The 72089-nt window shown below is 32.5% G+C and overlaps 3 protein-coding genes and 1 pseudogene across 6 annotated transcripts; 2 read left to right on the top strand and 2 right to left on the bottom strand.

The window, feature by feature from the left end:
- Positions 1 to 19312: 19312 nt before the first annotated feature.
- On the bottom strand, positions 19313 to 26249 carry LOC121213555 (probable fructokinase-7; annotated as a pseudogene).
- A 10818-nt stretch (positions 26250 to 37067) lies between these two features.
- On the top strand, positions 37068 to 50294 carry LOC107922100 (UPF0481 protein At3g47200). 4 transcript variants are annotated; one of them, XR_005909340.1, is made up of 5 exons: positions 37171 to 37305; positions 40871 to 43446; positions 43902 to 43965; positions 45713 to 45766; positions 49154 to 50294. XR_005909340.1 is itself a non-coding variant. In XM_016851942.2 (3 exons), exons 1-3 carry the CDS (start codon positions 37150 to 37152, stop codon positions 39602 to 39604), a joined length of 2184 nt encoding a protein of 727 aa, XP_016707431.1. In that variant the 5' UTR covers positions 37079 to 37149; the 3' UTR covers positions 39605 to 39729. The 4 variants fall into 4 exon arrangements, 3 of the variants coding, with proteins under 3 accessions (XP_016707428.2, XP_016707431.1, XP_016707427.2); XM_016851942.2 differs by lacking the exons at positions 40871 to 43446; positions 43902 to 43965; positions 45713 to 45766; positions 49154 to 50294 and adding exons at positions 37424 to 37574; positions 37728 to 39729 and having other exon boundaries at positions 37079 to 37305; XM_016851939.2 differs by lacking the exons at positions 40871 to 43446; positions 43902 to 43965; positions 45713 to 45766; positions 49154 to 50294 and adding an exon at positions 37463 to 39729 and having other exon boundaries at positions 37068 to 37305.
- A 2114-nt stretch (positions 50295 to 52408) lies between these two features.
- On the top strand, positions 52409 to 54203 carry LOC107922672 (40S ribosomal protein S19-3). Its single transcript, XM_016852805.2, has 4 exons — positions 52409 to 52678; positions 52835 to 52925; positions 53016 to 53199; positions 53952 to 54203. The coding sequence occupies exons 1-4, from the start codon at positions 52595 to 52597 to the stop codon at positions 54022 to 54024; spliced, it is 432 nt and encodes a 143-aa protein (XP_016708294.1). The 5' UTR covers positions 52409 to 52594; the 3' UTR covers positions 54025 to 54203.
- A 4325-nt stretch (positions 54204 to 58528) lies between these two features.
- LOC121213861 (coleoptile phototropism protein 1) lies at positions 58529 to 60867 on the bottom strand. The gene is made up of 4 exons (XM_041087102.1): positions 60694 to 60867; positions 60521 to 60590; positions 59003 to 60109; positions 58529 to 58917 (listed from the first exon to the last, which is right to left on the bottom strand). Exons 1-4 carry the CDS (start codon positions 60834 to 60836, stop codon positions 58537 to 58539), a joined length of 1701 nt encoding a protein of 566 aa, XP_040943036.1. The 5' UTR covers positions 60837 to 60867; the 3' UTR covers positions 58529 to 58536.
- Positions 60868 to 72089: the final 11222 nt, after the last annotated feature.

The following is a 72089-nucleotide window of genomic DNA, read 5'->3' as shown; positions in this document are numbered from 1 at the left end:
AATCTTTTGTTGAATCTTCTCTAGTTGCTCATTCATTTGCTCTTGGATTTCCTTCTGGAACTGTTCTAGCCTTTGGTCCATGTCTCTAGTTTTCAATCGAGTACCGTAGCAGTGTTTGGTAGGTTGATTGGTTTCCAGATTAGCTGAGGACTGATTTGAATTAATTAGAATCCTTTAATGTATTTATTAATGCATATGAGACAATGCGATCCATGAAATGAATGCAGAAAAGGCGTCAATTTTGATTCAATTACATATAAGAAAACTTTACTAGAAATTAAATTCCTTTGCATAAAGTGAATTACAAATAAGACTTTGCCCTAGTACCCAGAACTCTAATCTTTCTAAGTAACAAAGCCAATTCTTGCCCCCGATCCGACTCTAATTCATACTTCACACTCAGTGTGTCAGCCTGTACTGCTAAAGTCTGTATATGATCAGCTACTTCTCGAATCTGGACCACAACTTCCTCAATAAGATGATCTCTGCTTCTAACTTGACTTTGAAAGTGGTGAAGCTGTTCATTATTATGACTCTCGTTTGCTTTCAAGTGCTTGATCTGGATCTCATAATTTTGCAGCTTCGTTTCTAACTCTTTAATTCTTTTCTTCATTTCTTCAATCTTGCTCAAGCTAGCTTTCAACTCTTTTGCCAAATTTCAATTTCGATATTGACGAAGACATCCTTCCAACACAACCACCCTATCTTTTAGTTCGCCTTTTTCCCTTTGGCTTTCTGACAAATTCTTTTCTAAGACTTCATTTCGTCTCTGCATCTTCTTACATTTCTGTTCCCATCTATCGGCTTTGTCTTTTTCTTCTTGGATTTCTGCTCGCCATTGTTCTGAAGTCTTTCCCAACCCAGCAGTTCTCATTGACAAACGCATTTTTTATAATCCGTCTTCAGACTACTCAGCTCATCCTCAACCTTACTTTTCTCTTTCTTTAACTTCTCATCTTCAAGCTTCTGAACGTCTATATCCAATCTTAAGTTCGTCTTTTCCACCTCCATTTGCTCTATATTTTTCTCTAAATCCACATTTCTCCTCTCAAAATCTTGCTTTATGATTTCCAACTCAGAAGGAATGACTCGCAAATGCTCTTCTATTGACTGGCTTTCTTCTTGATTTAACTTAGGTGTATTATCATTAATCCTTCTAGCCCACCATTGATGATACTCAGGTGTTGTCATTGGACCCACAGCTAGCTCTTCATTCGGCGAGTTTGTTTCCACGCACTAACCATCTCTTGAATCTTCTTTCTATAACCATCATCCTTGTACGAAAATTCACAATCAGCTATCCCTTGGGTCGCCGGTATAAATTGCGTTGACCTATATTGCCTTAGCACCAATAATGAGGCGTATCCAGTAGCTCCCCAAACCCCTAGCAAAGGAACCCAATCAAAACTACCACACCTATACAGGATCTCATCTGGAAGTAATCAAGGAGCTCTCTACTCAATGTCCTCCTCTCGAAGATTTTGAAGAATTGATATCTACTTCTCCTTCGAAATGTCGTCTCTCCTGGGCGTAACGACTATCTCCTTTAGTGGTGAATAATTTTCAGAGAAAATTCGATACGAAACTTTATCCACCCTCCAAAAGTGACTGTGAAACCACGCGAGTAGAAGCTGTGCACATCCAATAAATCTACCTTCGCCCGTCTTCCGGCATGCACTCAATGACCTGAAAGTCTCTGCCAAAATTGCTGGAATCGGTGTAACATTCTTATCGAGCCAGTCGAATAAATCAGTGACTATTTCATCAACATACCCCAAGGCTTTAGGGAAGACAACCAAGCCGTATATACTTAAAGCAAAAACATCTAACCTTTTCCTTACATCTGGGTGTGTGAGAATTGCATCTTTCAAGCCTCTCCAAGGAACACACTTACTATCCCCCTTTTGCTTAATTCGTGCGACAACCCACTGCTCACTCATTCCTGTTACACTCATCAGCTTCTTGGAAAAGGTTGGCACATTTACCGCTCTCGAATAGACCCTATCCACTTGAAACTTTGAACAACGGAGTAAAGCCATATACTCTTCTATCGTAGGCACTAAATCGACCTTCCCAAACGTAAAACAGCTGTAAGCAGGATTCCAGAATTGGACAAGGGCTTGAAACAAATGCTTATCTACCTTCACATCAAGCAAATAAGGCAGATCCCCATAATTATCATAAAAGAGCTGTCTAACCTCATCACTCCACTGATCCCAGATTTCTTTCAATTCTTGCAAATTGTTTTGAGTTACACTGATATGCGTAAAGTCCCATAACTCTGATACATGCCCATCAGCCAAACTATCACCCTTTTCTTGCTGCGTTATTTTAGACCAAGTTCGAACAGTCGCATTGTCCTCCACTTTATCAAGAAACCCTCTTTCCATGATAAGCTTTCTATCTAGCAATTGAATTTGGATTGATGCCTTTTATGATGAAATGAAATGCCATGTCATGCAAATAAAACACCAAAAGTCAGTATAACATAGAAACACAAGATATAATCAAGAAATAGTAAAGATCCCTAATTGGATATCTATTAGGGTTTAGTATAATTCTACCTAGGGTGGATTCCTAAGGTTCATTATATGAAGTTTGGCTTCTAGAGTAGAGGTACCCGAACCAACAGATTCCTCAATCCTCACCTATTATAGGCTCATATGGATCGAGTTCGGTTTAGGCGAATACATTCCCTATGGCTGCATGGAGATGAAAATCTCACGAAGAAATAGGTACGGATGTATCCCGGAAGCAATCCACTATCCTACACGAAGGTAAAAACCTCACGAAGGCATAGCTTCTCACTCCCACTTAAAAGGGTAAAATTGTTCAACTCACGAAATGTATAATGCAAACAACATTTAAACAATAAAATAATGAATGCGAAAGGATGTCATGAGTTTTTTTAAAAACAATATTTTCCTCGACCATAAGATAAAAATTAATCAACTTTGTGGCTCGACTCTCTTTTTTTAAAAAAAAATCAGTCCCCAGTGGAGTCGCCAAGCTGTCGAAACCATTTTTTTGAAAAAAACAAAAATTTTAGTTGGTCGACTTAAAAAAAAGAAAAAAATTGGGAGTCGCCACCAATCTTTTATTAAGGTGTGATTGGGTCACTTAAAAATGACTTTGGTCTACAAATTTTAGAAAAACGGGTCCGGGAGTCGGTTACGTATGAGGAATGATTAGCACCCTCATTACGCCCAAAAAATTGGTACCTAGTTAATTGATTAGTGTCTTAAGGTCGAGAATTTGGAAAAACGTAATCTTTAGCAAAACTTACAAGGCTACGTATTAAGACCCTTATTATTTTAGAGAAAGAAGATACCACACCCAATGTGTAACAACCCGGTTTCGACCCTAAACGGAATAGTGGTTTCGGGACCACAAATCCGAGTCTAAAAAATATTTTAATATTATTTTGTGTGTTTATGATGTGTGAATTTAAATGTGTGAAATTTTCGTGAATTAATTTTGTTGTTTATGTGTTTAATTTGATAAAAGTATCTAATTGCATAAAATGTGAAATTTGCTTATTAAAGTGTGAACTGTTTAATTGATAGTGACTTTTAAATATGAGGTTCTTAAAGGGCAATTGGCCCATTTTAAAGGATAGTGGACGGCATGATTGTTAATATATATAGTTTTATATATTAAATGTAAAAGTTAAAATAATAATAGTATAATATTAAGTTATTATATCATAAAACATTAAAAAAATAAGCCATGTTCTTCATTTTTTTATGACACCGAAACTAGAAAAGAAAATTAGGTTTGAAGCTTTGAAATATTCGGCCATTGAAGACTTTGATTAAGGTATGTTTTTGTTTCGATTTTTGATAATTTTTACGTTTTTGAGATCGTTGTTTTAAATACTTCAAAACCCATGTCTTAATTTTGTGAATTGTTGATGATTTTGAAATGTGCCATTGATGAATGTTTGAGTTTCATGATGTTAGTTGATGAAATATGAAATATAAGTGTTAGATAAACATGTTTTTTCTTTAAATTTTTGGTGAATTTGAGTAATTGGGGCTAAATTGAGAAAATAAATTTTTGAGGGACTAAAATGTGAAATAAATGACATGCATAGACTTGTATGAGCTTAGTACATATTCGGCCAAGCTATTGTGCAATGAAAATTTAATTATTTTGTATTTTGTGAAATAGGGACCAAATTGTGAAAAATGTGAAATGTCAGGGGCAAAAATGTAATTTTCCTATTTATGTGTTCTTAGACTAAATTAAATGAAAATATGATTAAATGAGATTTATTTGAATATGTTTAGATCAAGAAACAAAGAAATCGGATTTAGATCAGGGGAAATCGAAAGTAGTTGAGTAGCCGATCTATTAGTCGACGACATCTGAGGTAAGTTATTAAGCATATATTGTATCGTTTTAAAAATCAGCTTAGTACCTATGTAATTATGCTAAATTGAATGGTATATATATACATGTAGTGATAAAATTATTGAAATAAGATGTATTGAGTTGTTGATTTTCGACACTAAGTGTGCGAATTTAATTATAAAGCACTAAGTGTGCGAGTTTAATTGTAGAGCACTAAGTGTGCGAGTTTAATGGTAAAGCACTAAGTGTGCGAGTTTGATTATTGAGCACTAAGTGTGCGAGCTTATTAAATATTTTCGAATAACTATTAGCATTGAGTATTTGTCTTATTGAGAAATCTTGATTAGTAAAATGAGTAAACACTTGGAATTTTTGAGTAATAACCATTATGGTTGTAATTAAGGTTAAGCTTTGCAGGTATTAAATCTATTGGTGATTATATTTGGAATCATATATATATAATATGAATCTTTATTTTACATGATGAGGAAATGCATAATGTATTTGGTCTTGTGTTTAAATTTGAAGAAATGTTTATGGTTGTGTAATTATATTGATTTTAGTTAAATCATAGTAATAAGTGAATAATTCTCGTATGATATGGTAAGCTAAAGGTAAGATGATTTAGTAGTATGAATTGGTTGAATATTATTTGAGATATCGAGTTAAATAGTAGAGTTTATTTGCTTATAACTTACTAAGCTAAATTAGCTTACAATGTGTTTGATAATTGTTTTGATGTATAGATTTTGGTGTTCGCTACGTATTCGGGATCGTCAGCTAAGCTCGTCACACTATCGATATTTTCTTTTGGTATTTTGCTAAATCGTTCTCAAATATATGGCATGTATAGCATAATTAAAATATTGATTTTGGAACCAATGTGTATATGTTTCTAAAAGCCATGCGAAAATGGCTTATCTCTTTTGGTTTGAATTCGGTATTAATGCATATGCTTTAATGGTCTAAATTGTGGTATATGTTCATGTAATTGTTATGCTTAAATGCTGCCCAATTGTTATATGTATGCTGCCCAATTTTGATAAATCAATGCTGTCAAATTTTATATATACATGCTGTTAAATTTTGTGTATAAATGTTGTCCAAATTTGTGTATGTATGCTGCCTAATTTTGGGTGAATAAATGCTGTCCAATTTTGTATATACATGCTGTTATATTTTGTGTATAAGTGCTGTCCAAATTTGTATATGTATGCTGCCCAATTTTGGTGAATCAATGCTGTCCAATTTTGTATATACATGCTGTTAAATTTTGTGTATAAGTGCTGTCCAAATTTGTATATGTATGCTGCCCAATTTTGGTGAATCAATGCTGTTAAATTTTGTATATACATGCTGTTATATTTTGTGTATAAGTGCTGTCCAAATTTGTAATATGTAGTATATTTAGCACATTGAAATGAAATAAATGCTTGGATAAATGTTTGATTTATGATATTAAATTTTGATTAGGTAAATGATAATGATATGAATGAATTGTTGAAACATGGTTAGTATATGAAACTTGATTAAAGATGCATGTTTGATTTTATTTGGTTATGTGATAATATATATATGGAATAAAATTTCGTGGTTGATTTAAAAAAAAATTTGAGTTGGATTTTGATCGGTAATGCCTCGTAACTCTAATCCGGCGACGGACAAGGGTCAAGGTGTTACACAATCCGTTAGGGCACAACATTCTAATTTTCCCCAAAAATGAATTGGGCCAAAATACTAGTGTAATAAAACTTTAAAAGAACATCCACTTATCCAAGATTTAAGAAATCACACCCAATACGTTATGGTACGATTCCTCTAAAATCCCAAACTCGGAATATTTCCATTACTTTAAAAGAACATCCACTTATCCAAGATTTAAGAAATCACACCCAATACGTTAGGGCACAATTCCTTCAAAACCCCAAACTCGGAATATTTCCTTTATTATTTTAAAAAAAAATCTTCATTTCGAGAAATCAATGCGTCACATCCAATACGTTAGGACACAACGTGTTGAATTCCCAATAATGAGTTTTTAGTTGGTTTAAAGAGCAATCCTCGATTGTTAGATTTTCAAAAAAAATCGGAACCCAATACGTTAGGGCTCAATTTCCTTGAGCAATCCTAAATACGAATATTATCTCAATTTTAAAAAAGATTATATTTTTAAATTTTTTTTGAAATAAAATGATGTAACATTATTTTATATGCGCAAATGTCATAATAAAAATGATAACAAATACAATAATAGCATAGAAATAATACAAACAAATGAATATAAATAATGACATACAAAAGATATTAGATAAATGAGCAAAAATATGCAAACATAAATTAATAAGCGAATAATTAAGATAAATAACAAATAATACATACAAGTACACAAAAAAATACATAGGTTTGAAATAAATAATATCAAAGATAATTAAATAAATAAAACAAGTAAATATCTAATACAAGTACGCGAAAAATACTAATTTTTAAAAAGAAACATATATACAACATAATAATAATTACATATAAGAATTATAAGATAAGATAAAAACAATTGCATTATCAAAAAAATATTAATTTTTGAAGAAAATATGAAAAAAGCACTAAATTAGATTACAAGTAAAACATATGGGGTAAATTCGCAAACAAATAAAGTCTGGATGACTAAATTGAATGCGCGAATTACATAGAGGGGCTGGAAGGGAAATTTTCCCTTCTCCTCTAAAACGGCGTCGTTCCAGTAGGATTAAATTGAAATGAAAAATAAATTTAAAAACAAATTTAAAAACATAAAAAAACCTAATTGAAAATTCATTAAAAGGCGAAGGGGTCAAAAATACAATTTGCCCCTCTGCATGAAAAACACGCGGATCCCTAGGTCCGGGTCGGGTCGACGCGCGGATCCTCACCTCAATACGATGCCATTTTCAATCGGCTATTTAAGCCAAAATTTTAAAGAAAAATTTCATTTCTCTAATCCCTCAAAGAAAACAAAAAAAAATTCCTTCAAAAAAACTCTCAACCTCTGGCACCGGCCTCCGGTTGGTCGGTCATCAGCCTTTCGTCGGCCACCGCGCCGGCCACCGATATCCGGCACCACCGTCTGCGGTGGCCGAAAAAGGGAAAAATTCCCTTTTTAGCCTTCTCGACCCCCTTTACCCAAATCTGGACTTAAAACCTTCAAAATAAAAGCAGAGACGCCTCAAAAACCCGAGAAACCTTTCGGTTTTCGACCGTGTTTCCTCAGAGACGGCAACCTCAGAGGCACACGGCGGTTTAGGCCCCCAAACGCAGGTTGTTTCTTTCCTTCTCTTCTCTATTTTATTCGTATGTAAATAAAATATATGTAACAATAAAATTGCAAGTATCAACCTTTGCTTTAATTTTTTTGCTCTTGATATTGCGAAAGTCGTAGTTTGTATTTTCGATTTCGAAATCGGGGCCCGTTTACAGTATTGTCTATGGCTTTATATAGCTGAATGAAAATACAACAAATAGAAACAAGAAATCTGCTTGATTTGATTTGGTTTGATTTGATTTTCTTTCCTTTCTTGTGTTTGCAGGTGAAGATCATGAAGATTCGGCTTGGTGATGGCTGCGGCTGCGGTGCAAAGGTCTTCTTCAGAAACCCTAGGGTTTCTGCAAATGATTTGGGCCACTGAGCTTTGGGCCCCTGTTGTATTTTGGGTTTTGGGCTCTATAGGCCTGTTTGTAAAAAATGGACTGCTTGTTTATTGTGGGCCGGGTAAAAATTTGGGTATTACAGATGTAATTGCAACTATCTAACCATCTAACAAAAGAACTAATATGTTAAATAAAATTAATTAAAAATTTAAAAAGCTTGAAGCAACATAAAATAAAATAAAAATACAAATGTGAGTAGGAAAGAAATTGAACTCGGGACTCAAGGCTAAAGCACTAACATTTAACCATCTAGCCAAAGCTAAAAATACATCCAATTGGAAGTATTTTCCTGTCATATCCACTAAAAATGCGTCTAGCTTCTTTCTCTCTCTAACATTGGCCTAATCGATAAATTTCGCAAAAACTAGCTTAATCCGGTAAGTATAGTTCAAAATCAACATTTTTAGGTAATTCACCCAGCTATAATAGCATTAAAAATTTGGAAAACCTTTTCTAACATTCCGTAACTTTGAAGAGTTTCACGGACAACGCATTTTTTAGGGGGTTAAAATGTGCCACAACTACCCACAAGTCCCTGCACTTTTATAAATTTAAAAGTTAGTCCTTATACGTTTATTTTTAGGAATTTGGTCTTCAAAATTCAAATTCAATTATTAACACTGTTAGAATTATTTTGTTAAATTTAAGTTCATTACAATGTTATTTTTTAGTGACATGGTTACCAAGAGAGATTTTTTTTATTTTAAAATGTCACATCAACAAATTTAACAAAAAATTTTAACGGTGTTAAAGAATTTGACTAGAATTTTAAAAATTGAAAAATAGATAGACTAAATAATTGAAAATAAGAGTATAAAGATTAAATTCTAAATTTATGAAAAGTATAAGGATTGATGGCATATATTTTAACTTTTTAAATGCAACGTTAAGATTTATAAATAAATTTAGCATTTAAGGTCTAGGGGCGAGAGTTTAAAATTTTAGGGTATAAATTTTTTTTTGTGAAAATAAAGGAAAACATTACACAATACTAGAAAGAAACAAGAGGAGTAGTTGCATATAACTATAAACCCTGCTCCCTACCAAAGGCCAGCTTGGTGATGCTATTAGCTTCCATGTTTTCTTCTCTGGGAACATATTCAATTGACCAATCTTCCTCAACTTGCAAAAGTTGTAAAATATGTTTGATTCATGTAGAATTTGATCCCTTCGATAAGGACTCCTTGATTACTCCAATAACTTCCATATTATTCATCTACACCAAAACTTTATCATGTTGTCTTCCTTGTACCAATGTCACACCATCAAGAGTACCCCACAATTCAGCTTCAAAAACAGAACATTTCCTTAACCTGCGTTGAAGCCAAGTATCTATTTGCCATTATGATCTCTCAATACTCCACTTGCAGCAGCGCAGCCTGTACTGATTTTAACAACTCCACTAGATTTTTTGTGAATTCACCTTTCTATTTCCACCATATCTGCTTTCAAGATAAGTCTCATAGAACTCCCTCCCTTGCAAGCAGAAATGTATTGGTTAGCTCAATTGTGCACACCTTTGACAATCTCCTTTGCACCTCACGACACCCCTTGAAAGGTGAAAATATTCCGGTTCTTCTATATTCGCCAAGCAACAAGGCCAAAGAAGCACGACCAATCAACATTCCTCTAGGATATATTGAGTCGATTTTCCAAATTAGACTCAAGCCACTACTGCAAATTACCTGAAAAGAAAAAAGGTTAGCTTATAAGGTGGGATGATCTGGTACCATACATTCTTCGCTGCATCATAATCCTTTATAGCATGTAGTACATCATCTATTTCATGGCCATAGATTAGATATCTTGCGTCACTACCCACACTACACCTTAACTGCTTTACCTGAGTAAGAAACCGTTATTTGAGAGCTAGTTAGAGAAAAACTCGAACCATTTGAGGACCCTTAACCTACCAAGGTAGTTTTCAAGCCTCATTCCTAGGATTCCACGAACTCTTATTAATCTTACGATAAACACTTTTAATAGAGAAGCAACCTGATGAGGTTTCCAACCAAGAAATTCTGTCAGGCCCTACTAAAGGATGTGGAGGTGAAATGTTAGTAATACGTCTAATTAAATCTTCTGATAACCAAACCCGAAAAAGTTCCAGATTCCTTCATCTGTAGTCATCTCCTTTAAACAACAATCCGTGGCAATGCTGGCACTTGCTGAGATAAGATTAATCAGTAGGCCAATCTCCGAAATCCAACTATCTCTCCAACACCTAATGATGTTACCATTCCCAACTAACCATAATATGTTTGCTCTAAGCGAAGGTCATACTTTAAATAGAGCTCTCCAGAGGAAAGAACAATTAATGCAAGAGATACTGAAGGGTAAACCATCATTGATCCCATACTTTACACGTAAAACACAAACCCACAAAGCCACTAAATTTCACAGAATGTTGAAACCCAACTTTAATAAAAAGGAGGTGTTCTGATCTTTCACCTGTCAAATCCCTAGCCCTTCACAAATCTTTGGCTAACATACCGAGTTCCAACTAACAAGGGCCATTTTTTATTACCTTTAGTCGAACCCCATTTAAGTTGTCTAACAATACTCTCAAATTTGTTACATATTCCTTGCAATATTCTCAAGGACTACATGAAATAACTAGGGATTCTAAGAAGGACCGATTGAGCTAAGGTAACTTTGCCAGCTAGAGACAATTGCCTAGCATCCCGCCTTTGTAGCCTTGATTTGACTTTGTCCACCACAAACTTCAAAGAGCTAATGGTTACCCTTTCGTGAAAGAAGGGAACTCCCAAATACGAACCCAAATTATGGACCTTACAGAACCTAAGCATGTCACACAGATGCCCTGCCAAATCATCATCCCCTCATTTGGAAAAGAAAATGTTCGTCTTATAAGTGTTCACCTGATGCCCAAAAAATCCACATAAGGTATCTTATAGACCCTTAATTAATCAAGCCTGGTTCATATAAGCTTTCCCAAAGATAAAAAGATCATCAAGAAAAAACAAGTGAAAGAGTGACAGTCCTGACCTAGATAAGCGAATAAGAGACCATAGATCAGAGTTTATAAATGAATTAATACTCTGACCCAACCATTCCATGCAAAGAACAAATAGGTAAGGAGATAGAGAACACCCCTATCGAATGCCCCTGACTGGACTGAACTTTTGAGTAAGCACACAATTCTAGAGGATCTGCATAATTGAACATGTGATGGCTGACATAATGAAATTTGTAAGGAAATCTGGAATGCTTATTGCTTGGAGGGAGGCGTCACTGAATTTCCAACTAACCCAGTCATATGCTTTCTCCAAATCAATCTTAATAGCCATCCATTTTTTGCGTTTGCCTTGCATTGAGTGGAAAACTTCTTGGGTCATTATGATGTTATTTGTGATGCTTTTTTCTAGCAATAAAGCTAGCCTGCTTTGGTCCTATAATTATGGGAAAAACCACCTTAAATCTATTCGCAATAATCTTCATAACCAATTTTTAGAGAACATAACATAAACTTATTGGGCGAAACTATGTAAAGCTTTCAGGACTGTGAACCTTAGGGATAAGCATAAGCAAAGTATTGTTAAGATCCCTATCAATGACCTGCCCATTAAAGAATTTCATGACCTATTTTGGCAAATGGCACCACCAATTAGCTCCCAATGACTCTGAAAAAAAGAGTGCATAATACCCATTACTGCTGGACGCTTTCAATGGAGCCGTGTCAAACATGGGAACCTTTATCTTTTCATTCAAAACTATTTTTCTTAAAAAAAACCTCATCATTATGGTCAAGTTTAGGAAAAGAACTAGTAGGTATTGTTGTCGTGGAATCCAGAAACTCACCATACTATTTTTGAAAAAACTTAACTCCCTCATATTAAAGGCATTCATCCTAAAAAATCCATTCACCCTCTTTATTCATCAAAACTGAAATTTTGTTGTGATTCCTTCTTCGAATCGTGCGAGAGTGGAAAATTTTAGTGTTCCAATCTCTAAATTGCAACCAATCACACTTAGCTTTTTGCTTCTAAAGTAGCCCTTTATGATGGAGAACTGTAACACCCTACACCCGACTCGATCGGCAAGTTCAAACGATCGGATGTCACATTCGTCGCCAAAGCGACTACGATCAACTTATTTCAACTTTAATCCATTGTAAGATTTAATTCAACCAAACAAAAATTAATTACAATAATCAACCATTTACGGGATTTATAAGCGTTCACAAAAGTTCCAAGAACTAATTCGAGGTTGAACATGAACCAAACATCCATCACATATTACCAAATTCAACAAGATCATTTGCTTAAGAAAAAACCAAATTAGACTCAACTAGGTACATGCCAACTTAGAAAAAAATTGAAATATACAAACAGTGATGAGTTCGGGATTGTTGATTCGATGCTAAAGTCGTAGTTCAAATATCTTGAATTATACCTAACATGTGCACAAAAAAGTAAACCATATGTTGAGCAATGGAACTCGGTAGTATTTTTATGATTCAAATAATAAAATTACAAGTTAAGAAAATTGTAACATCCAACTAGTATGTTATTCATATCAAGTTTCAAACCAATTCATTTAGCATTACAATAGAAGTGATCAATTTCATTTACATGCCAACACCTATTATAAAGCCTTTTTTAAAACTCAATACCAATCATGAATCAAACATTTATATTATTAACATTATAACAATCAATTCCATGTTCATTCCACAACAATAAACCATTTAAGTCTCTTTTTAGAGTTGGTCGACTCATTCGTATTCATTTTAGCCTCCGCCAAAGCTCGTTTCCAATTTATTCACATAGAATTTCATGTATTTCCTTTATTATGACCCACATGTATATATACACAATTGATTCCATAGCATTATACTATTTTATTTTGATATCTTTTATCAAGTCACTAACTCATAACAATTTCTAATCTGATTTCAATTTCTATATATACTCACTTCATTATCATATTTATTGTCAATCGATTTCATTATATTGTTAAGTTTCTAATTCCAATTATAATATCACGCCCGATAGAACCATTCATATTTCCATATATTATATCCTGAATTTGATTGTATTTGCATACTCGTACCCTGTACACTGTTCTTATCATATGATAATGATTTCATTATGATTAAATCACTGTTCGTACCCTGTACATTGTTCAGTTATAAATGTATAGTGTTCAGTTATAATGAGATATTTTGTGTTGATGATTACCCTGTACACTGTTCGTACCCTGTAAATCACTGTACGAACAGTGTACAGGGTACCATTTCATTTAGTTTTAAGATTTTCACTTTTATTCAATTTAATCATCTATCTTAGTAATCAATTAAATTTACACCAATATGATTTGATCAGTTATAATAAACTATTAATTCATTTTATAACTCTTCTATTATTTTTTTCTCCTCCTTCTCTCTGTTCTACTTCCTTTATTTACTAGTATTTATACAAGAATCTTTAGCCTTAGTATGACACGTTTCTATGAAACATGAATTATCCTTTCACTATTTATACATATACTTTTAACAAAACTGTCTTATTGAGTAATAGTCATTAAATTATTTATATCCAAACCTGCATAATTCAAAATTAAGATCCGCTTTTTGTTTTTTAAATTAGACTCAATAGAATTTTTACCATAAAAATTTCAGAATTTATTTATAAGTAGATTAATACCATTTTTTTTTTAAAACCTCCCCTGTTCTGCTTCTAGGAAGCTTCGACTCTTCTTCACTAAAAATTAAATATCTTTTAGTACAAGTCTCATATTATTTTAGGGATATAAATTTAATCACCTAATTTTTTTTTTTACAATTTACAATGATTTTTCAAAGTTAGAAAAACTGAACCCAAAATCATTTTGACATTGTCTCATAAAAAGTATTATATCTCATAATATACAATTCCATTGCTTTCATTGTTACTTTTATGCAAAACTAGACTCAATAAGCTTTAATTTAATGTTAGATTCAATCTCTAACTCAATTCCTACAATTTTTGGTAAATTTTCAAAGTTGTAATACCACTATTGTTTATAAAGTGTTTAGTTAAACAATTTGTTCTTCCATGATTTGAGTAAGTTTTTCTCATTTCATTATATAACATAATATATTCCAAACAAATTCAATGCCAATACATATAATAACTAAGTTACACAAATTTTCATTTTTGTTCAAATTAGTCCTCTAGTTCAATAATCAATCTCAAACATAACATTTTAAACTCAAATAATTATTTTAAATTTCCATCGATATCATACTTTGCATAACAAAATAAATATGTAACAAATATAATTATTCAATTTATAGAAATAAAAACATAACATGAAGTAACTTAGTAAGTTCCATATGAACTTACCTGGTGAACTAGTAATCAAATAAGCTTTTAAGGATTATTCGGTAATTTTTGCTTTTCTGTGACTAGCCTCGATTTGGTTCAATTCTTAATCTGTACAATCATTGAGTTCAAGTTACAAATTCCAAACATCTCATATCATCCTATTATAAGCATGTATCGGTTCAATTTTATTTTTCAAATGTCCTTTAAACATTTGCATTTTATTCAGTTTAGTCAGTAAAACCAAAATAGTCATATCTTTCAAATTTGAGCTTTAATTTCTAATTTGATTTCAATCTCATCCTTTATAAACTTTCTACTATCTATTTTTATCAAAGTCTCTTAACAAAATTACAAATAATTCATTTTATTCCTTATGTTACAAAACTAACATTTAAACTTTACAACTAGTCATTTTTCATATCTGAGCTCAAAATCTAACAATTTAACACCAAAAACTTCAAGAAATCAACAATGGCAACTTTTGACAACTTTAATAGTTTTGCAAAATAATACACGAGCTAGCTAAATCAAGCTTCCACGATCTTAAAAATATAAAATAAAAAAAAGGACTTGAAATAGCTTACCAGTCGAAGGGTTAAAATTGAAACGTTTGAAACCTTCTTCTCTTAAACATTCAACCAAAGAGAAAATTGAAAAGAAATGATAAATATCTTCCCTTTTCTTTTACTTTTATGGTTCTTTTTATACATTAATTTATAATTAATACCCACCAACTAAACAAGAGCAATGGTTTAATAACCATTGTGGTCTTCAAGCTTTTATAAATTAGAATTCTATAATATTTAAACTTTTTACAATTTAGTCTATGAACCTTAATTAATAACTAATTTGCCTAAATTACTAATCTAAAATTCAATTCACTTATAAAATAACTCCGTAAATATTTAATAATAATATTTACAAGCTCAATTTACGGAAAACAAAGTCCCAAAATCGTATTATTTTTTTTGACACCACTAGTTTTCATGTTGTAAGAAGAACACACTCCAATTCCTCTCGTATGCGGTTTTCCATAATACTTAAATGCAGAGAAACAGATCTTTCTAAGGCTCTTTGAACATTAGACAACCTCTGTATCAAATTCCTCTTGTGAACCCCAATAAAACCATACACAGAATGATTCCAATCTTTAATGTCATCATAAAAAATTTCACAGATTCAACCATATTACTTTCAAAGAACCACTTCTCCTTGCAAAAGTAAAAAAACATAGGATGTTCAATCGAACCAGCTAGGAACCTAAAAGGGTGACATTTAGGAAAGGTAACATCTGACTTAAGAGATAGTAACAAAGGTCTATGATCTGACTTAATTCTTAGGAGGTGAGTGATGAAGCAATTCAGGAATGATCGCAACCAAACATAGTTACCAATTGCCCTAACAAGTCTTTCATAAAGCCCACCTAGATGCCATGTAAATGGGGGGCCCTGACACCCAAATCTTGCAAATTAGACGTCTTAAGAAAATCATTAAAAAGATGACAACCTTTCCCAATTCTATGCCCTCCTTTATTATCACTAGAAGAAAGCAATGCATTAAAATCGCTAATAACCATCCAAAGGATGTTGCAGGTCGGGATAACAGATAAAAGGTCTTCCTAAAGCTTTCTCCTCTTTTGTCTATCGAGACTTCCGTAAATAAAAGCAATATGAACAGATAAAATAGAATTAGTCCTAAGAATAACAATGTAAATGAATTAGGGATTACTGCAAAGAATCTCAATAGAAATTGGATATTTACTGTAACAGCTCGATTTTGGGCCTAGTCGGAACACTGGTTTCAGGACCACAAATTCGACGAGAAAAATTTTATTTATTTATTTATTATATTTTTATGGTCTACTTCACGGAATGATTTCGTGAAAATTTCGTTTGAAAATTTTGACGTTTGGGCACTCAATTTAGTAAAAAGGACTAAATTATAAAAAGTGAAAAAGTTGATTTCTACATGTTATAAGTGTCCAACTGGCATGAAATTTTAAATTGGAGGCCCTTAAATGGTAATTAGACTATTGGGCTAAATTGTGGACAAAAATGGACATGAGATAAGTGAAATAAGAAAATTTTAAGTTAGGAGCATTTTGGTAATTTGGTAATTAAAGTGAATTAAAAAGACAAAATAGGCAAAAAAATCATAATCTTCTCATGGGGGTTGGCCGAATATTTCATGGAAGCCATGGCTAGGGTTTGGGTCAAGCTTATAAGCTTCATAATAAGTCTGTCTTTTCCCCGTTTTTAATGTTCTTTACCTTTTTGAAATCCTCGTAGCTCGGTTTACCTATTTTTATCGTTATTTTGAGCTAGGGTTTGTGTTTAAAAATTTACCCATGGATGATATTCATGTATTTTGATGTTTCATGGAAGAATATGAATGTTTGGAGTGTGATAATTGATTTTTACTAGGTGATTTTCGATTAAAGTGATTTTCGATTAAAATGCTTAAAAGGATTAATTTGTAAAAGTTATAAAATATGTCACAAGTGTGTGAATAAGTGAGAATTTTGGACTGTTATAGTTATGAAAATGGTTCGGCTAGGCCTATAATGCAAATAAATTGAATAAAAATTATTTTACGAGCCTAGGGGCAAACTCGTAATTTTGTGAAACTTTAGGGGAAAAAATGTAATTTTTCCAAAGTGTATTTTTGGACTAAATTGAATAATGTGAGTGTTAAAAAAGTTAAATATATTATTATAAATCAAGAAAGACGAGAAATTGACTTTGATCGGTGAAAAAGAAAAGTGAGAAAAAGTGAAATTATGAAAGAGTACATTTAGCAACAAAACAGTTTAGACAGCAACAGTTGTGTGACTTTGAAAAATCACCAAAAATGGTGGAAATTGATTTAGAGGCTGAATAATATATTAAATTAAATATAAATGAGTCTATTTTCACATAAAAGAGATAGAGCAAGCAAAAGAGTTTTATATTATGAGATATTTGAATTTTAGTGGGACAAGGCTAGAATAATTTCGAAATCCCCTATTCTGACTTTGGAAAATCATTAAAAATTGTAAAAAAATAATTATGAGATAAAATTTATATTTTTAGAATCTTGAATGAGTTTATTTTCAAAATAAACAAACAATAACATTATCTAAATTCTGTACTATGAAATAATTAATTTTTAGTGAAGAAGGGTCAGAACTATCAAGCAGTGAAATATGTGAAACTTTAAAGAATAAAATATACTTATTGGATAAGACAAAAATTTTGAAAATTTTATGTTAAGAATATATGTGAGTATAGTTTCGTAAAAAATTAACGTATCTTAATTTGGAGCTCTGTAGCTCGAGATATAAATAAATTAGTGACTCTGAATCAGACAGATAGTTTGAATTTACATACAAGAAAATAGTGAAAGTATGGATAATGTTATTTAAGTGTGTTATACTCATTAAGGATGTGAAATGGAGAGGAGGAGGAAAATTGGAAAATATATGAATGATTTGTGTATAATTGGTCATATGCTTGATTATGATTTTATAAACGATCAAATAGAAATGATGATTATATTTACGCATGATTGGTCATGGTTTAAGCTCATGTGGGAAAATAAAGTTTCATAGTATGTGTGTATGGCATATTTGGAATATGATATGGCTTGAAGTAATGTCATGAATGATTTATGAATTAACACATGTTGGTAAGTTTGATACATGAACAAATGTTGTGCTCATCTATGCTTATAATGCTTATGCTATATGCACTACACCAAAACAAGCTTTTAGCGGCGCTTTTTTAGGCCTTTAGCGGCGCTTTTTAGCGTCGCGAAAGCGCCGCAAAAAACGCCACTAATGACAGCGTCACTAACTTTAGCGGCGTTTTTAGAAATAAACGCCGCTAAAGAACCAGACCTTTAGCGGCGCTTTCCCACAAACGCCGCTAAAGACCAAGACCTTTAGCGGCACTTTTCCCACAAACGCCGCTAAAGACCAAGACCTTTAACGGCACTTCTAGCAAAAACACCGCTAAAAACATAACCTTTAAAAAAATTATTTTAATCAAATTATATTTATTTTTATGATAAATATTATATTATGTTTTATTTTCTAAATTTGAACTTTAAATATACTTTTAAGGATAAATAAAAAAATATTATTTAAATTAAATTTTCTATGAAACTTTAACTTTAAAATTAAATATAAAAATTAATGAATTTAGTTTTAGAATTTAAAATAATAAATTAATAACACAATTAAAATCCAAAAGTTAGAACTCAAGTTGTCGTAAATATTAAAGTAAAAATAAAAATTTAGGATCAAAGCTAAGACAAATAATACATATGAGAAACTTGTATGACTTCTTCCATCTGTATTGTGCGTTTTAGAACAACTTCCTAATTACATTTCAAAATGGCAATGAGTAGGCATGAGTCAGTACAACTTTAAACAACCTCAAATAGTTTTATGTATTACGAAATCTACACGAGTGAGGAAAATTGCACTAGTTTAAAAAAGTAGACCAAAATGCATAATATGAGGATGAACTTGCTTGGAAGTTTTCTCATCTGCATGTTTTCATGTCTTCTCTCATTGAAGTAGTTAAAATTTTTCTATCCTTATCCCGTATGGCACCGACAATCTAGAGATTCTGTCTATCATCCACAAGGTTGTTGGCATTTCGTGAAGACAAGTCTTGGGTTTTCACTATCCCAGAAATACATCTTAAATCCTCCTGACGACAAAGGTGATAAATTTTGACAAGTCCAGGTAACAGTTATAAAATTATAATATAAGGAAAATGAATATTTCAACATTAAAATCATACTACATATATATATTAAAAATAAATATCATCAAAACCGAGCTACTATGCTCAGTGTACCTGACTGTGCAATCCACTATCATTGACATTTATCAACTACAGAACACGAGCTGAGAGTTCTGCATCAATTACTTCTTGTGACTCCATGCTGCATGGAAGAGATGTAAAAAATATATTGATGACTGTAAAAAGAATGCAAGTCGAGTAAAACCAAAGAAGTTTCAAACAACTAAAAGTACCCTCGCCAAAGTTTGAACCCTATGCCTAATTTCATATTTAACAATCAAGAAACAAAAACCCAATATATATAATAATACACACATACACACAACATATAAATTGCACTAACAATGTTCCAGGGGTAAGTTTAGTTATATGGAATTTATCAGTAACCATTAGGAAAGAAGATACTGTAAATGATGTATCTTAACCAATGTAACAACTGTAACTACCTGAAATAGCTTTGAATCAGAAGCTAGGCTATTCAATAAGCCACTGACAAACGCATCACCAGCACCTGTCGTGTCTACAGGTTTATCTTTAATGCCAGGAACCCTGCCCTTAAATGCCTGCAGAGGACATATAGGTTGATATCACTTATTTAATCAGTGCATCATTAGAACTCGGATAATCTTTAGTTGAGGGCATTGGCTCCATAGAGGATTTTATAGGTCCACAAAAAGTCCACTTGGATTGTGAGAATTATTAGTGAAATTCATAACATCCAATCTTTTTTCAAAGAAAAGCAAAGAAGAGATAATCATACCTTGGTGTAATATCTACAACCCTCTGATCCCTCGGTTACAACCAAAAGCTTAAGATTAGGATGAAAAAGCTTCTTCATCACCACGTTATCATCATAAGGGTCATCACCTCCGGTTAAGAATGTAATCCTCGCTTACCTGCATTTTCTTAGGTTAGCAGCAAATGAATGCAGTAGCACGACATTTCATAAATGAGTCTCATGATAAAAAGAAACCATACCTTAATAATGTCCGATTGATCCCATATACTCATTATGCCTTTTCGAGCAGCCTCTGGCGATGGCCATAGTGGCAATCTTAAATTTGGATCATAAGTGAGCATGCTTCCAGACTTCTTGGCAATGTTCATTGCTGCCAAGTGAACTGACTTGCATGGTTCCTCGATCAAACTAATCGAACCATAGTGAAAGATGTTTGCCTACACAGTCAATATTGTTTGGAGGTTAGAAATTTCCAAATCCTACTAAAACCAATTCCTTTCACATCGACTATTTGAAACAAAAAAGAATAAGCCAGAAAGAAAACCTGCTTAATGAGGTTTGTATTGAGTTCCGACTCATGAAGACGCATATCAGCACTTGGATGATGGAAAAACATGAACTCACGTTCACCATCAGCTTTGAGAGTAACAAAAGCAAGCACAGTTCTTGCAGTTCGATCAAATCGCATGCCAGAGTTGTCAACATTGTTTTGTTTTAAAATGTCAGCGAACATGTAGCCAAATTCATCATCACCTACCTGATATGGAATTGAAATAGTATTTGGAACTTGAAGTATGTCAAAAGTAAAAAAGCAAATTTGCAACAAGAAGAAAGAATGATTAGAGCTACACAATGATCAGAATATCATTTGTGAGAATGTATCCTTTAGCCAAAGTTCTTAAATGAAGTTTATTTCATAGAATTATTGCAGTGATGTTTGAATTTACCTTTCCTACGAAAGCGGATGATCCTCCTAATCGTTATACCCCAACAGCCACATTTGCAGGAGCACCACCAGGAGCCTTCTTGAAAGCAGGTGCTTCAGCCAGGGAAACCCCTCCAACCGTCAGTACAAAGTCAATCAACAATTCACCGAAGCAAACAACTAGAGGTTTATTCTTTGCAACGTTACCGTTTGTAATAGCAGTTCGATCTTCAGCTCCACCAACAATATGTAGTTTCTCAATACCAATGATATTTCCTGACATTGTTTAAACCAAAAATAAATTAAAAAACTTAAAAAGAGTAACTCTCTCTAACAACTCCTAGGCCTAGGCCTGGGCCAATTTGTTCACCTTGAAAGTGTTGGAACAATGGCAGCAGCAAAAAGAAAAAGAACAAGACAGAGAACAAAGGAGGAAGAAACAAAAACAATTTACTTGCTGGAGAAAGTTCGATGTATGTTGTCCAATGCTGGGTTGGGCAAGCAATTTTGGGCTGAGGCTGTGACATACGCTGGCCATCTTGTTAATCGTTTGCCATCATCTGCATTAGAAAGAAAAACTCCTATGGAGGTATGGTCTGGAAAACCGGCTACAGATTATGATTCCTTACATGTGTTTGGATCCACTGCATATTACCATGTGAAGGAGTCAAAGTTAGATCCGAGGGCAAAGAAAGCTCTCTTTATGGGAATCACTTCTGGAGTGAAGGGATTTCGTCTTTGGTGCTTAAGCACAAAGAAAATGATCTGTAGCAGAGATGTTACCTTTGATGAATCTGCCACATTGAAAAAGGTAGCAGATAAAGATATTCAGATGAGCAATACTCCACAGCAGGTGGAGTGTACTCCAAAACAGAAAGAACTAAATTACACAATCCATTTTGAGTAACAAATTCAATCAATGATTTCTCTAAACAGCTAATTAAAAACATGCCACTGGGATTAACAAGGAAAAACAAAATCAATTTCCCACTTCATCTTTATTGAAAAAGAAATATCTTTTAGTGTAAGATCTTGCGGTACACAGTATACCATACAAAGCATGTGATTTGGCCAACATGTAAACAACAAGAAACGAAAAATTTGGGCAATTTTGATTGAAATCACAAACTTTAGACAGTAATCAAAATACCATGATCAAATATATCTTTATAATTGAAAGAAACCTAACCTCAAAAGCAAGAATTTTTAATATTACTCGTTAAAGATTTGTTGTACCAAATACAAAAAAAGAAGAAGTACTTGATAACAAAGAAAGCACAAAGTTTGGGAGATGAAAGAAAAAAGAAGTATGATTTCAAAAATTGTCAACAGCAACAAAACAAACAATCACAGGTGAAGGGATTCACACAAATAATCTTGGGTGCATAAAACCAACTTAAAACCCAGAGTAAGAAAATGGCAGAGCATTGAAAGAAGAACATATTGAATCAAGAAAAAGAGAGGAACCTGTAGTTAATTTCCCAGCCATATTGGGAACTTATTGAAGATTGAAGAAAGCAATGGAATGGCCAAAATCCCCAAGTTTTCAGCAGATTAAAAGGGAAAAAAAATTAAGTACAAAATTTGGGGTATTTAGGGCGCGCGATGGAGATGAGGAGAAGAGGGAGTAACGAGCGGGTAACCAAAAATTTGGATTTTGAATATCTTTTTGCTTGCGGCGTTCTTTATAAAAACGCCTCAAAAAATCATTTTATTTTTGTATAAAACGACACCGTTTTACTATTTTAAAAATCTTATATTTTTTTTGCTAAAAATTATTTTAAAGTAAAATTATTTTTTGTGGCATTTTTTATAAAAACGCTGCTATTGCTTACCTTTTGCGGCATTTTTCATAAAAATGCCGCAAAAAATTATTTTATTTTAAATTTGTTAATATTTATTAGTTAAGTGATTTTATAAAACATTTATTATTATTTTTTATAAATTGAATTTTTTATTAGTTTTATATGGAGAAATTTTTTATATGGATAAGCTCGTATAACAAAGTGGGCCCAAAATTTTTATATGGATATGCCCATATAACAAAGTCGGCCCAAAATCGTAGAACTTACGGTGTAATGAATGCAGTACCCTATATATACACTTTTGAAATTTAAAAGGAAATCTCTATATTTTAATTTTGAGATATTAAATTTTTTATTTTTTTAATTTAAACATCTAATTTTACTGTTAAAATTATCAATGTAGCAATTAGAAAATGATAAAATAATTTTGTAGTCTGTAATGTTTGTAATTTTTATTAATTTTTTATTTTTTTTTATAAATTGATTTTTTTGCGGCGTTTTTATAAATTGATTTTTTTAAAGAAAAATTATTTTACTATCAAATAATCTCTCACATATCAAATTTCTATTAAAGATTGAGACGTTAATTATGATTTTATATTGTTCATTTCCGATCTAATCTCCATTTTATTAGAGATATTTCTTGCTAACTAAAATATAATTATTTTACTAGATGTTCGATGTGGAATGATTTTAGTTATTGTATTTTATTTTTATTTGTTATAATTTGGTCCTATATATCTAAAATAGATAGTTACCTATCCGTATCAATTTGTTACATTTTTTTATTTATTAATTTTTTTAAATCTAATATTTAAATATATCAAATGGTTTAAATTAAATACTTTTTAGTCATAAACACCGCTAATGTTACATTTTCCGGCGTTTACAAAAGAAACGCCACTAATAAATTAAATTATTGTAATGAAACGACACCGTTTTGAAAAATTCTAAATCATATTAGCAGCGTTTTGGCTATAAACGCCGCCAAAGCTTGCATATTTTACAATTTTTTATATTCAATTATTGTATATTGCATATCAATTTTAAACTAATAATCTTTACAATTTATTATTTCTCTTTTACAATTATATAAGAACTTGTTTAATATATAAATTAAAAAATACTAATTAATCTAAACCTTAAACCCTAACTCGACCTCGAATCTCTAAACCTTAAATCACTAACTCTTAACCCCAAACTCCAAACCCCAAACCACTAACCTCTAAACCTTATTTAATATAGAAATTAAAAAACACTAATTAATCTAAATCATAAAGCCTAACCCAACCCCAAATCCCTAACCCCTAACCCCTAAACATTATTTAATATATAAATTAAAACACACTAATTAATCTAAACCCTAAACCCTAACCTAACACTAAATATATAAACCCTAAATCCCTAACTCTTACTCTAACCCTTAACCCCTAACCCCTAACCCATAAACCTTAAATCACAACCCTTAAAACAGAATCCCTAATCCATAACCCCTAATTCCATAATTTATAACCCTTAAAATTGTAACTCTTAAACCAGCCCTAAATCCTAAATTAACTATATATACCCTAAACCATATATGTTAAACCCTAAACTATAATGATAATTAAATTAAATATTTTAAAATTAATACTATCGTATCTTTTACAATTATATTTGAAATTATTTAATATATAAATTAAAAATCAATCAATCATGTACACAAAAAATTTTAAAATTATTTTAAATAATAGTATTTTAATTTCTTCATTTTTAACAAATATTTTTCTATGTTTTTTTATTTCAAATTATTTTTACGTGTCATTATTTCAAATTTATCCATTTTTAACAAATATTCAATTAAAAATAAATTAAATGGTAAATAGCAGATAAAATGTTTTTGCGGCGCTTTTTCAAAAGCCACTAAAGATCTGAGCATTAGCGGCGCTTTTTTTAAAAACGCCGCTAAAGATCTGTAAGGTACAAAACAATGTCGTTGGGCTTAGACTTTTTGCGGCGTTTTTCCAAAAAAACCGCTAATGCTAATTTTTAGCGGCGCTTTCCTAGAAACGCCGCTAATGCTCGATCTTTAGCGGCGTTTTACGTAAAGCGCCGCTAATGCTCGATTTTTAGTGGCGTTTTTTGTCCAAACGCCGCTAAAAACCTGTTTTGGTGTAGTGATGTTTATTTGGTTAACATATTTGGTGTACATGCTTAGGGTTTGGTCAAATTGAGGTTGGATTATGCCACGTTAAACTTATAAGTTATGCATTGAGATGGTAAGTGCCTAAATGGAAATATGCTTATGATCATGACAGGGGTGGTAAGGTTTAAATTATGTAATCTCTAGTGAAATGGTTTATCACGTGGTTAGTTCCAAAAAGAATTATGTTTAAATGTATTAGCTTGCGACTATGGTTGAACAATATGTTTATGTCTTGTGTGATATGCATAGGAAACGGGTGTGGAAAGATAATGAAATAGTAAGTTCATATTTGAAGTGAAAAATGACGAAAAAGGGGATGATGAATTGATGTTGTTATTTAAGCTAAAGTGATATTTTCATTGCAAAATTGAAAATTTCATAAATGTGTTAATGAATAGTATAATCGATAAACATTGAGTTAAATGGTAAATACGTATTAGTATTGAACTTACTAATATTGAATTGTACATGAATTAAATGGAAATTGCTAGTGATAGGATTTGAGTTGTAAGCATGAGAAATTGTGAATTGAATTGCATGAGTATGTATCGGGTCTCATAGCCCTATTTATTATGAATATAATATTTTGAGGATGTATTGTGAAGAATTATAAAATCATGTTAATAATTTGAAAGTTTTAATTTAGATGAAATTTTATAACTCGGTTCAATACGTTTACAAGTGTATGTGTTCTGGTAATGCCTCGTACCCTATTTCGGTGTTGAATACGGGTAAGGGTGTTACATTTACAACCTGCCCAAATGCCTCTAGAGAATCCAATAGCCTTCGCCCTGTGTGAAAACTAAAAACCCAAACTAGATAATTTTATCTACTTTGAAACCACTTACCCGCATCTCCAGCAAACTAACAATATTGGGTTTATGCTCTCTATTGTATTCATAGAATATGCGAAGAGATTTTGAATTAGCACATCCCTGACAATTCCAAGAAAAAGACTATCAAATCCATAAAAAACATAGATGAGAAAAGAAACCAACTTACGTTTTAGAGCCCCGAAGCTTTAGTTTCTACATTCTTTTTGAAACATCTGATCCTTTACTATTTTCTATGTCAAGGTGAGTATTAATTAACTCAACCAAGGAACTTATAAAATCAGGCAACGGAACATGAACAGTACCAACCAATTTAAAACTATCCCTACAATTTCGAATAGTCCGATTGAGTTTTCTACCACTTCGACTTGTACCGCCTTTATCACTTGAACCTCGCACAACCATTTTTTCATTTCCTTTCAATTTTGCAACAACATCCCCGAAAATCATCTTATCCCTCGCATCGTCCTTTAATTCCAAATTATCCAATCCCTTCAACACTGAGAATCTCGATCCTAAGGTTTTCATTTCTGAAGCCCCCTCCCTTTGATTTCCCAGGTCCCTCTGTCCCATCAAGATTTTCGCTCCACCACCATCCATGGTCTGAATGTTGATCCCTCACCACCAATTTTTGATTCATTTAACTCCGAGTTTCCACTGATTTTTCTTGTCTCATTTCCCTTATTAGCCGCCAGCGAAGGACACATCTCCTTCAGGTGACCATATTTTCCTCAGGAAAAACATATGGTTGGTAAAGCCTCGTATTCCACCCATAGTAGCTCTTCATTCACTAGTACTTGGGAAACCAAATGTTCGTCAAGGTCTACGAAGATGACCATTCTAGCAAAACGACCATGGTTTTGATGTCTGTGTTGAAGTCAAGCTTGACCACTTTCCCCACAAAACCTCTAACTGCTTCTAAAATTCTCCTTTTATACATAAAACCTAGGAGGCCCGGTAGTTTGATCCACGCCAAAACCATACCCGTATAGGGTTTCTTAAGGTTAAAATATTTTGTCCATGGCTGAACAGTGAGGTATTAACCATATATGATCCATAGCCCTTGTGAAAGAGTTGTGTTATAATCCTTGAAACACTAAAGTTTAGCCAGGAAGTAGTCGTTCTCAATATCCATTAGATGAAACGATTTTGATGGGTGCTATAAGCTCCTGATCCGATTATACAAGGTGACGTATCTAATATTATGACCCAACAGTCTCAATACCACCATTGTTTCCATATCCTTGAACAAGATTTGTTGTATTTAATTCAAAAACTCTATAGCCGAAGTACCATTGACCATAGTCTTTTTAACATCACCTTCCAGGAATTCAAAATCTTCAGTCCAATCAACTTCAGTAGATCGAGACCCTTCCGCCTGATCGGAAACCCTTTTCCCCAACAACATCTGTTTCCAAGAAACCTTTGGTTGTGAGTCCAAATCCACGACCATCTCAACATCCACATCACCATCACCCTCTTTAAATCTGACTTTTTTTGTTTCTCGATCATCGGCCGACTGGGATTTAGAGAACCAGACATTTTCTAGAAAAGTATCCATAGAGTAGAAAATGTTGATCTGGTCCAAAAAGTGATTTAACTTTAAGTAAAATATTTATACTTTAATAATTTACTATAGGATATAAGGTTTTAAGATGTAATATTAAAGATATTAAAATTTTATAAAAACTAGTATTTTAAGATTGAATGACGAGAGTCTAAGAATTTAGGATTTAAGATTTTATAACTTTTTTATTAAATTAATTTTTAAAATTATAATAATGTATACAAATTATTAAACTATAACTAAAAATAATTTTTCATTAAATTATAACTAAATATATATATAATAGATCCTAATATTAAATATTAAAAAAACTTGTTTAAATTAAATTTAAGTAAATTGTATCATCATATAAGAATATAAGTTAGAATTTTAGAAATAATTTTGTTGAAAGATTCAACTTGAAATTCAAATATGAATAGTGAAATCGGTTGAATTTAAAAAAAATCTCCTTAATCCAAATGGAATTTTTCCATTTTCTTATAAAAATAACCTAAAAAATAATTAATTACTTAAATGATTTATTTTTTTGATAAAATGTGAAAATTAATTACTTAAATGATCTACAGTAAAAGTTGGTGGAGCTAAAGTGGTTGGCGCCACCAACATGCCACGCCAGTAATTTGCATTAAAAAATTAATTTTTTGGTAGGGCCATGTCGAATGGCGCCACTTGTATCAATACTAGAGAAATATTGTGATTTTGAAAGTATTTGGGGGTTTAAACAATTTTACCTTTTTTTGGTAGACCCAAATAAATTGGCGCCACCAAATTCCAAAACGGTAACCTGTCTACCTATTTGCCTATTGAAATAGGTAAATTTTTTATTTTATTTCATTTACATTACTTTTTCTAATTCTTTTTTTCCCCTTTTTTTTGTTTTTTTAAAGTTTTTATTTATTTACTTTTTAAGTTTTTTTATTTGTCCTTTATTTATTTTTTATTTGTTTATTATTGGTTTTATAAAATTTGAAAGATATATTTAAATGTTTTATAATATTATTTTTAAAATTTTAAATATATATTTTTAAAATTATTTTTTTAAAATTTAAATATTATTTTTAAAATTTAAATATATATTTTTTAATATTATAAAATATTTAAAATATATTATTTTTAAAGATATGACCTTTCAAATATATTATTTGTTTTATAATATTTTAAATGTATATTTTAAATATTTTTAATTTCAAATATAATTTTTTTAAATTATTAATTATTAAAATTATTTTTAAAGATATTCAAACATTTTTAAATTATATTTAAAATTTAAAAAATTAATATTTTATTTGGTAGAGCCATTTAGAATGGATCCACCACTTTATTACAAGTGTAATTTTTTATTTAATATAAAATTTTAAAATTTAAAATTTAAAATTTTATTTTGGTGGAGTCATTCCTTATGGCTCCACCTCTTGGTTCTCTAGCATATATAGAATGGTGGAATTGTTGTGTTTAGTAGGAGAGTTCAAAAATTCTGTTGAAGATGAATAATGAGGTGTTTTTGGTGTACGTTCTTTTTTATGGTGAAATTGTAGAATGTGATGTTGGTTGTGTATTTCAAGATCGGCAAAGAGTAGGGTTGCGATTCAAAAAAATGTGAAGCTAGTAGAAATGAAAAAGAAGATCAGTGCGAAAATAGCTATCCATTATGGAAGGGCGATGTGCAAATTATTTTACAAGTTTCCAAACTCTACAGATCCGTTCAAATTTTGTGAGATGCAACTATTAGATGATGATGGCTTAGGCACTATGATGGAAATATGGTGGTCAACTGGGTGTGAGAACCCCCAACCAGTTGAGTTATTTGTTGAGTTAGCAGACTTAGAGCCTGTTGAGAAAGTTAGTCGAATAAGTGAACATCGCGAATTTGACTTTGATCTTAATGTCGTATGGACAGACCAGTTAGAATGCGGAGGGACATCGTAGATACCCGAAAATCCAGATTATGGTGGGAGTTTGTATAAAAACCCTACCCTCGATCCCTGTCTATAAATACATTCGAAGGTGATAATAAGCATAAAGGCAGATGTCGGAGAAATGACCAATAATGGTGAAGATACTAATCAGGACGTTGAAGATTTTAGTGACCCCAATGTTGATGAGGTTTCGGACGATATCGATGATGAATGCCTGAAGGAGGTTGAAGATGTTCACAGCCCTTCATTCAGTAACCCGAGTCGTGGCATTGTTTTATGAAATGAACTTAAGATATGACTTTGCCTTCCTGCATCAAAACACATCCCAGTCCATTCAACGATGCATCATTATAAATTACAAATTCATTTCCCGACTCTAGCTGAACTAATATTGGAGCTTCGATCAACAAAGATTTCAATTGATCAAAACTTTTCTGACACTTTTCTGACCACTCAAACTTAACATCTTTCGAAAGAATCTCATCATCGGGGTTGCAATCATAGAGAAACCTTTTACGAACCGTTTGTAATATCCAGCGAGTCCTAGAAAACTTCGGACTTCAGAAACATTTCTCGGAGGCTTCCAATCTAGAATTGCAAAAATTTTGCTTGGATCAACTCTAATACCCGATGCTAATACAACATGTCCTAGAAAACTGACTTCTCATAACCAGAATTCACATTTACTGAACTTCGCATATAACTGCTTATCACGCGAAGTCTGTAGTACTAATCTTAGATGTTCGATATGCTCAAATTCATCACGGGAAGAAATCAGGATATCATCTATGAACACAACCACAAATCGATCCAAATATGGTCTCAAGATCCGATTCATGAGATCCATAAAAGCAGCAGGTGCATTAGTAAGTCCGAAAGGCATAACCAGAAACTTATAATGTTTGTACCTCATTCGAAAAGCAGTTTTCGGCACATCAGATTCTTTAACTCGCAGCTGATAGCAACCCGGTCTCAAATCTATCTTTGAAAACACAGTAGCACCTTTCAACTAATCAAACAAATCGTCAATTCTAGGTAGAGGATATTTGTTCTTTATAGTCACTTTGTTCAACTGACGGTAATCAATGCACATTCTCATCGTGCCATCTTTCTTTCTCACAAACAGAACCAGAGCACCCCAATGTGAGAAACTAGGTCTAGCGAACCCTCTATCTGTCAATTCTTGCAACTGAGACTTTAATTCTTTCAATTCGATCGGAGCCATTCTATACGATGCTATCGAAATCGGAGTCATCCCAGGCACTAATTCAATACCAAACTCAACCTCTCAAATCGGCGACGAACCTGGTAACTCTTCAGGAAACACATCAGGAAACTCACATAAGAAAAATAGGCTTCACATCCCTTTTTTCACATAATTCATAGCTTTCATCGATGATATCACAACTGGCAGCCCATTTAAATCACTAGACTCAATTCAAATTATCTAGTCATTCTTGCATCTCAAATCAATAATTTTCCATTTGCAATTCACAATAACATCGTGCAAAGTTAACCAATCCATACCCAGAATTATATCAAACTCATCAAATGGTAATAGCATCAGATTAGTCAGAAAAAAAATATCTCGAATCATCAACGGATAATTCTTGCATACTTTATCAACCAAGAGACACCGGCCTAAGGGGTTCAATACTCTAATCACAAACTCAGTAGACTCTACAGGCAAAGTCTTACTGGATACTAAAGTCTCACATACATAAGAATAAGTCAATCTAGGATCAATAAATGCAACAACATTAATATCATAGAGAGTGAAAGTACCGATAATAACATCTGGAGACGAAGCTTCTTCACGAGCTCGGATGGCGTAGGCTCTAGCAGGTGCTCTAGCCTCAAATCGAACAGTTGTATGTTTTGTTGCTCTTTAACTTCCACTCACATTTCCCGTATTTTTAGGAGGCTTGCCTCTAGCTGAGGTGTTACTCGGTCTTAAATTCTGTGTAATCTCTTGTTCAGCAAACTCGAGACAGTCTCGGATAAAGTGATCTAAAGATCCACATCTAAAACAAGCTCGATCATTCAGTCTACAACTGCCCAGATGTCGTTTACCATAATGCCTGCACCCAGTTCTATCAGATCGGACATTTCCAACACTAGCAACAGAAGTAGCTAGAGCTTTGAAGCTCAAATGCGATCTAGCTTGATCTCTGTTCGAATGTCCCACATTAGCCTTTGAACGGCTATAATACTCTCGAAATTTCTTTGGTGCAGACTAAAATGATTTACTCAAATATCTCTTTCTCACATCTCTAGCTTCAGAATCAACTTTTATTTTCCCTCTACCGAGTTCCTCGACTTTGCATGCTCGATCAACAAGTACAACAAACTCTTTTATCTCCAGAATACCGACTAACAGACGAATATCTTCATTTAGACCATCTTCGAATCTTTTACACATTATTTCTTCGGTGGATACACATACTCGTGCATATCGGCTCAGTCAAGCAAATTCTTGCCCGTATTTTGTTATGGACATATGACCTTGTTTAAGCTCAAGAAACTCTTTTTGCTTTTGATCAATAAATCTCTGACTAATGTATTTTTTCTGGAATTCAGATTGAAAGAAATCCCAGGTAATTCGTTCTTTCGAAAGAACAGAAGTCAGAGTTTTCCACCATTGATAAGTTGCATCTCTCAAAAAAGAAACAACACATTTAACACATTCGTCGAGAGTACAAGACATTTCATCGAACACTCGGATGGTATTCTCGAGCCAAAACTCGGCTCTCTCAGCATCATCATTAGTGGCCCTGAGCTCTTCGGCCCCATATTTTCAAATTTTATCGATCGGAGGCTTATTCATCAAAATCGAATTCATAACAGGAGGTACAACAGAAGTCTGAGGGGGATTAGGCGGGGGCAGAGGTTGTTGAGCAGCCGGATTCATTCGTACGAATTCCGTGAACCACTCGTTCATCATTTGGAAGAAGGCTTGTTTAGCCTCTCCCTCATGGCTACTCGAAATAGGTCTAGAATCAAATTACACTGCCCCTTGAGTGGGAGCGGATGCATTACTTTCCACGTCATCTACTACGGCTCGATCGGGATCTATTTACTATACGAAAACACATTTTCAAATGTTAAGAATCATCACACTATCGCAGTATAAGAATATGACATGTATAACTAGACTCACACGCGCTACGTTAGTCCTAGAATCGACAAACCGTAGCTCTGATACCAATCAAATGTAACACCCCTAACCTGTGTCCGTCGTCGAACTAGTGTTACGAGGCATTACCGTACAAGACACAGTTCAGTACGGTCATTTATCACCTTTCATGCATCAAAGGATAACGATTCATTTATAACATTATCAAACTCGAATATCCACAATTCACTTATACTAATTTCGATTACATGAATCATAAAGTCAATCCAAATCAGTTGTACTTTACTAATCATGAATCGCAAATAGGCATACTTCAAAATTCAACCAATTCAATTCGGTTACCAATTCTAAATTTTGAATCAAGGTAACATACATCAAAACTCAATTGAACATGTTTCATAATTATCAAATTCGAACTAAAATTGTATACATCAAAAGCCATGTTCACATACTTAATAATTAAATTATATTCAAGCATATATCCTTACTTTTCATATATAGAAAATATATCAGAACATAATTTCATTAGCTAAATATCAAACGTTTCATTTCATTACTTCTGTATATGCACATAATGAAACCAATCGAACCGATATATACAAATAGTGTCCATTCACATATACTACATTAGCAACTTTACAATATAACTGAACATACTTTTGGTGTCATTATAATATACGCATTTTACCCTAAATACAAAAACCATTTCTATGTATATTTACCGAATCAATATTAACCTAATTCATTAAATATTTCATAAGCATACCAATTTCACATGTTATACATACTAATCTATATTTAAACTTCCACACGACATAATAGGTATGCGCATATAATACACATAAACAAGCATCTCCATTTAACATATTCAATTATGATTATTACCAATTTTAAACACTAGTGCCGAAACGATTCATACTAAAGTACCTATCTGTCATATACCAAATTATTTAACCTCATATATGGCACATTTTGAAACTCAAATATTAAACCTAACATTTTGATCTTTCATTACTTAATCTCAAACAAAGCATATCAACCAAAATAATCATATAGCATATTCAATATTTACTTCCACCAACCGTACCTAACTAGGCAACCATTCAAGCATAATATATGTACATAGTTTGCCATTATAACCGAATCAAAACAAACAATACACAATCGAATATTTAATCATCATTTTACCTCATTACTAAGCCGAATTATAAAACCATCCACAAAGACATAACACACCACGTATCAAGCTTACCAAAGATGAGCTAATCATAAGATTTTCATAACATTACTCAATCAAGACATGTAACCAAAACACTATACTTACAAGCCATTAAACATACTAACCAAAATGAGTTTATACCATGACCGAATATACACAACACTAGCATCATGATCAAGCCATTTTCGCATGGCTATATGTATATACAATTATCAAAACCAAACATAATAAAACTAGTCTATACATGCCATATGTTCAAAGTTCTAAGCTTGCAAAATACCGAGATTGAGATCGATAGTGTGACAAACTTCCTTGACGATCCTCGAGCTCGTAATTAGCTTCCAAAGTCTAATAAACAATGAATGAACAAACATACAGTAAGCTTAAATAGCTTAGTAAGTTGTAAGCAAATTGTTTTCAAAATACACATACAAATTATACAAGTAGGCTGAATTTTACAAATCTCGTACACATACATATATATATTCATATATAAGTAATTCATTCATCTTTTCATGCTATACATAATACTTACATTTATTTTCAACTTTGTATAATTCAAACATACCTGAAATTGTTCAATTCAAACACACATTCGGTTTTTTCCATATAATTTCTCGATATACCATTCAAATTCAAAGAAAAGATGCTCAGATTGCTCAAAAGCTCGTACAACGCCAACGTCCCAGACATGGTCTTACATGTAATCAAATAACGATGCCACTGTCCTAAACAGAGTCTTACATGTAATCATATACGACGCCAATGTCCCAGACATGGTCTTACACGTAAATCTCAAATCGCTGCCAACGTCCCAAACGTAGTCTTACATGATATCACATTTCAGCATTGCTGTGATTCGTATAGTTATCGGATGTCGTAAATTAATCAAATTAGTTTTCCTATGTTAAATACAATTCGGCATTATAGTATTCATACATACATTTCGATTCAACAATGTATAAATTAAGTACATAAAATTTAACATCAATTATTCACTTACGAACTTACCTCGGACAAAGACGAACAAAACGGGACGACCACTATACCACTTTTAATTTCCACCGTTCCAAATCTGATTTCTTCTTTTCTTGATCAAATTCAATATAAATTTGACTTATTTAATCATATATTCGTTCAAATTTATTCAAAAACACATAAATGGGTAATTTGTATTTTAGCCCCTAACATTTCACATTTTCTCAATTTAGTCCCTATTTCAATACAACTCAAAATATTCAAAATTTCAATACACCCTAGTTAGGACGAATCTACCTTAGGTCTCTAGCAATAAAATTTTATCATTTATTTCACATTTTGACCCATCAATTTACAAAATTCATAATTTAATCCTTAATACACATTTTTACTAAAAACCACTTAATTAAACATAATAATCTATCAACCAAGATTTATTTTTCATCATCAAACAACAAATTTATCACATTATCAACCATGGAAATTCTCAAATTCATAATCAACTCCAACAATTAATACATGGGCTAGGCAATATACTAAGCAACGGTCACAAAAACATAAAAATTATCAAAAGCCAAGCAAAACACATACCAAATTTTAGCTTCCAAAGTGTCGAATACTTAAAACACAAAAATGTCTTCTTTGTTCTTCAAGTTTCGGCAAAAACAAAGCCAAATGCATGGAATTTTGTGTTTTATTTTATTTAATATCATGTTATTTACTTTTTACCATTTTAACCTTAATAAAAGCTTAATATAAATTACTTAATTCATGGACATAAATGTCCACTAAACTTATAATGGTATGTTAACCTTTTAAGGACTTCCCATAAATCAAATCATAACAAATTAGCATATTAACAATGAGAATGCCACTTTTACTTTTTATGCGATTTAGCCCTTTTCACAAATTAAGCACACAAACGGATAAATTAATTTACGAAAATTTTACACATGTCAATTCACATACTATAAGCACAAAAAATAATATTAAAATATTTTTTGACTCGAATTCGTGGTCCCGAAACCACTGTTCGACTAGGGTCTAAATCGGGTTGTTACAAAGTTGACGGTAAAGAATAAGTACCCACTTTTGAGGATCGATGATTTGTTTGATCAGTTTCGTGGGGCTTCAGTATTTTCGAAGATAGATCTCCGCTCTAGGTATCATCAGCTTAGAGTTAAGGAAGCTGATATCTTTAAGACGATTTTTAGGACTCGGTATGGGCACTACGAGTTCCTAGTAATGCCCTTTAGTTTGATGAATGCTCCGACGACATTCATGGATCTGATGAATCGGGTTTTTCAGCCGTATCTAAATTAGTTCGTCGTAGCCTTTATCGACGATATTCTGGTGTACTCTAAGACCGATAATTAGCATAATGAGCATCTAAGACCAAAACAAAAATTTACCTATAATTGAGTAACTAATATTGTGGTTTACTCTAAATTCTTTAACTAAACAAATTATCTCAACCAACTCAATTAAAAAATTACTAAAAAGTCTTTTTTTTTACAAAGTAAATGATATTATTATTAGGGTATTATTATCTTTTATTTTTTTATATAAATTAATAAAAGTCCACATATGATTAGACTAATGACTGGTCACATCATTAATGTCATTGACACGATGTGATTAGTTATAATATATATATTTAATTTTTTAATATAAATTTTTACTTTTTTAATATATATATATTTACAAAAGTCTTAATCTTTTTAACTAATGAATCATATTTTTTATTTTTTTTCCAATCAATTTAATTTTCACTTTTTTAAATAAAATATTATTTTTTAAAATTTTAAATAGAATTTTAAAAAAAGTTTAAATACCTTTAAAAATAATTTTAAAAATCATAATTTTAAAAATTATATTTAAAATTAAATAAATATATATTTAAAAATTTTAAAATATACATTTAAAATATTATAAAATAAATAATAAATTTGAAAGGTCATATCTTTAAAAATAATATATTTTAAATGTTTTATATTATTAAAAAGTATATTTAAAATTTTAAAAATAATGTTTAAATTTTAAAAAATTAATAATTTTAAGAAAATATATTTAAAATTTTAAAAAATAATATTATAAAACATTTCATAAAACCAATAATAAACAAATAAATAAAATAAATAAAGGACAAATAAAAAAACTTAAAAAGTAAATAAATAAAAAAACTTTAAAAAAATAAAAAAATGAAAACGGACAAACAATCAGAAAAAAGTGAATGAAAAAAAAATTACCAGTTTCAATAGGCAAATAGGCTAATAGACTACTGTCTTGAAATTTGATAGCCTCAATTTATTTGGTTCCACAAAAAAAGAAGTAAAATTGCTTAAATTCCCTATACTTTAAAAAAATCATAATATTTCTTTAATATTTATGCAAGTAGCAATATTTTATATGGCTCCATTAAAAAATTAATTTTTTAATATATATTAATGACATGACATGTTGGTGGCGTCAAATATTTTGGCTCAATTAATTTTTACCGTAAATTTTGGTTATTTTCGTATTTTATAACAAAAATAAGTCGTTTAAATAATTAATTTTTTTTAGGTTAATTTAATAATAAAAAAAAGAGAGCCTGATTTCCACTGTTATAATAGTCAACAATAGCTAAAAAAAACAAACTCAGATCTGCAACCTTCAAAGTGAAGAAGTCTCTGCAAAGATCGATGATGGATATCACAATAAAAAAGAAACTCAGATCTGCAACCTTCAACGTGAAGAAGTCTCTGCAAAGATCGATGATGGATATCACAATAAAGGAAAAAGGTGGATTACCAGGAGACGTTGACAACTCTTACAAGGAACCTGATGCTAAAATCCAGGTAATTATCACCGTTTATCTGTTCATCATCAAACATGTAGTTTTACCAAAGTTGAAACCAGTTCATATAGTTTTTAAAAATTTACAGAGTTTGAAAGTCAATTATATGTCTGCATTAGATTAGAAATAAGGAAATGAAAGGGCAAAGTTGTTGGCAGGCTACGGCAGAAAACCCAAAAAAAAGAAGGCGGTTGACTACTTGGATTGGTTCAGAAGGTTCCGTTGAGGCAAACTGGGACACAAATCCAAAGCTGGAATCTAAGGAGAAAGATGTAACTGATGATGATGGAGATTTATGTTATAGTACCAGCTCTTCTGTCTCTCCTTGCATCTTTAAAACTCCTTTTCCTGGCCTGCAATTCCAGGAGCCTCAGTTGGCTTCAAACTGGGACACAAATCCAAAGCTGGAATCTAAGGAGAAAGATGTAACTGATGATGATGGAGATTTATGTTATAGTACCAGCTCTTCTGTCTCTCCTTGCATCTTTAAAACTCCTTTTCCTGGCCTGCAATTCCAGGAGCCTCAGTTGGCTTCAATTGGCCCTTATCATTACACAAATCGAAACCTCCCACTTGACAAATACAAGTACTCTTTCCTTGACAGGTTTATATCTCGGACAGGCAAAGATTTGCGCTTTTATGTGCAGCAAATGATGAGTCTTGAGCGGCATTCCAGAACATGCTATTCCCACAATTTCTCAATGTCCAGTCCCCAATTCGTTGAAATGATGTTACTTGATGGTTGCTTCATAATGGAGGTTCTGCACCATTTTGGAGTCTCTGAACAACAACCTTGGGTTTTCCCCATTGAACCATGGCAACTCCCCATTTTGGTTCAAGACCTGCTCATTCTAGACAACCAAATTCCCTTTTTTGTTTTGGAAATGCTGTTTGAGTCATTGGAGAGCCAAGAAGGGACACCGACACCTTCTCTATGCACTAAGGCCTTGAAATTTTTCGATCTAGCTTTCCCTCTATCCATGGATATCGCCTGCCCTTTGAAACCCCACCATTTACTTGACTTGCTTCTCCAGTCTATCCGCTCATCAAGTCCATCCCAAATGGTCGCCCCAAATTTTGTTTACTCATTTTTGAAGAAAATCAGTACGAGAAACCAAGCTGATACAATGAGAGATCAACTTGAACTGCAGCCTCCATTTTACTTAACAAAGAATGCAATGGAACTCCAAGCATCAGGTATAGAGTTGAGGTCAACAACCGCTGCTAGGTTCACAAATATCAATTTCAACAACGGAGGGCTTGAAATCCCGTCTGTAACCATTAATGACATCTTTATCGCCATCCTTAATAACTTCGTGGCCTTCGAGCATTGTTCTGAGACAAGCTCCAAAGACTTTACTGCTTATGTCTCTTTCATGAGTAAGCTCATTAGACATCCTTCTGATGCAGAGTTGCTATGTTCAAATGGCATCATCTCAAGATTTTCCCACAATGAGCAAAAAGTGGTACAATCTTTCCATATGCTTTGGATGAATATTCTAGATCTCGACGTCCAACATTCCTATCTTTCCAAGAGGTTGAAGGAACTAGAATGGTACTATACACAAGATGGGAAAACTCGGCCTTGGCGGCGTCTTGTGTCGAGATATTGGAGAATTTGTTTCTTCTGCATCACAAACCTTGTGTTGGGTTTCAACCGATTAAGATCAGGTGTTAATTTGATGATCCATTTCGTAGAGCAAGTTAAATTTAATGGCATAAATGGAGAGTTTCAGGGTGACATTACATGTCCTCAAGACCATACCTCTTTTATCTGCGATTCTGTGTTCCGTATGGCTGGGTTTATATATAAAAGTGCAAGAGGACGTGTAAAATCCATAGACTTGAGCCTTAGAAATAGCAAATTCATGGCTTTCTTTTTCCTCAATCTTGTCATTGTTATTATAATACTCATGGGTCATGAAATTCCTCCTCCTCCTGCACCATCACCACGCCAACTTGATGAGAAGGTCGATTATTCACGCGAACTTGAAGAGGAGGCCGATGAATTTTTAAGAAAATTTAAAAAAATAACGTTAGAAGCGAAGGATCAATATATCAAGGTTGAAGATCCGGTGGCAGCGGATAAGGAAGGCATAGAGGTTGAAGATTCAACCAAAAGGAAAGAAAAATCAGGAGGGGACACCAGTAGAGTGTCATGGTCTATTGTGGACAAAAATGAGATGATTGTGGATTGTGTGAGCAATGAGGAATATTACAACGAGGCGTGGAGTAAAATATTAGAACATAAAGTGATTGGGAAGTTACTCTCGGCTTTGTCACCTGTACCTTGGGATTGATCTATGGCTAACAATCTTCGTAAGTTTGGTGGAAAACGTTTGATGTATAAGAATCTGTCTATAATTGTTTATGTTACCATTTTAACTAGTTTTGCTATAAAGGGCATGAGCCACCTTTCAAATTAGTTCAAGAAACTTTATCATCTCTCTAGTAATTGCAATAATAGTTTTATCAACACCAGGACCAGTAAGAAAATGACAGATGAGGTTGCTTTTTCCAGTCACTACCTCTCCACTTGCCCTCTATGGTTAGGTAAGGAGAAGAAACGTTGAAATTCTAGTAAACAAATTATAAAATATACGAAGAGACGAATTTAGAGAAACCAAGTCGAAACATCTTCTGTTTACTTTCCTTTCTCTACGAAGCTTTACAAAGCTTATCACAATCCATCGGCCGCATAATATGTGGGGGATAAACTACGTAAATAATAAATTTATAAAAATGTACCTTAAAATACGAGGCATTAGTTGAAATGATCATACTAAAGTTCAAATATTATTTATTTACTTAAAAAATATCAAAAAGATAAAATCACTTGTATTAATATTTATTAATTTGTAAAATTAAATACAATTTAGTTTGTAATATCAATGACTTAATGTTAGCATAGATAGCATATCCATATGATTTACAGAATTATTGCATCTATGCTACATTTGATAGGAATATTGTTTGTTCATCATGTTTTAGTATATGAGTTAGCAATAAACGACTTTTAATTGGTAACTTTTAGCCACTCAAGTGACTTATTTTGGGGAAAGAGAAGGACTTTTTTCACTTTTTTTTGAATATGTCTTATTTTTTACAAGGAATTTTACTCATCTCTCTAGTTTCAAGTTCAAATTTGTATAACTATTTTTTTTATTTATGTCTAATTATTGTAATTCATGTGAAATAAATAAGCATTTTCCTCGTATTATTGCACACCACGATGTGAGTGAAAACAATTATGTAAAAAAATATTTATTAAAAATTATAAAGTGTTAAGGAATAAGCTAGAAATTGTAGTTAGGTAGTTGGCAGTTAGTTTGTTTAGAAGTCAGCTGTTAGTGATTAGTTCAGTTAGGTAATTTTGTTATTCGGCTATTGAATCAACTGACTTGCTAACTGCTCTTCTATAAATGGCAAGCACTCAGTTATTATGAATGTTAAGAATCATTCAATAAAACAAGATCTTCTTGTTTCTATCAGTCTATCTCTTCTTCTTGCCGTTCTTGGTCAATCTTGACATGATATCAGAGCCACGATTTTTCTTGTTGAAGTAGGTGAAAGTTTGTTCACAAGGTGGTTGATTCAACATGGCACCAAAAGTAGTTTCAGGAAAAGAAGGCAGTTAGAATCACTCCTCAAATGGTGGTAAGCAGATAAATTCACCATGTTCGAAGCCCAGTTCAGTTGCTTCTATTATTGGTTAGAAAGTTCAACAATTTCCTAAGCATTATACTGTCAAACTTGGTGAGAATAACTTTCTTTATGGAGGCATTAAATCATGTTGATTCTTGAAGGGTATGGTGTGCAAGGTTTTGTTTTAGGAACCGTTAGTATCCCATCTCAGTTTGTAGTGGATAAAGATGAGAAGTTAGTTGAGAATCCTGAGTATGTACTACATAAACAACAGGATAAGTTGCTAGCATCTTGGTTGTTGTCTACCGTGTGTGATGAAGTCTTGATTTATCTTACTAATGCTCATACTAGTTTTGATGTGTGGGCAACTATAGAAAGGAAGTTTGCTACAAAGTCTACTGTCAAGATTTCAAGTTTAAGGCATGTCTTGTATTCTCAAAAGAAGGGTTAGTTAATTGTTAAGGAGTATCTAGCCAAGATCAAAGGGATGTGTGACACACTAACTGCAGCAAGTAGTCTAATTTTTTTGCAGGAGCAAGTTAGCATTATTCTTGTAGGCTCTCCGTAGAATATGAATCTGTTTGGGTGGTGGCCTTAGCTACTTGTGTTTCCCTTGACCTTCTTGCTGAAATGCTTCTTGATTGCGAAGAAAGGTAGCTAGAGTTTGTGTCCAATGTACCTATGCAAGCTAATCTAGCTAGTCAGTAGAATAGTAAGGGTACAAATCAGTCTAAGAACTCTAGTTTGAATGGCTATAGCAGGACCTATAATCAATGGCATAAGTAACAATTTAGAGGTGGTTTTCAGCATGGTAGAGGGTTTCATCGGGGCAGAGGTCGTGGGGGATGATTTCCACACAATTGACCTCAATGCCAATTATGTGGTAAAATTGGCCACATTGTGCAGAAGTGTTATTACAAATTTGATGAGAACTTTCCAGGTGTTTCTTATAAGGGCCAAATAATGTCTGTGAATTTTCATTAGTTTACTGATTAAATACAGTCAGCACATTCTTCACAAAGTTGTGGCATGCACTAATATTGTAGTAGAGCTCTTAGTCCATCGACTTAGTGGTGGCAATCTCCAAGCAGTTTTCCTCAAGCAAGCCTTGGTCAACCAGGGTGTCATTTTGCAGCATCCTCGAACAAAAATGCTGATTAGATATGGTATCCAGGTTCAGGAGCCACAAACCACATCACTAATGATGTTTCAAATCTCAATCATGCTACTGAGTACACAGGTACAAGCAAACTTTTGATGGGAAATGGTACTTTTGTTTCTATCTCACATGTAGGATCTTCCTTAATTTATTGTCATTGGTAATAGACTTTTATACCTTAAACATGTTCTTCATGTTCTAACTATAACAATATGTTTTTCATTAGTATCGAAAATGGTTGTCTCGAGCCCTTACTTTTGACGAGTGAGTCCGTAAATATTATTATTTAATATTTACGAGGTTAGGATAATATTTAATTCACGATTGATCCCTTAATTTTTTTCAATTGGATAGGTAATTAAGCTACAAGGATTAAATTGTAACAATGGTAAAAGTTAACTGCTACAAATTTTTAATTAGACCATTTAGTATTGTTGATTGGTGGAGGATGATGTATAATTCCACTAAATTTATGTTAATTAAGCTTATTATTAATTTAATTTAGGTTTAGTTTAATTAATTAAGGCTTATTAATTTTAAATTAGGTACAAAAGTAAAAATTAAAAGAAAATGAAAACCATTCACCAAAAAAAATGAAAATGAAAACCATTTTCTCATCATCCTCTTCTCCACAGTTTAAAAAGGAAGGAAATAGGGTTTTATAACATTCAAACTTTCGGCCAACAGTTTTGCGAGTATACAAGTCATTTTCTTATAATTTATATGTTTTTAAGGTTCGAGAGCTTGATTTAGCTAGTCTGTGCACTGATTTACAGAACTGTTAGACAATGTTGTCAATAAGGCGTGTTAGTTCATGAACAAGCCTCTTGATCTGCCGAACGTATTCTAAGGTACTTGCAGGCCACCTTAGACTATGGCATATTTCTTACTGCAGCCTCTCAGTTGTCTCTTGTAGGCTACTCAGATGCCAATTGGGGCACTGATCCTGATGATAAGCGCTCAACATCAGGCTTTGTATTTTCCTAGAAGGCAATCCTGTTTTTTGGGGCTAAAAGAAACAACAATTGGTGTCTCGGTTCACTGCAGTAGTAGAATACAGGAGTCTAGCACTTGCCACTGCTAAAATCATCTGGCTAGAATCTTTGGTTGTTGAATTACTTGTTCAGGTTGTAAGCAAGGCAACTATATGGTGTGACAACTCAGGTGCTGTTGCAGTATTAGCCAATCCAGTTCTTCATTATAAGTTTAATCATGTCCATGTCCCAGCTCAGGACTAGGTGGAAGATGTGCTCACAAAGCATCTCTCAGCTGGACGTTTTACCATGTTCATGACACATTCTCAACAGAAATGAGCATCTCCAGAGCAGCAAATGATGGGTGAGTGTTAAGAAATAAGCTACTAGTTGTAGTTAGGTAGTTAGTTTGTTAAGAAGTCAGTTGTTAGTTCAATTAGGTAACTCTGTTACTTAGCTATTGAATCGGCTGACTTGCAGCGTGTTTGGTTCAGTGTAATAGGTAATCCATTACGCCCCGATTACGCGCCTATTACATTACCGACCTATTCTGGCGTTTGGTTCGTTGTAATCGGTATTACGCGCCTATTACAATACCGACCTAATCCCCAAATTCTCTGCTTTTCTATTCCCTTCCCAAATCGACGATTACCCTATTACGTCTGGCTTCCCTTCCCAAGTCTCTGTTTTACCCTCTCTCCATACCCGAAATCAACCTCCACCCTCTCCTTTTTTTGTCCTCATCATTTCTCCTCCCATTTCTTTATCGATTCTCTATCTCGGTCTCTTTTTTCATTTTATCCCTTTCATTTGTTGCAGCACGTTTGAAATCCACTGCTTCATTTTTTCTCTCGGTCTCGGCGTTTGGTTTTTGAATCTTGAGGTATGAATCTTGAACTTTTCATTTCTTTGTCTGTCTTTGCCTTGGATTGTGGCATGTTCATGTTGGTATTTCTGAAGATCAAGTTTTTGGGCTCTGGCATGATTAGAGAGGGTTATAAATCATCATTTTCATTGCATGAGAAGCATCGGTGTGCCCTTTACTTTTGATCTTGAAATATCAGAAAAGGATTATATGAAAGGGGCTAACACAGAAATAAAGAGAAATTACATGCAAAAAAAAAAGTAGGAACTTAAGGAGCAGTCCCTGTTCATGCATTTTATGTCAAAAAGTGTGGTTTTCAACATCACGACATAGTTTTAGGATTTATATTTGATGTACTGACAGTCGAAAACTCCTTGACATATCGCAAAACAGCAGAGGCCATTGTGTGTAGTCTTCAACCGGATTTACCAACTGTATTATGTTTGATATGTGGTTTGAAACACTGAAAAAGATAGTAGAACCAAGCATAGGCTTAAACCATAAGCAAAATTGTTACCAGAAAATCTGGTGGTATGTCAATCAAGATGCTTGGAAATATATACAATATTGCAGGCCATACCAATCATTAAGTTTTTAGGTCTCCTTCCATTTTGCCTCTTCTAATAGAATATATCATAATTTGATTCGGAATCTGACCCAAAAAAAATTCATTTATATATACTTCTAAAGACTCTTAAAAAGGGGGCCGGTTCTCTGAAAGCTCTATTTTTTTAGTCTGCTTCTTCACAAGCGAACCCCTTTCTTCTTAATCAGGAAGAAAATGAATTAGTCGACAGAGCTACCAACCAAATCATATGCACCAACACCTCTCTCCCTTGGCTGTACTTAACATATATATTACATGCTCATTTTATTATACTAATGTGACTCAACTACAAATTATAGTTAAATGTTTGAACTTTCACCTTTTTTCACTCTTTTCATGGACTCGATTTTAAGAGGTGACATCTAATTTCAATTTTGAATTTCAATACACACAATCTCTTTTCTTATATTCCCATTACAACTTTATCAGTTTATCAGTTTCCTGCTTCTCCTTATTGGTTGAGCAATTGTTTCGTCCTGTATGAGATTCAATCTTCAATTCCAGTACTTGTTATATGCTGATTATAGCAGATACGATTCCCCTGTCCTCTCTGAAACTAGAACAGAGAGTATAAACTTGCTATGATTAATGTTAATATATTGGATGATAAAAGGCTAATTTCTTCTGGGATTGTACCTATGTACTCAATTTTGTCTTTACACCTTCAATTATTTTCCTTTCAACTGAAAGATTAAAGTATATCAGGTAAAATTGTTAAAATGTGATCCTATTTTATATAAACACAACCACTTACAGCACATTTCTTCTATCATTAAACTGTAGTTAATGATTAGATTAGATATTGGCACTCAGATGAAGGATAAGAAACTCTATATTCAATTTTAATTTTGAGTTTTCTTTTTTGCCTGAATTTTTTTGCATGCTGATTTGTGTTTCATGTTGGTACAAGTCCTTTTAATTTAATATTATGGAATGGCATGTTCATGTTGGTAGCTATTCTTCAGATAGACCAGCATTAGAACCAAGGGTAGTAGTTATCAAATCTTCTCTGAAGGCATATGTGAACTGTCCTTTTTGTGCATATAATGTGATGAGCAGTTTGTTCTTGTGTGGCTTGAGAAACCACATAGGGTAGGGTACTTAACATTAATCTTTCTGTCTCTCAACACTTAATTGGTTTCCCTTTTCTCATTACAGGTTCTTTGTTCCAACACTTCTTCATCGTAGTCATCCCCGATTTGCTCATTACAGGTTAGTTTCCATTGGTATTCATGGTTTTGTTTGTATGTTTTCCCCGATTGCATGTTTGTATTGCTGTAGCAGCTTTTGTTGTTTCCTTTGTATGGTTTTGTTTGTATGTTTGTATTGCTCATTACAACTTTTGTTTGTATGGTTATGGTTATTGCATGTTTGTATGGTTTTGTTGGTAAATAAAAAAAGTAACGTTTATCCGAAAAAAAATCAAGTTCAGCTTTTGTTGCTCATTTGATACTAATATATAATTATGTTCAACCTTTAATTGATATTATTCAAATAATAATAAAATGAGTTTGAAAATGAAATTTGATACAAAAGAAAAATAACAACAGATGATAGATGAATTGATGAAACAAAGGCAAGGCTGTGTAGAAACTTAAGGGTAAGCTTAAGCTTTTGGGGTTTTCCTTTCTGCCGCCCAAAAACAACAAAATGCATTACTGTACGAAGCAAAATGAAAGAAGTGAAATAATAATAATAAAAAGAAAAAAGAAAAAGAGCGAGGAAAAAAGATTGGGGGGAGTAACTGGTTCTTCCCTTTTTATTTTGCTTTACAAATAATTTGAAAGAGGGTTAATTGATGAGTTTGGCGTCTCCCCCACTCATCCACATGCCTGCTTCCCCTACCCCCATCAGTCTCCCTCAAAATAGCTCACTACCTCTAATCCCATCCTTTTGCTTTATGTGACAAAGATTATTAATAATAAAAGTTAGATATGTACTTCGGCATGGATTATTGTAAGCAGGTTTTTGAAATCAATTCAGGTATATCATTAATTTTCAATTTGATTGGTGTTGGATTTAGTTTTAAGATAAACATTAAAAACAATAAAAAGAAAAAAGTCGAAGTATTGATAGATACCAATCAATCATTTTTTGATTTAATAAGTCCAACTGACTAATTCCAACAAATATAATAATAAGAAATTTGATATAGTTAAGTAAGATTTTGGATTCTGATTTAATATTACAAAAGCTTTATCAAGTAATAAAAGAATTAATTTTCTTTAAATAAGATTTTAAATTCTAATTAGTAGTTATATAGCATGGTATGTGTGTGAAAAACGGTGCATTTAGAAGATATGTATGCTTTTTTAAAATAATGGGCTTAAATCACAATTATTTGTACATGTGAATACAATACTACATTTCAATCTTTTTCAATCATAATTGCAAATACAATACTACTTTTTAATAATTATTTGTACATGTAAATGAGATAAAAGTTATATATATTTTTACAAAATGAAATTTAAATTTAAAATGTTATAAAAGTTTTAAAACTTCAATTTCATTAGTAAACCAAATCCTCATTCTTTATTTTATTTGTTTTAAAATTAGGTCACTTTAGTTAAACTAATCATCAATAAATAAACTAATCAATGTTCAAACTTTGAACATGCTTTATAATTTTAAATTATAATGAGTTTAGTTATAATCTAACAAATACCAACAATTAATTTTAGGTCAATTATACATATACCTTTAAATTTTAATATATTTAAAATGTATTTAAATATCTTTTCTTTCATTATTGTTTGGGTGATTGATAGAGAAATGAAATTAAAGTTGCAACGATATCATTTAATAGATACTTTTTTGCTTCGTGTGTTCTAAATTTGTGCTGTTTATTTTTATTTGATAATGTGTAATTGCAACTTCAATTCTTTGATAGTGTGTTCTAATTTTAATATGTTACAGTAATGGCTCGTCTGCCTTTAATTGCACAAAGTGTGAGGCATAAAAGAATTGTTATTGCATTGACAATATGGTTGGAAATCTGTAGAATTACGATTTGGTTCTTATTTAGAATGGGTGCCAACCTTAGCCTACATACTTATAGACCAATGATTAGATCTTATACCTTAGATTTTTATGCAAAACGGGATTATGTGAAAAGGCTTGTATATGCTAGTGACGAGACCTGTATTGAACAAGTTAGAATGAATAGAACTACTTTTTTTAAACTATGTGAGATGTTAGAATCGATAAGGGGATTAAAGTTGTCAAGGTTCATGCTTGTTGATGAGCAAATAGCAATGTTTTTACATATCATCTCCCATCACCTGAAAAATCAAGTTATCAAGCATCACTTTAGAAGGTCCGGGGAAACTGTTAGCAGAGCATTTCATAGTGTTTTAAATGCTGTCATACGCTTACAAGATGTGTTATTTAAAAAGCCGGAGCCAATTACAGCCGATTCTTTTGACACAAGGTGGAAATGGTTTAAGGTATTGGACTGAGTTTTATATATAACTTGTACAACATTTAGTTGATTTAGATTTAAATTAGTATTCTAACTCAAGGTTTTATATCATGTGATATAGAATTGCTTAGGTGCTCTTGATGGAACCCACATCAAGATTAGGGTTCCAACAGTTGATAAACCTAGATATCGAACGCGAAAAGGTGACATAGCAATAAATATGCTAGGTGTTTGTACACCTGAGATGCAATTTGTTTATGTTCTTCCTGGTTGGGAAGGTTCAATTGCCGATGGACGGGTTCTTCGAGATGCCATTAGTAGAAGACATGGACTAAAACTTCCTCATGGTAAAGTGGATAGTTAAAGGACTTTGATATTGTTCATTAAGATCAAACTTTTTGTGCTGAATTAATCATTTTAAAAAAAAATTATTTTATAGGTTGTTATTATCTAGTTGATGTTGGATACACAAATTGTGAGGGATTTCTTGCACCTTTTAGAGGACAACAATATCATTTGAACGAGTGGCGTCAGGGTTATCAGCCAAGTTCTCCGCAAGAGTTTTTTAATATGAAACATGCCTCAGCATGTAATGTTATTGAAAGATGCTTTGGGTTATTAAAAGTTAGATGGGGAATATTTAGAAGTCCATCATTATATCATGTAATGGTGCACAATAAAATTATTATTGCATGTTGCTTGCTCCATAATTTTATTCGAACCCATATGAGTATTGATCCTATTGAAGCGGATGTGGTAGAAGGATTACCTAGTAATGTGGTGGATGACGATGAACCGAATATCGCAAATATTCATCCATCAGATGCTTGGGCTACTTAGAGGATGGAACTAGCCAACCAAATGTTCAATGAATGGCAAGCATCTAGAAATTAGTTTGGTTTAGGGACAAATTGAGTTTGACTTAATTTTTTGATGTTATTTTATGTATCTAGTTTGTGCTACTTTGGTGGTGTTTGAATTCATTTCTGTATTGTACTAAACTTGTTGAATTATAATTTAATTTCTTTTCATTCAGCATGTGTTATAATTTTAAATTTAGTATTGAGCTTTTGATTCATGATATTGAACTAACGATATAATTTTATAAACTGTTCACCTTTTGATTCATGATATTAAAAATAGTAAATAATGTTAATTTGTTTTTTTTTCTTAAGATAATTATGTCAAGTGTTCCACAATCACATGCTTCTTCTCAAGCTTCTCGAGGAACCAAAAGAAAATGGGTTCCAGAAGAAGATGCAGCCTTGGTTTCTTGCATGGTGGACTTGCACAATGTTGGAACATTTAATGCTGATACCGGGTTCAAAGTCGGTTATTTGAACGAGTTGGAAAAAATGCTAGAAAAGGCTTTACCAAATGCAATATTGAAGGCGAAACCAAATATTGAATCGAGGATTAGGTTACTAAAAAGGGAATGGTCAATCGTCTATGACATGCTTAATGGCCAAAACAATAGCGGTTTTGGTTGGGACGAGCATAGGTAGCTCGTTGTTGCTGAAGATGCAGTTTGGGACTCCTATTTAAAGGTAAAATGTATTTCAAGTCTTTATTATCTTATTTTTACCAAACTTATAACTAATATGATTTCCTCATTTTTTTTAGAGTCACAAAGAAGCTGCTCAATTCAGACATCGTACTTTCCCTTACTACGACCAGCTTATTGCCATATACGCAAGAGATCGAGCGACTGAGAAAGATGCTCAAACAGCTGCTGATGTTCTTGAAGAAATAAATGCTGAGGATGTACCTACTACAGATATGAATGAAGAGAGAAACACATTCTATGACTGCGAAGCTGGCGTCTCTTTGGACGACATGGATGTTTCAAGTACGGAGCCGCGAGGAGATAGAGACCAATGGGGTTCCTCATCTTCAAACAAGAAAAAGAAGAAATCTGATGCTCGTGATAATATGTCTTCTTCGTTGAATGAGGCTGCCACTTTATTGGCCGAAAACATGCGAGCCATTGGCGATCAAATCAGTAGGAGTATTGCCTCCGATGTGGTAGTTCAGCAGAAGTCTGAAGAATTCCAGATCATCTAAGAGAAAGCTACAAATTTATATTCAACCTTATGGGAAACTGAAGGTTTAACCGATGATGAGCGGTATCGAGCTTTGAGTAAAATTCCAGATCATCCAACTCAAATGCTCGTTTTTTTTAGTTTACCTTATGCTGCGCGAATGGAATGGGTCAGAAGATTTCTTTCTGACCAGTAAAAATCAATGTTCAAACTTTTTGATGTTGTAAAACTATATAACATATGGATTATGATGTAGAATTTTATTTTCTTCTAACATTTTCTTAATATAAGTTAATTATGTTTATGCAGAATAAATTCTCAAGTTATATTATGATTTTAGTAAATTCATATAAGAATATTTATTATTAAGAATTTTATGAATTATATATCATTATTATATTATATTTAATATTAATTATTTTAAATTATATAAATTCATATAACAAAATTTATTATCAAGAATTTGATGAAGTTATATATTATTATTAAATTATATTTAATAATAATTATATTAAATTATACAAATTCATATAATTAAATTATATTTAATAATAATGATTATTTTAAATTTTATTAAATCATATATTTTAATTAAAATATATTTAATAATAATTATTTCAAATTATATTTTATACTATCATATATTATGATTTTAAGAAATTCATATAATAATATTGATTATTAAGAATTTTATTAAATCATATATTTTAATTAAAATATATTTAATAATAATTATCTTAAATTATATTTTATAGTATCATATATTATGATTTGAGTAAATTCATATAACAATATTGATTATTAATAATTTTATTAAATTATATATTTTAATTAAAATATATTTAATAATAATTATGTTAAAATATGATTAAATTATTTATTACTGATTTTAATAATCTTATTAAAATTTAATAACAATAACAAGAATCATTTATCTAAACAAATTTTTGCTAAGGGCATTTTAGTCATTCTAGTTTTTTTCCTTATGCTATTACATCTCCATTCCATTCAACCAAACACAAGAATACTATTACGCATCTATTCCATTACATTCAACCAAACAATTGATTTGCTATTACGCATCTATTCCATTACAGCGAACCAAACGTGCTGTTAGTTCTTATGGATGTCAAAAATCATTCAATAAAACAATATCTTTTTGTTTCTGTTAGTCTATCTCTTCTTGTTGTTCTTGGTCAATCTCGACATAAAGAATCAATGGTAAAATTTAACGTTTAAACCCATGTTTCCTTGGTTTAAGTCAAATCACATGTGGACTTTTATTAATTTATATAAAAGATAAAAAGATAATAATACCTTAATAATAATATAATTTACTTTGTAAAGAAAAAAAAGAGACTTTTTAGTCATTTTTTAATTGAGCTGTTTGACTGATTAATTTGTTTAGTTAAAGAATTTAGAGTAAACTACAACATTAGTCACTCAATTATAGGTAAATTTTTGTTTTGGTCACTTAATTAAAAAAGTTACAATTCAGTTACTAACGTTTTCAAAATTATTTTTCTATCACTTGACTGTTAAGTGGCTAACGATGACAGTTTTTTAGTTGGTATAATAATAATTTTAGTCTTCACATTTTATTCTTTTTGTCAATTTGACTATGATTCTATATAAATTTATATATTAAAAAAAACAAAATTGTTCAATAAAAATTAGAAAATTCAATATAAACATTCTAAAAATATCAAAATCTCAAAAAGTGTTGTTGCTAAAGAATTAATATGTCTGAGAATAAGAAAATGATGAATTGGGTGATGTAGAATAAGCCTTAAATTCTAGAATTGATATCCTGGATACTTGTGAAATCGACTCTGATACATTTAAAATTTCAATTCATTTAAATCATTTTCAAAATCCAAATAGTAAAAATAAACTATATTCCATTTTTAAGCATTGTAAAAAAATAGAAGGGATAAAAAACAAAGACCATTAATTTTACTTAATGTTTCTATTTTTTCATGTTTTATAAAGAATGGGTATGGAATATTTTTATTATATAGTTTTATTTTTTTTAAAGAATAGGTATTAAATATTTCTATACAGATAATACAAAGAGCGAAATTTCGAAGGGTTCAAAAATAATTTTCCCTCACTTTATTATTTTATGAATTATTTTATGTATTTTTAGAATTTCAAATATTATATTTTTTTATAAAATTAATATCAAATTGGCAAAAGAATATGAAAAGTTAAGGACTAAAATTATTTTTATTTCAATTAAAAAAAGGTCTTGTTAGCTATTTAATAGTGAAGTAATTGAGGTAATAGAGTTGATATAAATGAAAGAATTTAGAAGTAATATTTTGGGTTGGGTTGGGTGGGATTTGGGTATATACATGGATTGGACACTACTGATTTGGATGTGTATAGCATATATGGGTTTGGTTTGGATCTGAGTCAGACCCATGACGGGGCTATTTTGGTAATTGACGAAAGAGATATAGCATAAACCCTAGTTCCTTTGAAATCTTATATATATTATCTCCGTCTGGTGCCGCTGCAACCCTATTTCGCAAACAGAAAACGGAGCAGACAGTCAGATAAGCAGAGAAAATGGAGGCTGCCAGAACTGTTAAGGACGTTTCCCCTCATGACTTCGTCAAGGCTTACGCCGCCCATCTCAAGCGTTCCGGCAAGGTGCTCTGCTTTTCTCTCTTTCTTCATTTTATTTCTTAGGGATATAATATTTTCATGTATAACGCTCTACCTGCAATTTGGATATCTTTGATTGTTTTCTTACTTAAAACAGGATTATTTTTTCCTTAATCTGACTTTTATTTAAAAAAAAAATAGATCGAGCTTCCTTCATGGACTGATATTGTGAAGACTGGTAAACTCAAGGAACTTCCTCCCTACGATCCAGATTGGTACTATATCAGAGCTGGTATGTGTTTTATAGCTTTATCAGGCCAACACTGATACGGCATTGTATGCGTACTTATGCTCTAATCATCGCTATCTCTTGTTTTTGTAGCTTCCATGGCAAGGAAGATATACTTGAGGGGAGGTCTTGGTGTTGGTGCCTTTAGGAGGATTTATGGAGGGGCTAAGAGAAATGGAAGTCGCCCTCGCCATTTCTGCAAGAGTAGTGGATCTGTTGCCCGTCACATTCTTCAGCAATTGCAGAATGTGAACATCATTGATATTGATCCTAAAGGGTGAGTTTTCTCTGCTACCTTTGTTTTTTTTTTGCAATAATATGATTGCTACTGGAATTATTCGTTTTTTGGTATTATTATAGCTTCACCCCTAACAAGGAATGTAAACGAGAAAACAATTCATGATTGTATTATTCCTTATTCAGAAAGTTAGATAGACATTTCTTCTCTAACCTATTGTTTCAAAAAATTACTTATTGTATGTGTTTTTTGAAGCATGTAGGTGTATACTTGAAATCCTTGTAATAATCTAAGCCAATGTTACTCTTAAATACCTTATTTGTCTACATGTGCTCAATCTTTGTGACATATGCAGACTGTGTAGAGAGGTATTGTTTGAATATATTTAACTTAAAAATGTTGCAAATATCCATGTCGGATTCACTCGACTATGAGTAGCGTAGTTATGTGGTTTATGACAACGGATTGTGAAATGTAGAATGTTGAAGCATATATCTTCTTTTCTAAAACAACAAACAAATACACTGATTTAAATTCATCCGAAGGTAACGTTTAACATGTACATAAGCACTCATTTGTTTAAGAAACTTTATATTAATTTCTTAGGATTAAAACAAGAAATTGTCATAATGATTTGGAAGTTAGATTTCAAAATGTTATAATGATATAAAGGGGTTTCATTATAAAGTTTCAGAAACTATGTAAACAGAACAGTTTTTTGGCATGTATCATATTGTGATAGCAATTTCTGTTATCTATTAAGATAAACTAATCTTTATGTGGTGTATCAGTGGAAGGAGAATCACATCAAACGGTCAGCGTGATCTGGACCAAGTAGCTGGAAGGATTGCGGTTGCCATCTGAGAAATTTTAAGAGAGCTGTTGTTGAAGGCTGTGTTAATCAATTTTCGTGTTGGTCCATCCGCTATGTGGGAATTTTTTTTTTAAATTTTAATTTTAGAAACCAATGTGGTTGGTGTTTAACTATGACCATGAATTTTGAATTCTAATGGAAGATTGTGTGGTGGAGTTGCCCTTCTGCATGTTTACTGTCTTCATTCTCACTGGATTGTCCAGCACTGAACACTTGGTTCTGATTCAGTTTTGTGTTTTAAAGTAATCTAGGTCGTTTAATTAGTAAGAATTTAGCTCTTTCGACAAATATTGGTTGTTTTATTGGTAATAGTAAATGTCGGAATTAGTGTGAAGTGATGAGTTGAAATGTTCTTTAAATCCTACGTTCATGCTTTTGTTCCTTCTATTTTCTTCAAGGAATGGTAAGTGCCAAATGGTGAAATGCAGTTCAAGATTGACTAGTGTTTTACTTGAAGAAATGCCTTGGAAACCATCTCTATGAAAGTTTACTAGCCGAAAATCCAGAGTTCATCTTTTATTACTGCCAAAATTATTTTTGGGAAAAGATAACAAGATTCGGCTTTGAGATAAATAAAACTGGTCAAATGTTTTTGTTGTGGATGTAAATGTTTGTTATTTTTAATCCTTGTGTTTTTAGAATTTGAAAATTTTAGTCTTGGTCGAATAATAAGTATCAAATTTATAAAGTCTTGTTATTTTTAAAGTTTGATGCGTCAAACATATTATTATATGTGTAAGTTATGTTAATTTGTTATTTTTTATATTATTTATAAATAAAAATCAATTAATAGATTTAATGATTGTTATTTTTCATCCCTACAACCTTTTATCTTAGTTGGTTCTTTTATTATATTAATTATATCAAAATAATTTCTATACTATTGAAATAAATTAAAAATTTTAGTAAAATTATTTTTTAATAAAGTTAATATTTATTCCTAGAAAAGTCATTCATTGTGTAGTAAAATTTGTATTTTGAAAGAATGAAACTTTTTATCTAGATTTAAACTGCAAATAAAAAAAATAATGTGTCATATTTTAAACAACAAATATTAACTTTGAAGGGTTTGGTACATTGATCACTAATATTGCCACTGTTGCTTTTGATTTATTGCATTCATTCAAAAAGATACATTGGGGTTGAGGTAATTTCACTGTGAAGTGATATGATTAAGGCTTATGATAGAGTGGAGTGACATTTAGTGCAAGCAGTTTTGATCAGGTTGGGTTTCAAAGAGCATTGGGTTGAGTTGATTATGCGATGTGTCCGGATTGTCAGATATTTAGTTGTTATGAATGGTGAGACTAGAGGATCCATCATCTTCTCTCATGGCCTTTGTCTGAGAGACCCTCTGAGTCTCTTATTGTTTTTATTCTGTAGTGAGGACTTTTCGACTTTGTTAAGGGTGACATATAATGATGGGCCTTTGACAGGTATACAAGCAAGTCGGGGGGGGGGGTCCTCGAGTTTCTCACTTATTCTTTGCAAATGATACTCTGATATTTGGCATGACTTCTACCAAGGGGGCAAATAACGTAGTGGCCATCTTATGGGAATATGAGCGGTGTTCCAGGCAGCAAGTCAATTTTGACAAATCCCTTGTTTATTTTAGTTTGAATGTTAGCCATGGTATGCGTGCTATTGTTGGGGGAGTGTTGGGTGTTCACAGTACTACGGATCCTGAGAATTATATAGGGTTGCCTATGGTTGTCGGGAGTAACAAAAAGCGTGCGTTTTGGGCTATTAAAAATCTCTTTCTTGGCAAAATTGGAAGTTGGTATAATCGGTGCCTCTCGCAGGGTGGTAAGGCCGTATTCATTAAATCAATCCTATAAGCTATGTCCTATTTTTACTTCCCAATTCTTTTTGCAAAGATTTGGAGCTGTTAATGTGTCGGTATTGGTAGGGAAAGTCAGCCTCAAGGAAGGGGATTCATTGGTGTTCTTGGGAGGGCTTGTGTGCTTTGAAAGAGGTCAGCGGGCTCGAGTTTCGGAATCTCTTGAAGGTTAATATTGCGATATTGGCTAAGCAAGGCTAGCGCCTGCTGGCTAATCCAAATTCTTTAATGTCGCGTGTGTTTAAAGCTAAATACTTTCCTACGTGCAGTTTTATGGAAGCAAGGTTAGGGCAACAACCTTCATTTGTTTTGCGTAGTATCTGGGCTGCTAAAGGTCCCCTCCAAATGGGAAGTGATTGGCGGGTGGGGAATGGGTGCTCCATCTCGGTATAGGATGATGCTTGGCTTCCTGGTCCACGACCCTACAAGATCAATATTGATCGTGTTAGTGGAATTGACAGAGTTGTAGATTTGATTGATGTGGATAGGAGCGAGTGGCGGAGTGAGTTAATATAAACTTTATTTTCTGAACCACTTGGGCGGTGCATACTGCGTTTCCCGTTGGCTGGGCATGTCTCATCGGATCGTTGGCATTGGTTCTTGGAGGATAATGGTGACTACTTGGTCCGGAGTGGCTACAAGCTGCTGTTGCGAGGCTTTTCGGGGACAGATGGTGACTGTTACATTAATATTACACAACATACACGCTTACTTTATAAACATCTATGGAGGGCTCAGGTGCCTGAGAAAACGGAAATTACATGTTGGCGTTACATTAATAATTTTCTACCTACAAAGGTTAACTTGTATCAGCGTAGACTTGGGTCGAATCGTATGTGTCCTCGCTGTGGTTGTGGCCCCGAGACCATCCTCCATGTCTGTCGGGATTGCCCTGGAATCCTGCACATTTGGCACAATTTGGGCATTAGTTGGGATCCTGTTCAGAGCGGCTGATGATACACCCATTAATTGGGTTGGACAATTATTTGCTCAGTGCACTCGACATGTACAGCTCTTTATTCTCATCATTCATGGGGGAATTTATTAATTGGTTCAGACGTTACTTATATTTGTTTTGGGGTATTTGCGCGAATTAGACTTTCTTCCGTCAAATAGGGGTAGGGTTTTGGCTGTGGAGCCCATGCTTTGGAATCCTCCTGTCGATCCTTAGGTTTGTGTCAATTTTGATGCGGGGTTCTTTGCGAATCTGCATGTTGCCAGTGCCGGGGTTATTGTTTGGGATTCTGCTGGGTTGATTTTGGGCTTAGCTTGTCTCTGGCAGGACAACGTCTCTTGTCTGCTGACATCGGAGGCCCTTGCTTGCGTTCGGGCTATATGTTTTGCTCAGGATTTGGGGTTTCGAAAAGTCGAATTGGAGGGTGATTCAACGGTGCTCCTCTCCAAGCTCAATGCTGCTGCTATTGACAGATCAACGATAAGTTCCATTATCTGGGATGCGAAACGATTAGTGCTAGGTTTTGAGCATTTCAAGTTTCACCACATCCAACGGGGAGGTAATACAGTAGCGCACTTGTTTAGGGACCAACATCGATTCGGGCGGCGGTGGATAGTGATCGGAGGGGGAGGGTCTGATTTGGCAGATATGATTACGGACATTGCAATTCTTGCTAGATCTGGCTCCTTTCTAGCAATTTTTGTTTCGACTTCAACCTTGTACGTTGATCGGTGGCTGACTCTTGGGGTGTTGGAGCATTTAGGCTTGTTGTAGTGGTGTGTGACGCACATTATGGGGCGAATTCCCCTAGCTTGTTTCTTTTCTGTTTTCTTTGACTATAATAAATGCACGCCGGATTTATTCAAAAAAAGAAAAAAAAACTGCTTTTTCATAATTTGGTTTTAATATTTACATTGGTATTTAAGAATTTACCTCCGCACACATTACCACGTCATTAGTTGAATGTGCCTGGCACATTAAAAAAAATACAAAATCCTTTTTTAAATATTATACATAAAAATTGAAAAAGTAACATTTTAGAGAATTTCAAATAATAATAAATTTGGGAAAATATATAACATTATAATAAATATTTAATTTTATAAAATACAAAAACACAAAAATATATAAAAATTAAAAATTTTAGCTAAAACTTTAAAAAAGTCAGAAAGAAAGTAAATGTTGTATTGAAACTACAAAAAAAATTGAGCCCAAGTTTTATATTTGTTAAAGGTTGAATTTTAATTCAGTTTCATTTTGTGAGGTCCAGAGTTTAAATTTAAACTCAATTCTATGGGCCTAATTTTAAAGTTCAAAGTATGGTTTTAATGGTCCATATCCAAAGAGTCTAATGCCCCAGGTTCAATGCAATTGGAGCAGGTTAAGTTGGCCATTTTTGGGCCCAAAATTTTAAGGTTTTTTCTTCTTCTTCTTATTGCATATGATTGAACACTTTATTTTATATTATATGTGTTACATTATATATTCAAAATATATATTTTTATTATATATAATTTTTATTGATTTTTTATAAGGAAAGGGATTATTAAATCTTGGTAATTAGGTTAAAAATTTGACATATTTTACGTTAGTTTTTCAAAGTTCAAAGAATTGATATGCTTGAGCATATATAGTTATAGTCCTAGTGACCATGTAAAACCACGGGGAGAGTGATAAAATTTGTTGATGAAAACAAAGCTTTATGTTCTACTTGATGCATGATCTTTGAACTTGTTTTTGAAGCTTTAGTTTACACATTTGCAACTGATTGAGTTGCATCTTCATATTCTCCACCTCTTTTCTTATCAACATAATCTCTTTTTGAGGTGCTATGAATCCCTTCTCTAAACATTTTTTATTATTCATCTTCATTATTACTTGAGTCGTCGTTCTTGGATTAATATTTGACTTAGAAGCTGATATCGATCTAGCCATTTTTACTTGCTCAAGAAGCATGAATTCCGTTACGATTTTCAACGGCAATCGGCCGTTCCTCATTGCATGTTGGCGTGCATCTTCTGATAATCTATGATACTCCATTGCTTTGCACACACTAGCTCTTTCTTCCTCCATTAGACTTGGATGTGCCTACACAATCGTTGCACAAACTTTGAATTAGGTAAACTACTATTACATAGAAAGAAAGTAAGTTATTCAGGGGTGAAGTACATACCTTGAGGTACATGTCTATGGCTCTATAAAGGTTGTTATCGCACGATCGAGCATTTGTCGGTAATGCGTCCACAAGTAATTTGAAATCAATGAGCGTAAGGTTAATATCCCTTGCAATTAGAGTAAGGTAACCATCAATCAACCTTCCAACAATGCATAGTCTTGCCCTAGAGTTTTTCAAGGCCAATAAAACATAAGCTTTGACCACCCTAATCACAATTCCAACATCATATGTAGTATCCTTATCTCCATAGTTCTTAACCAAGAGATCTTGAGCACAACATTGCTCCAACATGGAAGCTATTCTTGTTTCTAGTTTGCTCAACAACTCAGAATTTACTTGTATTTTCAGCCCCAACTTGACAAGGTAAAGTAGAAAGTTGCAAGAAACTGAGTTTTTCTCCGCTGGAAGCATATTAATTAAACTTTCAATGGTAATTCTTTGTAGCTTTTGAGTCAAATGCTTGGGTATTGTTGGGTCATCAAATACAAATGTGGTACCCGAAAACCATTTCGCCGTCCAATGAGCTATACATGATCCAACAAGCTCCGGTTTCACCCCTTTTCGTTTAATCGATTCGATCACTTGGATAAAATGATCAATTCGAAGGGTCGAAACATCTTGAAACCACCAAGTATCACTTGATTCTCCAACATTCAAGTTCCCATTACTATTTTGTCCTAAAGTAAAAGCTTTGGGGTCAGTTGAGGCCTTCCAAGCAATGGCATCGGAGCATTGTTTCACAATAAGCAAATCTTTGGACCAAGGTGACACAGATTCACAGCTTTTGAGTACCTTAAAAGTGTCTTTCCAAGATGAGAAAATTGCAAAGCTCAAAAACGCCTCTGTTTTGGAAATGAGATTACCTTGGTGAAGATCATCACTCATTTCCAAGAAATTTGCAGCACAATAGAGTGGAGCAATGGAGGCAGCTGTTACATCCACCTTAAATCCATAGCAGAAGTTGACAATTGATTCAAAGGTGATGGTTCCACCAGGAAGGTCATCCAACACAATCTTGAGGCTGCCTCCATTGTGTCCATGTCCCTCACTTCTTTTTGCAAATACAAGTCTATTCAAATACCCACTTTTCGAAACCATAGCAAGCTGAGGATCACAACATGATCACTTGTTTATAAATTGTAATAGCTAATTATCTTAAGATATGACAAATGCAATGAATTACTAATTTCACATAAATGATTGTAAAGTTAAAATTGAATTAATATGGTAAATTATAAAAAAAATTAAAACATAATACGAAAATACAGTTGGCCTTTGTGTTGGGCACAATATGAGCATGATAATGACAAATCTGTCCACATATATCCCATCAGAAACAAAAGGCATAATATTTGGTAAAACGATTCCCTACATAATATATGAAATATATTTTTATGCAAGCCATCCCCTCCCCAAATTTATAATAATTTACAAAAATAAGTTTATTTTCATCTGGCAAAATTAATAATAATCCCATGCTTCACTAATAAAGACAAGTATATAGTTGTTGCTGACCTTGTGTAAGTGAAAGCTAAAATCTCCAACCTGCACCATTAAATCACTTGCAACTTTGGTCCTAACAAACCTGCGTCAGACGAAATCAAAACAGGAGCTTATTAATATCATCTCTACATAAACACCACCATTATATATACCTATATGTACCAGAAGAAGAAGAAGAATTTAACCAGTCATTGTTTCTTCTTTCCAATTCCCCAGCAACAATGCTAGACTTTGGTGGATAAATAACACAATGGTTAGGCTTCCCACCCAGCACTGAACCATGAGTACTCTGATGTTCCTCTCTACAACCCATCATCTTAGACCTCATTTTTCCTCGATAGCTATAAGTCCTTGAACCATCATCTTTGGGCTGTAGTGTTATTTATACACAATGAATTAGCAGTGTACGTGGGCAGAGATGGGTGGGGGTTATTTATTGCATTTAATTATTCCAAAGTGGTTAAAGCCATGAAGATGGTTTGGTACCCTTTGCCTGTCTGCCACAGTAAGAATATATGGATGGACAGCTTATAGCCAACACATTGACAATTTATGTTCTTGATTCTCATCCATATATATCATTACACCAATCACCCTTTTACGTCAGTGTCGATTTTATGATTGCTCCATGTATTATATCAAGAAAAGTACCATAATCTTTTGGGAGGAAAAAGTTGATAGAATTATATATGTTTAATAAATATTAGATTAAAGTTCAAACATTAGAGATGGTATTGTTGAAAGGGGTAGTTATGAATAACAAATATGATACTTAGAACAGACATGAAAAATAAGAAAAAAAATTTAGATCAAATGATATTTATTATATGGGTGAAAGAATGATAAGTAGAAACTAATTTTTTTTTCTTCTCAATGAAAGCAATTATTTATTTTCAAATTACATTATAAAATTCCAGTAGTTTTTTTAAAGAATTAGTTTTTAAAAAAATTCAAAAGTAAAAATTACCATTATAATATACAAGTTACTGGTCTTTATAATTTTTTTTTAATTTTTTAACCATTTCTCAATTTTATTAATTATACGCATTGAACTCAATGAACAAATTAATAGTAATCTCATTTATATTTTCAAGCTATTAAAATAAATAAGTTATATAAAATGTAAAATCAATTGAAGAAGTTTATGATTCATGTAATCATGCATGTGAAACTTTTATTGTGATTCATATGTATAAATATAACTTTAAGTTTAATTCAATTGTACAATTTGAAAAAGAAAATTACTAATTGTTTGTATATACAATATATAATTACAAACTGATGCTATGACAATAATATTGTTAATAATTTATAAAAATTCATAAATCATATTGCACATATCTATTTTTAATACTTTAAATACATAACGAAATATTACAATTTCATGGCTGAAAATACCTGGAAAGGCAGAATGATGATGATCCAAGAATTTGTGGATAGTCTATGCTATGGACCCATATAAGAGAAGGTATTTATGATGGTCAGCTAAGAGAAAGACCTCTCTAATTCAAAAGGCCACACAAATATATGAAAGTTCCTTTGAAGCAAAAGCTCAGGCGGCAATCCAGTGTGTAAGAAGTTGTGGCCTAGTCTTAAAGAGGAGTAGAGTAATTAATAACAAGTACGGAAAAGAGCTGCATGAAGTGTCAACTACTGAGCTTCTTGCTCTTACACTCTCACTTTCAAGATGTTTCTCTATTGGACTTTGTAAAAAGAGTAAAACAGAAATACGAATAACTTATTTGTGTTTCGGAATACTAACTCTTCAACCTTTTAACCTATAATCTTCAACCACAAGCTATGGACGATCCACATAAGTTGGGTATATAGAGAGCAGTCAAGTACTTAACAACTAATAGATAGAATTAGAAAATTAAATTTTATAAGATGAATACCAAAATTCAAATTTTAAAGATGTCAATTGTCATTATATTTCCGTAAATTCGTGAAAATCTAATGACATCTAATTTAAATAGTCCTTTGACTGTTATCAGAGCAAATCAAGATTTATTTAAAAACTCCTCCCATCATATCCAAGTCCACGTGCAATATAGAATATTTTTAAAATATATATAATGTTCTAATAGTTTCAATTGAAAAGTTACAAGTCGTCCAAAAATTATGTCACTTGGTTATTAGCAATGATGGAACCACATGTAGGATTGTGAGGTTAATTGATCCTACAAAAAAAATATTTAAGAAAAAAAACCTTATAAAAAGAATAATATAAGTAAAAAATTGAGTTTTTGACCCCACAAAAATATTTGAAAACATCTACTAAAATCTAAAAATCTTTAATTTTTTTCTTTCAACATTCATAATTTTTTTCCTCAAAATTTTATTATTTTTTCACACTCTCTCCATAAGTTTTACATGGTAGATTATTAATCTTTGAATACTTTTTAAGTATATTTTCCTAATAATTTGATAGTAATTCTTTTTTTCTTTTCGAGCTTTGTTAATTAGTATCTAAAAATTTAAATTTGTGATTTTACTTGTGATAAATTAGGATTTTTATGCGAGACTAAGTTTTTATAGATGAAATGATTTTGGGATATTGATTTTGTATGAGATTACTAATATCTTGATTGATTTATATTTTTAAGAGAACATTAATACAAATCCTTGAAATTTTTTTAGAAAACATTAATACAAATCTTAGAAGAAATTAGGATTGGTTGTCTATATAATCTTGTATTTATTGAATATAGATTAAAAATTAGCATATCTGTTTAAAATTATTGTTGCTAGTGTGATTTTTTGCATCTTGTGTTTGTGTTCATCTTGTGCTTTACATATTGCACTCTCATGGCACTAAAAAACAGCTAAATAGCTTTTATATTGTGAAGGGAATCATATTTTATCTCGTAACTATATATGAGAATTGCAAAATTAAATATTCTTTCAATCCAAGTGATAAAAATGATATGCATAAAAAATAATTTTATTTGTCCCTCTTAATTAGAAGATTTAGCTTGTATAAATCACTATTACTATAATACTAATAATATGGTTGACTTCATGAATATTTTTGTAGGTAGGACTTAGATTTATTTAGTTACTATTTAAATAGTTTTGCAATACTTTTATATTTGATCGTGTTATGCATTAATCTATATAAATTTTTTAAAAGTTTTAATTTTTTGAAATTGGACCCCACAATCAAAATATTTTGGCTCCATCCTTGGTTATTAGCCAAGAGTTGTCACTAAATAACTAATAAAAAGTTATAATTATTTAAGTAGACATCTAATGAATAATTATGTTTATTGCTAAAAGATGTGACGATACATTTGGATATATATATGAAGAGACATAAGAATTCCTATAAATAAGAGTTACAGTTCATTTGTTTGGTACACCAAAAACACATCAAAAGTTAATAAACAAAAGTTTAATTTAATCTCCTACATCTAATATTCCTTGATTGCTCTATAAAGAATTACTGCAAAAGTTTTTTTTTTATAGAATTTCATACTCCTGTTATGCTTCGCTCAATGCTCAGTGGACTATTTTCATCAGTACAAAACATTGACAGTCATTGGGGTTCTTTGTATCCCCGATGCTCATTTGTTAGTAACTATTTTACCCATTAAAATATAGGTGGGGGCGAATAAAATCTTAAAAAAAGTGACATTGATATATGCATTGAAACCTTCATTAATTTTTTTATAGAACAAGAGAAAATTACGTTCTTAAAAAATTATACTGTTAGAATTAAGTGACTCAAATCATTATTTAAATAAAATACTGTGGTAAAATAAAATAAAAGTAAAATCCTTATAGAATTATACTTCTTTTATTTTATTTTAGAATAAGGTTTTTTAAACCTTATTAAACTCCATCTATTTGATATTGATTAGAATAAGGTGTTTCACTCCTATTAGAATATGGTTTTACAAGCCTATAAATAGACATAGTCTACTCCTCTTGTAAATAGACATAGTCTACTCCTCTTGTAATTAATTCGAATTCGACATAGTGAATTTTCTTCTCCTCTGTCCATGGTTTTTTTCCGAAAGAGTTTTCACGTAAAATCTGTGTGTTCTTTATTTTTATTTATTTTTCTTTGTGATATATTGTCATTACCGATATTCTATTTTTTCAAATTGGTATCCGAGCTTCCGGATTATTCATCTCAATTACGGTAATGGCATCTTTGAAGTATGAAATTCCGCTGTTGGATCGCAACACCAGATTCGTGTTGTGGCAGATAAAGATGCAGACAGTTCTTGCACAGATGGACTTAGAGGAAGCACTGCTAGGGGTAGATAAGATGCCTTCAACATTGACAGAGGAAGAGAAGAAGTGCAATGATCAAAAGACGTTAACACAGTTACATTTGCTTTTGTCTAACAAAATTTTACAGGATATGATGAAGGAGAAGACCGCCGCTGGATTATGGAAGAGGTTGGAACAAATATGTATGTCGAAAACTCTAACTAGTAAGTTGCATATGAAGCAGCGTCTTTATGCTCATCGTTTGGAAGAAGGTGTGTCTATGCATGAACACTTGACAGTGTTTAAAAAAATTCTCTCAAATTTGGAGGCCATGGAGGTTCAGTATGATAAGGAAGATCTAGGGTTGATTCTACTTTGTTCATTGCCCCCGTCTTATTCAACCTTTAAAGATAAAATTTTATATAGCCGAGAGTCTCTCACAGTTGATGAGATTTATGATTCTTTAACCTCGTATGATAAGATTGTAATACCTAATTTTTACCCGGCATAAACAAAGTCCAGTGTTTTTTACAAATCCAGAACAAAACAAGTTGGCCCAGAATACAATGCCCAAAATACAAGAACAGTGGCCCAAATCCACTAGCCCAAAAAAACTCAGAAACCCTGGGGTTTCAGGGGTGAACTCGCGCCGCACGGCAACCTCGCACTCCTCACCTGCAAGGAATCTTCACCTACAAGGAATAAACACAAGAAAGGAAATAAAATCAAATATTTGCAAGATCAAATCAATATGGACAGATTTATTTCCTTATATTTTTTTCATTATGGCTATAAAATAGCCCTAGATACACTGTAATACGAATCCAAAAAATCAAATAAAAAAGGGAGATTATTTTCACAGCAAAAACTGAGTTCAACATTGAGAGCAAAAATCAACTCGAAAAGGTTAACATCTACAATTTTTTTTAAATCTATCGCCGTTATTACCTTTTTTTATCTATATACGAATAAAACGAGTAAAAGGAAGATAGAAACAACCTGTATTGGTGTCCGGAATGCCGTGGACGGCCGAGGTAGCCGTCTCCAAGGATAGACTGTCAGAAGCTGAATGGTTTTTCTCGAGATTTAGGGCTTTTTTAGTGATATTTTGAAGGATCTAAACCCAGATTCGGGCTTTGAGGGGTCGAAAGGGCCGAGAGGGGCATTTTTCCCCTTTTTCAGCCACCGTAGACCGCGGTGCCGGCACCGGAGGCTGGCGGCCGGCGCGGTGGCCGATGACCGAGCCCTGGTCGGGTGTGCTGGGGGGAAAGAGAACTTTTTTGAAGGTTTTTTTTGTGTTTTTTTTAAAAGAATGAAAATGAATTTTTTTAACCGAATTTTGGCTTATATAGCCTTTGAAATGGCGTTGTTTCATTAGGCCTCCCTAGGCACTAAAACGACGTCGTTTTGGGGAGGCCGACCCGAATCCGACCTAACCCGGCCCAGGATCCGCGTGTTTTTATGCGGAGGGGTAAATAGCGCTTTTAGCCCCTCCGCCTTTTAATATTTTTACAATCAAGTTTATTTTATTTTTAAAATTAATCTTTAATCTATTTTCAATTTCAATTTGGCCCCCTATGGAACGATGCCGTTTAGAGGGAAAGGGGAAATTACCCTTGCAGTCCCTCCATGGTTATTCGAGCGTTCGATATGGTCCTTTGGGCTTTATTTATTTGCGGATTTACCCTAGATTTTTTAATTGTAGTTCAATTTAGTTTTTTTTTATTTTTTTTCTTTCTTAAAATTAATTAATTCTAATAATGTAATTATTATTATTCTTATTTTTGTAACTTTTATATGTAATATATATTTTTTAAAATCTATATATATATGTATAATTGTTTTTTTATGTGCATTTATACTTTTTTTCCTCATATTTATATATATGCGCATATTTATCTTTTTCATTTAATTAATTTTGATAATGTAGTTATTATTTAATTGTTTTTAATAAATTTTATGTGTATATGTATACATATTTTTTTTGTTTTCATAAATGCATTATGTAATATATATAAGTTTTATAACCCAAAATTTTGCATGTAAATCATATGTATATTTTTAATCTTCATAATTTCCATGTGTACATTATATACCTTCTTTTCTTTATTTATCTTGCTTGCTTTCTTCATTTGCTATTTAATTGTGCTTACATTTATTTTTTTTATTCATTGGATATTTTGCATGTCATAGATTATTTTGTTTATGTCTATTCATTTCGTATATTTATTTGTTTATATTATTTCTATGCCATTGTCGTATTTGTCATTGTGACATTTATACATACAATATAACATTACATCATCTTTTTACTCGGGTTTAAAAATAGAATTTTTCAAAATAGAGATAATACTCGTATTTAGGATTTTCAAGAAAATTGAGCCCTAACGTATTGGGTTCCGATTTTCTTCGTTAAATCTAACAATCGAGAATTGCTCTTTGATCAAAAATAAAATGAAAAAGCTTGTTGTTGGGAATTTAATATGTTGTGTCCTAACGCATTGGATGTGACGTATTGATTACTCGAGACAAATTTTTTTTAAAGATATATATATTAATAAAGGAAATATTCAATGTTTGGGATGTTGAGAAATTGTGCCCTAACGTATTGGGCTGCGGTTTCATCATAAATATTAAACAATTGAATATTCTTTTAAATTTTATCACACAAATCTTTTGGGCAAACTCATCTTGAAGAAATAAAATATCGTGCCCTAACGTATTGGGTGTGATGTTTTTTGTTTCAAAATGAGGGAGTTCTAATAAATAATTTAATTTAATTAAGGATCATATTTTTAACTCTCAACGTTAAGGCATTAATTCATCAATTTGGTACCAATTTTTGGGCGTTACGAGGGTGCTAATCCTTCCTCGAACGTAACTGACTCCCGAATCCGTTTTTCTAAAAACTCGTAGACCAAATTTGTTTTAGGTGATCCAATCACACCTTAATAAAAAATTGGTGGCGACTCCAATTTTCATCGACAACTAGTTTTTGTTTCTCAAAATAAAAGTTGGTTTCGACGAAGATGAAGCATCTTCTGGTTAAAACTGACTCTCAAGAAGAGGGCCTCATTGTTCGTGGAAGACAAGATCGGAATGCTGAAGATGATCATGGAAGGACACAAGAACGAAATCCTCACGGTAAATCTAAGGGTAGATCGAAGTTTTCAAACAGAGGTAAAACTAGTAACTTCTGCAAGAAGAAATGGCACATTAAATCTGAGTGCTATAAACTACAGAACAAGATCAAAAGGGAGGTTGCGAATCAAAATGGAAAACAACCAGAAAATTCTGGTAAGGCTGATGTTGTAGAAGACTACAACGATGGTGAACTTCTAGCAGCTTCTGTCAACAATTTTAAAGTGAGCGAGGAGTGGATCCTTGATTCGGCCTGCACCTTCCACATGAGTCCCAATCAGGATTGGTTTGCAACTTACGAAATAGTGTCTGAAGGTGTTGTTTTGATGGGAAATAATACTTCATGTAGAATTTCAGGTGTTGGAACAATTAAAGTTAAGATATTTGATGGAGTTTTCAGAACACTTAGTGACGTACGACATGTTCCAGAATTGAAGAGAAATTTAATTTCGTTGAGTACTCTTAATTCAAAAGGGTACAAATACACAGCTGAAAGTGGGGTTTTGAAGATTTTCAAAGGTTCCATCGTTGTGATGAAAGGGCAGAAAAAAACTGCCAAGTTATATGTTTTGCAGGGTTCTACTGTTACTGGTGATGTAGCTGTCGCATCCTCTTCCTTGTCAGATGATGATATTACTAAACTTTGGCACATGCACCTACGGCATATGAGTGAGAATGACATGGTAGAATTGAGCAAAAGAGGACTTCTTGATGGGTAAGGAATTTGCAAACTAAAATTCTGTGAGCACTGCATTTTTGAGAAGCAAAAGAGAGTTCGATTCACTAGAGGAATCCATAACACGAAAGAAACATTAGAGTATATTCATTCTGATCTGTGGGGGCCATCCAAAGTGCCTTCGAGAGGTGGAGCTAATTATATACTAACTTTTATTGATGATTTTTCCAGAAAAGTGTGGGTGTTCTTCTTGAAGCAGAAAATCGATGTGTTTTTCGCATTTAAGTCTTGGAAAACCATGTTTGAAAAACAGATAGGAAAGCAAATAAAATACCTCCGCACAGACAATGGCTTAGAGTTCTGTTCTGATGAGTTTAATAAACTGTGCAAATCAGAAGGGATCGTGAGACACTTGATAGTTCGTCATACTCCACAGTAAAATGGTATTGCAGAACGAATGAACAGAATGATCATGGAGAAGGTTCGATGTATGTTGTCAAATGTCAACTTACCAAAGTTATTTTGGGCTGAAGCAGTCTCTACCGCATATTTTTTGATCAACTGATCTCCATCCGTTGCCATTGAGAAAAAGACTCTACAAGAGGTATGGTCTGGTAATCCTGCTGACTATTTTGATTTAAAGATTTTTGGTTGTCCTGCGTATGCTCATGTTGATAATGGAAAATTAAAACCAAGATCCATTAAATGTGTTTTTCTTGGTTATAAAGCTGGTGTAAAAGAGTATAAGTTATGGTGTCCTGAAAATAGAAAAGTTATGATTAGCATAGATGTTGTTTTTGATGAAACTGCTATGCTACCTAACTTATCTCTTAAAGACTCTTCCAATAAAGAAAATCAAAAGCAGGTGGAGCATCAGATTAATACAGAATCTACAACAGAGTCGACTACTGAAGCTAGTACAAAAATTCAAAATAGAGTTCCTTATTCACCATAATACCTTATCACCAAAAACAGAACTAGAAGAGAAATTAAACCTCCAAAGAAGTATGCCGAGGCTGATCTAGTTGCTTATGCTTTAAATGTGGCTGAAGATATAGATGCAAACTAAGAGCCATCTAATTATTTTGAGGCGGTTAGTTGTGAAAACTCAGAAAAGTGGATGTTTGTTATGCAAGAGGAGATGAAATCACTACACAAAAATAAAACATGGGATCTTGTGAAACTTTCTAAAGGTAAAAAGGTTGTTCGTTGTAAATAGTTGTTTAAGAAGAAAGAGGGGACTCCAAGAGTTGAAGAATCCAGATATAAAGCAAGGCTTGTTGCAAAGGCTTACAATTAAATTTCATTAGTGAACTTTACAGATGTGTTCTCTCCAGTTGTAAAACATAGTTCGATTAGAGCTTTACTTGGTATTGTGGCCATGCATGATTTGGAGCTTAAACAGTTAGATGTAAAAACTACATTTTTGCATGGAGAACTTGAGAAGGATATTTACATGCAACAACCAGAGGGTTTTACAGTCTCATAAAAATATAACTATGATTGCTTACTGAAAAATTCCATTTACGGTTTGAAACAGTCACTAAGATAGTGGTATAAGAGGTTTGATTCCTTTATGACTTCTCATAATTTTAAAAGAAGTAGCTTTGACAATTGTGTTTACTTTAAGAAAAACAATAATGGTTCTTTTATGTATCTACTCCTTTATGTTGATGACATATTGATAGCAACGAAAGATAAAGGAGAGATAAGAAAGGTCAAAGCCCAACTAAGTGAAGAATTTGAGATGAAAGATTTGGGACCAGCAAAGAAGATACTTGGTATTGAGATTCTCAAAGATAGAAAAACAAGTAAATTGTACTTAAGTCAGAAGGGGTACATTGAGAAAGTTCTTTGCTGATTCAATATGCAGAATGCTAAGCCTGTTAGTACTCCTTTAGCAGCCCATTTCAGACTTTCATTGGTCTTGTCTCCACAATTAGATGATGAGATTGAGTACATGTCACATGTTCTATACTTTAGTGCAGTAGGATCTCTTATGTATGCCATGGTTTGTTCACGTTTAGATTTATCATATACAGTTAGTGCAGTTAGCAAATACATGATGAATCCCGGTAAAGAACATTGGAAAGCAGTTCAGTGGGTTTTAAGATACTTATAAGGTACTACTGATGTTTGCTTATAGTTTGGAAGAACTAGAGATGGAGTCATTGGATATGTTGATGCTGATTTTGTTGGATACCTCGATAGAAGAAGATCTCTCACCGGTTATGTCTTTACAATCGGAGGTTGTGCAATCAGTTGGAAAGCCACTTTGCAAACTACAGTCGCTTTGTCTACCACTAAAGTTGAGTACATGGCAATTACTGAGGCTTGTAAAGAAGCTATTTGGTTGAAGGGACTCTTTAGTGAATTCAATGAAGACCTTCAAATCAATACAATATTTTGTGACAATCAGAGTGCCATCTTCCTTACAAAAGATCAAATGTTTCATGAGAGAACAAAACACATTTATGTTCGCTATCATTTTGTTCATGATATTATTGCTCGTGGTGATATTGTTATAAGCAAAATTAGTACTCATGAAAATCCTCCAGATATGATGACTAAGCCACTTCCTATAACCAAGTTTGAGCATTGCTTAGACTTGGTTGGTGTTTATTGTTGAAGATAAACCCTTAAGGGGTTTTATGGAAGAGGTGGAAAACTTGTTCGTTGGGAGTTCGTGACGAAGAACTTGTTTATTAAGAATTCGTGTCAAGGTGGAGATTGTTAGAATTAAGTGACCCGAATCCTTATTTAAATAAAATACTGTGGTAAAATAAAATAAAAGTACAATCCCTATAGAATTATACTTCTTTTATTTTATTTTAGAATAAGGTTTTTTAAACCTTATTAAACTCCATCTATTTGATATTGATTAGAATAAGGTGTTTCACTCCTATTAGAATATGGTTTTACAAGCCTATAAATAGACATAGTCTACTCCTCTTGTAATTAATTCGAATTTGACATAGTGAATTTTCTTCTTCTCTGCCCGTGATTTTTTCCGAAAGGATTTTCACGTAAAATCTGTGTGTTCTTTATTTTTATTTATTTATTTTTGTGATATATTATCATTACTGATATTCTATTTTTCATAAACGCTAATTTAGAAGATCAAAATCACAAAACTCAACCATTTTAATATATACTTCCGTATTTAACTTTTTACCTCAGAATCCAAGATATTACTTCATTCAACTTTTTCGAAGTCTCAGCACAGCTCTCTAGACCACATTTATATGGATCACCTTTAATCTCCAACACCACATTTAACGTCAACAAAATTAGGAAAGACAATTAAGATATCAAAATATTATATGCATTATATATATATATATTACATGTCAGTATATGCGTGTGTGTGAGAATACGAGAATCATATAAAAGTGAGGAATTTATTTAAAAAATTACGACAGGGTATATGTTTAAAAAAGATTTGATTTTGAAGAAATTGGATTTTACGAATTCAGGTTTTGTTTTTTTAAGTTTGATCAATTTCAATATTATATATTTTAAAATTGAGTTATTTTAAATTTA

Source organism: Gossypium hirsutum, chromosome D01, assembly GCF_007990345.1.
Source record: "Gossypium hirsutum isolate 1008001.06 chromosome D01, Gossypium_hirsutum_v2.1, whole genome shotgun sequence".
NCBI lineage: Eukaryota > Viridiplantae > Streptophyta > Magnoliopsida > Malvales > Malvaceae > Gossypium > Gossypium hirsutum.
The sequence above is the reverse complement of the archived record's forward strand: the minus strand, read 5'-3'. Positions and strand labels throughout refer to the sequence as shown.

Bases quoted from the DNA above. Each gene is read 5' to 3' on its own strand.
- LOC107922100 (XM_016851938.2), top strand. From the start codon at position 37,150: ATGATGGATATCACAATAAAAAAGAAACTCAGATCTGCAACCTTCAAC. The intron at 37,306-37,423 runs GTAATTATCACC...TGTCTGCATTAG, and splicing joins AACCTGATGCTAAAATCCAG to ATTAGAAATAAGGAAATGAA.
- LOC107922672 (XM_016852805.2), top strand. From the start codon at position 52,595: ATGGAGGCTGCCAGAACTGTTAAGGACGTTTCCCCTCATGACTTCGTC. The intron at 52,679-52,834 runs GTGCTCTGCTTT...AAAAAAAAATAG, and splicing joins ATCTCAAGCGTTCCGGCAAG to ATCGAGCTTCCTTCATGGAC. The intron at 53,200-53,951 runs GTGAGTTTTCTC...GTGGTGTATCAG, and splicing joins ATTGATATTGATCCTAAAGG to TGGAAGGAGAATCACATCAA.
- LOC121213861 (XM_041087102.1), bottom strand. From the start codon at position 60,836: ATGAGGTCTAAGATGATGGGTTGTAGAGAGGAACATCAGAGTACTCAT. The intron at 60,591-60,693 runs GTTAAATTCTTC...CGTCTGACGCAG, and splicing joins GAAAGAAGAAACAATGACTG to GTTTGTTAGGACCAAAGTTG. The intron at 58,918-59,002 runs GTATGTACTTCA...ACGATTGTGTAG, and splicing joins CCATAGACATGTACCTCAAG to GCACATCCAAGTCTAATGGA.